This window comes from Hydra vulgaris, chromosome 01 (assembly GCF_038396675.1).
Source record: "Hydra vulgaris chromosome 01, alternate assembly HydraT2T_AEP".
Lineage (NCBI taxonomy): Eukaryota > Metazoa > Cnidaria > Hydrozoa > Anthoathecata > Hydridae > Hydra > Hydra vulgaris.
Genome location: NC_088920.1, coordinates 14,994,876 through 15,066,964, shown reverse-complemented (window position 1 = coordinate 15,066,964; position 72,089 = coordinate 14,994,876). Strand labels below are relative to the sequence as shown.

General features: G+C 27.4%; 1 protein-coding gene across 1 annotated transcript; it reads left to right on the top strand.

Annotated features, from left to right (window-relative positions):
* Nucleotides 1–23,136: 23,136 nt before the first annotated feature.
* crim2 (cysteine rich BMP regulator 2) lies at nt 23,137–58,164 on the top strand (the record flags this gene model as incomplete). Its single annotated transcript, NM_001280890.1, is given in 19 exon segments — nt 23,137–23,209; nt 31,528–31,849; nt 33,479–33,679; nt 38,421–38,502; nt 38,627–38,823; nt 42,099–42,269; nt 42,367–42,459; nt 42,676–43,059; nt 44,406–44,447; nt 44,639–44,743; nt 47,354–47,740; nt 47,883–47,900; nt 48,058–48,093; nt 48,248–48,619; nt 49,076–49,102; nt 49,318–49,752; nt 49,891–50,308; nt 56,564–56,670; nt 57,912–58,164. Coding segments are annotated over 19 exon segments (3,411 nt in total). The 3' UTR covers nt 57,920–58,164.
* Between the last annotated feature and the right edge of the window lie 13,925 nt (nt 58,165–72,089).

The window sequence follows — 72,089 nt, the reverse complement described above, 5'->3', positions numbered from 1 at the left end:
AAATGTTGATTTCATTGTGAATAGTTTTAGTAACACTCTTACTAAGCTAAAAGAAAATAAAATCTTTGAACCACTTATAACACCAAAATTGAAATATGCTTCAGTTTCAGATTTTCCATTTGCAAACTCATCCTACCCTGGTAAGTCAATCATTTCACGAAGTGATCAATATTTTCATAGCAACAAAGCAACTTTTAATAAATTTTAAAGTAATTTAAAATCTTTAAATATATTTAAATATTAGTACTTTTATTGAATATGTGTTTTTATATATGTGCAGGTGATGGAGATGATGATGTCTTGGCATATCCTAAGGCCACCGCACGAAAAAAGGTACAGACAAGGTCAGCTAAAATACTTCGTTTTAACTTCTCAAGAAGCATTCTCAGCAAAACTGAAATATCACTAGGACAAAATCGAAAGAGAAAAATGCGGAACAACCGCGACTTATCAATGCTGCTAAGCGACTCAAAAAAGAAAAAAACGTTTTGACTGAGAAATGAAAATTAGAAAATTGTGCCAACAAGTCTACAGCAACAAAAAAAAAAAGTTCAATTTACTATTATCTTTATTGCAACCATGGGTTGGTCCCGAGAACAATACTGACTAATATGTACTAAATATTTTAAAATCTTTTTCATATAATAAAAAAAGCATACAATTTCGTATTATATATACGAAATTGTATGCATTTTATATAAACTTTTTTATTTTTGTTATTTAAGAATACTCTAATGGTCTTATGCGCGTTAAGACCTAATGGTCTTATCACAAGGCACCGCCACTAGGACATAAGCAATTAATGAGTTGGTTCTCCATTTCAAGCCTAACCGATAACATTTAATTGCTTCGAACAGGATTCGAACTCGCGACCCTTGTATTACGAGTCCTATCCAGATCCAGGTCAAAATCTAGGGAGGGGTGAAAGCAGTGGCGGACTTTTGGGGCCTCAGGCAAACCTTTGTAATGGGGCCCCCCAAGTCTGCCTAAATCACGGTTAATCAATTCTGTTCTTTGAGGTTTCATAGCCCTGCGCGTTGGCCTAGTAAAGAGTCAGTGCTTTTCATGCACGGATTCATTAATAGTACTAGGTTTTGAGCTGCAGACAATACCATAATCCATAAACTTGATGCGTCTATTCAGTTCTGTAATGGACATACATTTGACATCATGTATCACATGATAAAGAAACAATTTAACTTCACACGGAATATTTCCTTCAAAAATATCATGCAAAAATTTCCTTCAAAAATATTATGTCTGCAGAATCATTTGAAGCAGGGCACAGTGGGCCAGTAGGTGGACAAAATGGGAAAAATTTTAGTTGTCTAATCTTGAAAACCTATTTAATTTTAGTATCTACATATATTAGGAGAAATCTATTGATAATTTATTTATATTAAATCCCTTAGTTACCAGGACTCTAAGCATTTGAATTTTGAGATAAAATAAAAAATAAAAAAATTTTAAATAAGTAATTAACGGTGACATCAACGTTGTGTTATATTTCAATTACATCTACGTTTTTGAAACAAAAAATTAGTACATGTTATTCTAGAGTATTTAGAGATAAGAAAAATCAATGTGTGAAATAAATTTGTTATAGCATGTTATCTCAGTTATACTTTGAAAATCACAGATTAAAAAAAAAAATTTCTTAAGAAACTTATTTTTTGCCGCACAATAACTAATAATTACCACAATTTGCCATGTGTTGTCTTATATTTATTTGAGCTATATGATGCTTCAAACGAGTTTTAATTGATTGCTCGTCCCCTTATATCCCCGTTCAGATTTTATGTATGTTTTAACTTGGTTGCTATGGTACTAAATTTTGCATAGCAACAACTCATTTTTACATTAACGTTGTTTTAACAGTATTTTACTTGCGCTAAATACACAATATTGGGGGTATGTATTAAAATGAGATTCAGAATTCTTATGAGGTTAACTTTTTTTGGTTACTATGGATACCTTACTTTGCATAACATAGCAACAACATATTTTCGGTAGTTGTTAGTAATTTAATTACTAACACTGACAGTAATTTAATTACTTTTAATTTTAATTACTAACACTTGTAGTAACTTAATTACTAACAAGTATTAGTAGTCCAGGCGGCATATATATTATAACATTTTACTTTTAAATACAAAATACTTGTTACAATAATTATTTAGATATGGTTTTGTTAAATTTAGACATATATTAAAATTTATTGAAGATATATTAAAATTTATTCAGCCAAAATTTGCTGATTTTAAAGACGTTGATTTTAGACATGCTGTTCAACGATTTGTTTACTTGTATAAAAAAAAGTGGAAATCTGCAAACTATACCGTGAAAAATTTTGAAAAGAAGTTTGTGAACTGGCTTAATGAATATTTAATTGTCAGAAAAAAAGACAATGAACCAACTGCAAGTAGACGTGGTCGAAAACCAGTTGCATTTGATAATAGTTCTAATAAAACTAAAAAACGGCGTGTATCTTGTTTAATTGAATCTCATTCATCCAATGAATTATTTTTTGCTGCTAATAAAAGATTTAGAGATGAATCTGTTGTTATTGCTGCCAAGAATGTTTTAAATATATCAAATACAGATAAAGCAACTAAATATTCAGCAGACGAAGCACTGGCTTCAATAATTGATGCAAGTCTGACAAAAGCTTCCTATCAATTGATTAGAAGCGGGGCCTTGGAGAAAGAATATAACATCTACCCCGCTTACAATGATGTCAGAGATGCAAAATTGAAATGTTATCCTGCAAACATAACAGTGGAGGACTATTCAGCTTCAGTTCCTTTAAAAGATTTAATGACTCATACTTTGCAAAGAATCTGTGCAGTTCAGGAACCTGTGCTAAGGCACTTGGTATTGAACGACAAAGCAATAAAAACAATGACACTAACGTGTAAGGCTGGTTTTGATGGTGCTACTGGCCAAAGCATTTATAAACAAGTTTTATCAGAACCCGACATTAACAGAGATTTAAAGCGTGAAGAATCATTATTTATTACTTGTCTTGTCCCATTGGATTTGACTGGATTTAACAACAGCAACGAAAAGGTGCCTATTTGGAGAAATCAAAAGTCGTCCTCCACAGCCTATTGTAGACCCATAAGATTTGCATACAAAATGGAATCCAAGGAATCTGTGATTGAAGAAGATCAGTACATTAAAAGTGAGATAGAAAGCTTGGGTATGATTTTATTAGAGGTTTGCGGATCTTCTATTGAAGTGAATTGTATTATTGAACTTACAATGATTGATGGGAAGGTTCAAACAATATTATCTGAAAAAAATAACTCATACCAATGCTGTTCAGTGTGTGGTGTCTCTCCAAAAAATATGAATAGTCTTGATATCCTTAATATAGATTATACTAACAGAGAGTTCAAATATGGTCTTTCCAGTCTTCATGCCTGGATTCAATTTTTTGAGATGTTATTGCACATTACATATAAAAAAGAAACAAGAAAGTGGCAAGCAAGATCTAAAGAACACAAAGAAAAGGCATCTGTAGCTAAACAAAAGATTCAGACTGATTTTATAAACAAAATGGGACTTGTTGTTGATTTCCCTAAAAGTGGTGGTTCTGGAACAAGTAATGATGGCAATACCTTAAGGCGTGCTTTTGCAGCATATGAACAAACAGCTGAAATTCTGGGTATTGACCAAAACCTTATATTCAGATTTTACATTATCTTGGTAACGCTCTCTTCAGGATATGAAATAGACTGCTTAAAGTTCAAGGATTATTGTTTTGATGGTATTACATGGCTCAATCCGTTCACAAAGTATTGATACATGGACATGACATAATTAAAAGCCTTACATTACCCATCGGACTTATGTCAGAGGAAGCTCAAGAGGCTAGAAATAAAGACTTTGAATCTTATCGCGAAAATTTCAACCGAAAAACATCCAGAAAAGCAACAAATACTGATCTTATCAATAGACTCCTAGTTTCCAGTGATCCTGTTATTTCATCATTGCGTAAATCAACATCACACCAAACAAATCATAAAGCATTTCCTTCAGATGTTTTACAATTACTTAAACAATCTTCAAACGATATTATTGTTTTATAATTTTTTGATGTAATTTAAAATTGATAACGTTTTCTTGCACTATTTTTTGCTTTTATTATTCCTAAAACATTATTTACCTAAATACTCAATTTTATTCAATATAGGTGGGTCAAATCTCCGATAAGATATTCAAATATCAATTTACGACTTTGTAACTAAGGAAAGTATCCGGTAACTAAGCAATAAAAGTATCCATAACAACTAAATTTAAAAAATTATCACTTTTGTAAGAAGTGTGATCTCATATTGGTACTCATGCCAAATTTAGTGAATATAGCACTTATAAAATATCTGCAGATAACAAAAGTAGGTTGTTGCTAAGCAAAATAAAGGTATCCATAGCAACGAAATAAAAAAATATTACCTTCATAAAAAGCGCAGACATCATATTAGTACTCATACTAATTTTAGTGAATATAGCTCTAATATTAAATTAGTTATGAATTTTGTCCAGTAAAAGTGCATTCTGGCCCACTGTGCAGGGTGATAATAAGGCAATTCAGTTAAACAACGAAACCATTTAATTCCACAATTCTTATTAGAAATTTCCCCACTTTGCATCTGGTGAACTTGAGAGTTGTATAAAATATTGGTTTTTAGATCTTGTTTGTCTTCTTTAAAAACGTGCTGGATGTCAACTTTTTATATCATACACATGTCACATGGAAATAAAACAGAACTAAAATTTTCCATATATCCTTGTATAGGGAGCAGACCTAAGTTGTCTCCAACAATTTGGGTTAGCAAAACATCTAAAGTTAATTTTTTTGCCTTCCATAAAAATATCAAATCTTTTGTCATGAAGTTTTTGCAATTCATTTACAATCACTATTATCACTGGCTCTGCTGAATATTTCTTTATGTCTATTGCATGAGTTAATGCTAACATATGAATATTGTTTAAGGATAAGTTTGCTGCGTGAGGAAAGTTCTTTATCACAAAATAAAAAGCACCAAGTTTATGAATGCCTGTTTTTGATCCAAGAGGATTTGTGGTCTCTACTTCATCGAAGTATATTTGAATAAACAAAGGGAAGCTTTTAGGAAATTTAAATTTAGCATATGCCATTAACTTTTTACCATTTCACCACAAATCTTCAACAAATTCAATATTAGATACTTGATCCACTTTTAACATACTCATGGCTTTTGGCTGTAGCAACACAAGCTTACTGTGCTTTCAATAGCTATGTAACAAAACAAATCTTTTACTTTGACTTGTATTTGCTTTTTAGACTTTCTGTCACGTTTTGTATCCCATCGTTCACCCATTGAATGTGGTACTGGTTCAACACAAAGGCCTTTATTTTTCAATTATGATAATATTCAATGTTGTGAATCAACTCTACTAAAAGGTGTTTTCCATCTGTTAAACTCTTCTGTTAAGTTGTCTATTACATGCTTCTCACACCTACATGTTTCCAGTACTGAAACTATTTTACCTAGTAAATAACTAAGTATGTCTTCAATTAGGTTTTGTGAACAGTTCGTAACAAACTCTGAAGTACTTAAAGGAATAGAACCTAAAGACATTAATGCCATAATAAATTTTAATGCTGTTTGTGATATTTCGTACTCATTAACAATTTTTTTTTATTTTCTATTTTGGCTTAGAAATTATGGTTGGGATCATAGCTGAAATATAATATGCACTGCTTCCAGGGGACTTAGGTTACCTGTTTTTCTTCACAGTACTACCAGGTGAATAAAGTAGATTAACACTAAACAAAAATTAACATTGTAGCCGCTCCTAAATTAAGAATTGGATGGTTTTTTTATTTTTAATAGTGATAATATTTTTACCGTCTTAACCTTGTTGCAACCTCATATTTTTTCTCACATTCTTTGTCTATTTTAATTTTACTTTTACCTTCAGAATTAGGTGAACAAGGCTCAAATAAAAGATAAATATTTCTCAAGTGGTTTACGTAACAAGCATTAGTTGAAAAATCTTTGGGGCAAAGTTAACAACACATTGACATCCTTAAACAAAAGTAAATAATAATATCAATTTCACCTTTTTGCTGCAATGAGAGACTGATGCTTTATTGCTTGACCCATTTTTATTCCAAAACAATGAAACAAAACCGAGTTCATTTGCAAAAATCTCCGTCAATATCTTCACCTTTAAATATTAGGTTTACGAAAGATAACATTTTCAAAGTTATTTCAACTAGTTAAATTTATTTAGTAAAAACTTACTCGACAATCTAGCTGTTGTTTCCACAGAAATTCCTTTTGAAATCAAATGATTAAATAACTCCTGAGTGTTTGAATTTTTTAACATTACCAAGCACATACTTTTAAAAAGCGAAAAATTAAGATTAAAAGTTCAGGTTTTTACAGGTTCGTGCGTTTTGTCTAAAGTTCAGGATTAATTTATATCAACGGTAACTGTTCATCTAAATTAATCCTGAACTGTTCAGGCAAAAGGCATCATGAGAACGCAAGGATCAAACTTTTAGTTGCTTCGCCTGAAGTTTCAGGCGTAAAAAATAGCCTGAAAAGTTCAGGCAAATTTTACCGGAGTTTTTTTAAGAGTGTATATATATATATATATATATATGTATATATATATATATATATATATATATATAAATATATATGTATATATATATATATATATATATATATATATATATATATATATATATATATATATATATATATATATATATATATACCCTAAAATGTCAAATTTAGATTTTTTATTTTAATTTTAAAGACCGAAAAAAAATTTTCAATTATTTGATAGACTGCCTGCCCCAACTGAACGTTTAATTTTATTTTTAAAAAATAAAATAAAACATTCAGTCTTTTAATAGAGTAATTCCACGTCAAAACAACCAATTTTTTTTTTTAAATGCAACCCTATGTCTTTAGATTTTTTTTATATTTTTACCATAGTTAGCACATTATAAAATAAGATAAATCCCAAAATTTCAAGGTCTAACTCCCAACGGTTTGTGAGTAATGGTTGTTTTAATTTTGGCTACTATTATTGTTATGGTCATTTTCCGCCATTTTTAAATTTACATTTTTCCTTATAAAACCAAGTCTATAAACATTTGAGTTCTAAAAATAAGTGACTTAGTTAATTTCTAGGTGAGGAATTTGAATATATAAATAAAAAACTCATTTTATAATTAAATAGTACCTAAATATCAATTATAAATGTTAAAATAGTGGACACCTGCCCCAGTAAAATTTTTAGGTGTGCAGTAAATTTTCTAAGCCTAAAATTTCAAATTAGATCATTGTATGTTTGAAGAACATTGTGTGAAAAAATCATTTCTGCCAAATACATAGTTTAAAAATTAAATGAAAAATATTACAAAAAAAGCAAATATAGCATAATTCGCTTATCGCTGTATTCAAAATAAATAAAAATGATGCATATTAGAATTGATATAAAATTTTTTATAATATATCCATTAAAAATTATTGATTTACAAGTATATTCTTATTAATTTTGTTAAAATCTTTTTTTGAAAGTTCATATTTGTCTGATATTATGGTTAGTGCACTTATTAATGTTATTACATTGGTGATTGGTATCCAACAATAATTATTCCTTTTCGGCCAGAAAAACTGTTCAGATGGACCTTGTGGATGCATAAACTTTATTTTTATATCATTATATTCTTCATTTTTTTCTTCAACTACTGCAATTCACCAAAACGAGTCATATGTACATGCGTAATATTTGTATTAATTGCCATTTTTCTTTTCAAATCTTTTTCCAAAGTAGTGAAAATGATGGTTACAAATGTTGAATAGTTCTTCACAAGCACGCAACTCAGATCTCCATAAAATGTTTTGACGAGTATCAGTGTCTAGGTCATGTAGTAAAAAAACCTCTTTACTTCTAGAATATAAGGTTTTATGGCATTCTGATATTAAAACTTTACCAATATCACATGAAATCATTTTGATAATGAATTAAAAAATGTTATACTTGCAAATTTAAAAATGCATAAGTATTAATTACATTATTTATGTAGAACTAATTGCAACATTTAAATTAGATGAATATGTCTGAATTCAGCAATTAAACTTATTTTTTCAGCAATTAAACTGATAATTGGAAAAGACAAGGAACCAAAGAACAAAAAGGAAATAAAAAATACATTAAAAAAACTTTCATAACTTGAGAATCACTTAGATTTAGATTTAGGTAGGAATTGTCATTTTTCCCTAAAGTACTTTGGCGAAAATTGAAAAAAAAATCAGAGAATTTAGGGTTGTATGGCCTGGTTGTTTTGAAATGGAATTACTTTTAGGAAAAGAAATAAAAATTGCACGTTTAAATCAGGAGCGGATCCACGATTTTTTAGTGTTTGAGTTAAATAACTTCCAGGTAAGTTCTATATTCCAAACCTTTGAATGTTCATACTTATGTCATTTAAAGATGTTTTGCAAAAATTTGCGCTGCAAAGAACTTGGGAACAAAAATACCCTAAAAATTAGAAATCTAAAACGTGGGAAAAATTAATTTTTTGAAATATGAATTCTAATATCCTAAACTAGGTAGAAATTTCTTTAAGGTAATAAAATTTCATTGAAAAATAATGATTTGTTTAGAAATCATACCTAATTAAACAACCCCCCTCGTTTTGAGGGGGTTGTAAACTTTACATGGTTATACCTTCTGAATGCCAAATGATTTTTTGACAAAATTTTAAAAATATGAACAATTTTTAGTCTTATTTAAGTAAGTAATTTTTCTGTTTGGAAAAATCAATTCCCTTCACGTTTGGGCGAATGATTTCTACTTTTTAGGGTATTTTTGTTCCCAGGCTCTTCGCAGCGCAATTTTTTGCAAACATCCTTAAATGACATAAGTATGAACATTCAAAGGTTTGGAGTATAGAACTTAGCTGGAAGTTATTTAACTCAAACACCAAAAAATCGTGGTCTGCCTCTGCAATTATATATACATTTTTAGTACAAAAGTAAAATATTTACAAAACTATGTATTTGGCATAAATGATTTTTTTACACAATGTTCTTCAAACATACAATGACCTAATTTGAAATTTTAAGCTTAAAAAATTTACCGCACACCTAAAAATTTTACAGAGCCAGGTGTCCATTATTTTAACATTTATAATTGATATTTAGGTACTTTTTAATTATAAAATGATTTTCTTATTTATATATTTAAATTCCTCACCTTGAGATTAACTAAGTCACTTATTTTTAGAATTCACACGTTTAAAGGCATGGTTTTATAAACAGAAATGTAAAATTAAAAATGGCGGAAAATGACCAAATCAATAATAGTAGCTAAAATTAAAACAACCATTACTCACGAACCGTTGGGAGTTAGACCTTGAAATTTTGGGATTTATCTTATTTTATAATGTACTAACTATGGTAAAAGTATAAAAAAAATCCAAAGACATAGGGTTGCATGGTCTGGTTGTTTTGACATGGAATTACTCAATATGCGTTTTAATTACTTCCTTCCACTACTTTAATTACTTGTGGTTTAATTACTTCCCGCAATTAAATTAATGTGTTTTGACATAATCTAGATTCAATTTTGTCAGTTTTAATCTCACAAGCAAGCGAAGAGCCAATTTTTTTACCACAAGCACGTTTTCTCAACCGATTTTTTGCTAAAATTTTGATTCTCGTTTTTTTACTCTTTTTTAGGCAGGGTGTGGCAGACGTAGTTTTATCGGGGGTTTTTTTAAATACATATATACACATAAATACTTTTTTGAAAGAAGAAAAACTAATTTATGCATTGTTTCTAATCTTTTTTATCGATTATTTTGCTACTGAAAATTTGGTTGATGTTCTCACATGAATTTGTAGTCGAAGAAATGTTGATAATAATAACAAATATTTTATATAAAAAAAATTGATAAAAGAAAAACCTTATTCTTTTTTATGTTTCAAAAAAAAAAGGATAATGTTTCAGATTAAAGCTCTTGCTTTTGAGTGGATTGTTAACTGATAGTATCTGTTAACAATTTTATTAAGACATCTCATATAAACAAGTATACAAATCAGATACTTCATTGGTTTATTCCATACTAAAGACTTTTCAGTAATCTCAAATATAATAAAAAATAATATGATTATAATCTAATACTATTTTGACAAGTCAGTCAGCAAATGTAGACTCTTTAACAAGTTAGTTGGGTAATTTAGACATTGAGTCGGCAAATGTCGATAAGACATTTCAACAAAACAAGGACTTTATTTTTTTTTTTTTTAATTCGGCAAAAATTGTAATGCCATTCCTCCCCCCTTCCGTCCACGTGACACCTACTCGCGCCGGCTCTGATTTCAATCAATATAATAAAGTTTATATATAAACAAAGTATATAACCATTCCTAATGTTAGTTTATAGTTGATAAATATATATTCTTTTTTTTTCCACTGTTATGTTTTCATTGTTTCATTATTTATTTTCATTGTTTATTATCATTGTTTATTTCATTGTCAATTTTCATTGTTTATTTTCATTTTGTTAATAAAGTTGTTTTATACAGAACTTATTTGACGATTGTGTCTTTTGTAACTTACTGTTGACAATTTCATAGTGTTTTGTGTAATTGCACAACTTTTTTTTATCTTTAGTCCAACCTACACAGCCTACCACTGGTATATTAGTATAGAATAACTTTTACTTATGAATATAGAGTTACAAATATAAGTATGTTTGTTTTGGTTTAATTTATTTCACTTTCTTTACTCGTTACTTTATATCTTCACTCCTTTCATCAGTTGCTATGGTAATTTTAATAGCTAGTACCTTTTAATTCGCTTTGTGGCGAATGGTGGCATACACGGTTGTTAGATGCCACTATTCTTATTTTTTTATCAAAAATATATATGTTATATCATCAGGCTTGTTTTCCTTTTTTTTTTTTCAGTTTTTACAATTATTAACATTTGAATTATTTATTTTAAATTTATTACCCAAAATAAAATAAAAATAAAAAAGAGTAATAGTTCCAATGAAATACTTGTTTTCAATGTGATTAAAAGTTGTATTATAAAAAAGTAATCAAGTTGTATCTATAAATATTTACTTTTAAATACAATAAAGACTTTTGAGGATTTCATAGCCCATATTAAATACGGTGTTTAGTTATGTGTAATATTTTATTGAGTTAATAAATGTAAAAAGTTTTTAGCATACTTAATTTTTTTTTAGGGTGGACTCAAATCTGCATATTGTAATGTAGTAATATAATTTTGTAAACTGACGTCTCTCTTTTTAAATAAACGCAATCTATAACCGTTTTTAAATTTCTATTGACATTTTTTTTTTGAAGTTTGGATAAGGGTGGAGGGGGCTTTAGGCGTGGCACACGCCGCTTTAAATAATGTAGTAAATAATCCTGTATACTAATTTCTATTTTTTTAAATAAACTCAGTTTAAAATCTTTTTATAAATCTGTTTCAATTTTTTTTTTAGATTGGATCTTTATAATTCTTTTTAAGGTTAATATTGTTATTAGTAATATGCTAACAGGTACAAGATATCAAGTTCATCAATTCATAAGACAGCCTGGTTTATCTATGTCTAATGAAAAAGACAAGTCTAATTATCGTATTTTTATTTGTGAATACTTTTCTCAATTTAATGCTCAATTTGTAATTTTTTTGTCAAATTATTGTAAACGTCAATCTTTAAGTTAAAGAGTCGATGAAAACTTTAAGTAATCTTAATCTCCAACCTAAGAAAAGACAACTAAATTATGAAAAAATCAGGATAATAAAAACACTCTAAAAGCTCTAGCACTCATTAGATAATAATATGAGCAAATCTGATTACTAACACTTGAGAAATAATGCTGTAAGTAAAGGTTGTAATCTATATCCTGCACACAATAATGTTCGTGCTGGTAAAGAACAATGTCTTTCTTAACAAACATTATGGACTATTAATAGTTTTTTTGGAAAAATAAACTTTCAAGTATTAGTCGTTTATACAGCAATACACCTAATATAGTTTCAGAAAAAAGTTATCGATTGCATGAATGACCTTGAAAGGCTAACATTATGTTTAATGGATCAACTAGCCAAAAGATTTATAATGTATCAGTTGAGAAAAAAAAACAAAGTCTTTTAGAAGAAGCTATTTTATTTATTTCAAAGCTGCTACAGCATTATCTAAAGCAACTTCTCAGTGTTGTTCAGTTTGTGAATGCAATACAACAAAAATGAATGATCTTAATGAATCTAAAAATGTGACATAGGTCTCTGGTTTAGACTTTTACTTTTCCATGCTTAGATTAACTATTTGTTTTCAGCAATAATGATTATCCAAATATGTTTCTAAATATTTCATGTGGCTTTCCACAAGGTTTCTTTTTGGGACCACTATTATTCTTGATTTATATAAACGACCTAAATTAAGCCTCAAATTTAATGAGTACGATGTTGGCTGTTGACACTAGCTTATTCTTTTCCGATAATGACGTTTACAAACTCTTCTATAATATAAATGATGAACTTAAAAATATATTCAAATGGTTTAAATGCAGCAAACAAAGTCTTAACATTTAAAAATCAAGTTGGGTTCTTCTGCACCCAGTTTCAAAAAAAGCTTGTTTACCCCAAACGTTGCTAAAATTATTATTGATGATGTTGAAATAAAAAGAATAATGTTACAAAATTCTTAGGTGCTTTTTTAAAAAAAAAACACCTAAGAAATTTGTAACATAATGACTTTTTATTTCACAAAACATCACATGGAAAACGCATATCGACTACATAGGTACAAAAATTTCCATTGATTGGAATTTTATATAAAACTAGAACATATTCATTAGGGTGGGTCGTACTTTTAAAATTTTGGATATGGGAGCGCGCGCAACATTTTTTTTATGTATTAGGGTATTAGAAGAGACGTGAATAATTTTTTTTTTCTTAAAAAGTTCATCTAGTGTGGGCGCAGGGCGTTTGAAAAATGTCAGTTTTATCTTATTATATTGGCATTTTTCGGCCTTTTTTATATTAGCCAAAGGAAAGACAATTATTAAAAAACAATAAGACATAATATAGACATAAAAAATTATATATATATTCGGTGCTACTTTTCTTAATGCTATACAAACACGATAGACGTAAGAAAAGTTGGCTACCATTATGGATTTTACAAAAAATATCTACTTATAAATTTTAGAAATGGGAGCGTGCGTAAAATTTTTTTTATGTGTTAGGATATTAGAAAAGACGTGAATAATTTTTTTTTTCCTAAAAAGTTCATTTATTGTAGGCGCAGGGCGTTTAAAAAACGACAGTTTTACGAAAAACTTTTTAAAAAATTAGTATACAAAACTTGTTGTTGTTATTTTCAATGTGCGTAATGCTACTAGTATAAAATGAGGTGAATCATGAAACATAGTCATCAAACTTTGTGGGCTTTGGACTTATATCCTCTCTTCCATTATTATTAAAAACCATTAAAATTATTTAAATACAGGAAATGGTGTAGGATTTTTTATTTTTATAAAGTTCCAATAGCTTATTTGTAGGATAATTACTAAGATAATAGTTTCCTGACGATTTGCGGTTTAAACGAGTTTTATTTATTTATGATCACTTTGGCATCCTAAATATTGTAATAAAAATGTAATTAACAAATTTATAACATATTTATAAAGGTCGTTTTTTTTACCTACTACAAAAAGTACCAGTATTTCTTAACAAACATAAGATCAATTTCATTGCTATAAATGGCTAAATCTACTCGAACTCAAACAATGTTAAAATGCCCTAAATTGCATGAGCTATTCGGTAATGGATTCGAACTTTGTTTATCAGAGCTGCCTACGCTAAGAGATTACGGTATGGAATTTTGTTGCGTGATAGATCAGTTACACATTTGAATACATGATGTATGTGTATACAAATATTTATTAAAATAAAAAGTATTTGGATGTCAGCAAATTCTACAATCCCGTTGGTCTCAGAAAAATACGCAGTCGATAAACTTGTCCTTGAATGGAAGATTGCAAAAGACATTAGAAAACTGAGAACTACAAAAAAAAGAAATATGTATACGGACAAGCTTGATAAGTTATTTGACTTGACGAAATGTAAGTGCAACATCTTTAGCTGTAATGAAAATGGATGCAATGGTTGTCTTTTTAAAGCTCATGTAACTTGCATATGTCCAAAAGTAGCAAAGATACCTTTGCAAGAACTATTTTTCCTACAAGCTCAAAGAAATAAATTGGTCACAAAAGTTCTTTACAAATAGGATTAGTTGATATACCAGAGACACATCGGTTAACAAGATATTTAGGTAGAAAAGAATCAGACTCCGAAATACCTGGAACACTTAGTGAGGATGCAAGTAAATGCTAAAATACTAAAAATATTTTTGTCAATTTTTGTTTAAACTGTGAATTAAAAAGTTGAGTATAAATTGATTATAAATTTTTTTCATTAAAATTGTTTAACATAATTTATTTTCTCCTTTAGCAGTAGAATTTCAAACAACAGACGATTCGGACATTGGCAACAAAAATGCAGATAATACAGAAAAAGTTGACTTCAGTTTGAAAAAAAATTACTTAGATATTACCAGGGTTTCTCAAGCAGCTATTAGGTATGGGGTATCTAACAGAGCTGCAGCAGCCATAGCTACTACTACTTTAGCTTCTGCAAAAGATGCAAATTTTTTAAAGAAAAATACTGATATTTTCGTTGATCACAACAAAATAAAACGAAGTAAGACTAAGTTAATGAAAGAAATCCGAGGTAGAGCTGAAAAAGTAGCGATGAATGATAATATTCAATGTATATTTTTTGATGGACGAAAAGATTTAACTAAGTACATGAGAGAAGAAGAAGATGGAAAATTACACCCATCGGAAAAAAAAGAAGAACATTATTCAGTTTGTTCTGAACCTGGAGGAAAATACCAATTTCATTTCACTAACAATTCTGAAGAAAGAGTAGAGAATGCAGCTGAGCAAATAGCTGATAATATTTACGAATGGATTGTGAATCATGATATCGGAGACTATTTAGTTGCCATTGGTGCAGACTCAACAAATTTAAACACTGGTTGGAAAGGAGGTGTTATCCATTTCCTTGAACATAAATTAGATAAAAAATTAATGTGAATAATTTGTGCTCTTCATACAAATGAACTACCTCTCCGACATCTAATGATTCAGCTTGATGGAAAAACTACGTCTAAAAATAATTTTTCTGGTTCTATTGGAAAACTTATAGGTAAGGCAACTAGCTTCAAAGTCAAAGATAGCATAGTAAAAATTGAATTTCCTAATGCAATAATAGAACTTGACTCTGAAGTTGTAAAGTCGCTATCAGATGATCAAAAGTATCTTTATAAAATTACCCATGCAATTAACGCTGGGGATTTTCCAGAAAATCTTAAAAGTAAAGAAATTGGTCCACATTCGCATGCAAGATGGTTGAGTTTTGCAAATAGAATATGTTTACTTTGGTGCTCCGAAATCGTAATTTTAAGTTGAAGAAACATATAATCTGCAACTTCTGGTGGAGTTTATTGTTGGTATTTATGCGCCACTTTGGCGCATAAACACTAACAATAAACTCCACCTGTACCTTGTTTTTCTGTTCATGGGCAAGCTATTGAACGATGTGTCCAAGAAGTCACACGAGCTTCTCAATCGGTATTTGGAAAAGATAGAAGAGATGGGTTCATAAGAGCAACATTAGCACATCGAGAAATCATGCCCGTGAACCACTCAAAAAAAGATCTTTTTAAATTAATTTAAGCAATATTAATTTTTTGATGTTTTGCTTTGATTATTTATGATCACAGTAAATAAGTTGAACTTTAAATATATTGTATCTTTTAGATGACATTTTATATATTTTATTAATGACTTTATGAAGAGTAGCATCCCAAATTATGTTTTATTTTAATGTCTATTTTATACCTGGTTGTTTTTTGATGATTACATCGCCATAGGCTTAAATAAAAGGACAGAAAAGTGCTAATTTGATGCATTTTTAGTAAAACTATCGTTTTTTAAATACCCTGCGCCCACAATAGATGAACTTTTTAGGAAAAAAAAAATTATTCACGTCTTTTCTAATATCCTAATACATAAAAAAAATATCACGCACGCTCTCATTTTTAAAATTTATAAGTATAATTTTTTTGTAAAATCCATAATGGTAGCCAACTTTTCTTACGTCTATCGTGTTTGTATAGCATTAAAAAAGTAGCACCGAATATATATATATATTTTTTTATGTCTATATTATGTCTTATTGTTTTTTAATAATTGCCTTTCCTTTGGCTAATATAAGAAAGGCCAAAAAATGCCAATATGATAAGACTTTCGTAAAACTGACATTTTTCAAACGCCCTGCGCCCACACTAGATGAACTTTTTAAGAAAAAATAAATTATTCACGTCTCTTCTAATACCCTAATACATAAAAAAAATGTTGCGTGCGCTCCCATATCCAAAATTTTAAAAGTACGACCCACCCTAATATTCATGTAAAAAAAGTCTAACTCATTTTTATTACTCATTAATTAATAGTTCTTTAAATTATGCTCATGTTGCATGGGGAAGCACTAAAAAAAGTTAAAATGTCTTTTTCGCCGTCAGAAACATGTGATCTGTTTGATAAATTTTGCGCATCGATACACTCATTCCAAACCATTTTTTATTAAAATGAAAGTTCTCAATAATATTGAGCTTAATGTTTTTAATGTTTTGTGCTTTATATATGTGTAGAAAAATGACATAACTTTCCCCGTTTTCAAAGATCTCTTTTGTTTGAAACCAATAAATAAGTTTACACTTAGAAACGATAATTTTATATATGAGCCTTTTTGTCGAACCAAGTTTGATCAGTTTTATAGTGCACATCGTGTACCCTCTTTTTGGAATAAAATTGTTTTATCCAATTTCGACATGCATTTTACTTTCCCATTTTCAAATATAAACGGAAAAATTTAATTATCTTAATGGATGATGTATTCAGAGTTTTTAATTGTAATTTAATAGTTTCTATAGAACTTTTATTGTTAAATACGTTTTATTTTGTTGATTATGTTTTAATGTAGTTCATATAAAGACGCTTGTAAAAGGTTCTGATGATAAGATCAATGCGATCTTCTTTCAGAAACCTTGTTTGTGTTTGTGAGAGTAATTTATTTACGACGACATAAAATGTAAACTAAAAAAAAAAAGAAAAAATATAAAAAAAAAAAGTTTATTCAGTCACTTGTTATCCATAGTTTCATTATAAAATGGTATGTAAAATTTAAATGTTTTTTTTGGAAAAGCAAAAAATGAAAAATTTATTGTAGACAAAAGGTTATAAAATGAGCAAATTATGCATTTTTATACTTAAAATTTAGTTAGATGGACAAATTTGTTGGAAAAATTGAACCCGTTTTAGAAGTTTTTTCAGATTCTATATTTTATGTAACCATTCTTGACAATGGGGTAGGATGAGGAACGGAGTTTAATATAATTTAATATTTAATATAATTTCTAATATAATTTATTTAAGCCTGTTGACTTCAAGTGTATATTGTTAGTGGTGAAGTGGGAGAGAAGCATGCAATATAAGAGTATTTTATACCACTTATCTTAAACCCTTCCCAAAGTTATGTAATTAGTTAAATAACTCACATAAAATAGTTATTAAAATCATTATTATAACAACTTGTAAACTAAACGCGTATTTAAACCAAAATGTCATAATGCGTTTTTATTTCATTTAAAAGAAAAATGATAGTAAATGGAAAAGTATTACGAATTTTATTTTAACCACGTGCTCAGACATGCTTAATAGACCTCAATTGCTACACTTGTAAAATGATACTATCTAACTGTTTTTTAAAAGACTTTTTTTTTTCTTTTTTTAAACCTTTTTTATCAGTAAAACCATATCTGTTAGTTTAAAAAATATATTTAAGAAAACGCGTTAAAAAAAACTTCTTTTACTTTTGCTTTAGCGCAGGTTTTACTTTTACTTTGAAATCAACGTAGGCATCAAACCTCGGACCTTATGATTCTAAAGTTGAATTGTCCCGGTTTTTACGTAGGAAAGCAAAGCGCTAAACTGATTAAAATTCAGATTCTCGTTGTGCTCTGCTACAAAAAAAACCAGGACAATCACAACCCTAGTTTAAACATAATTTGGCATCTAGCTATCTGTGTACACCACTGGTTTTGTGTACGCATAAGCTTTGATTCGTTTTTTATACTCTTTAAAAAGATGTATGCTATAAGCGAATTATGGTATAAACACTCTGCATATTTTTGAATTTTTTTTTATCCCTTAGGGATTGCCATACGCAGCGTTATTCAATGCGGTCATCCTTTTACTGGTTTAGTTACGTAAGTATTGGCTAAACAAATTTAAATTAATAAACTTTTAAAAGTTACTAAAAGTTAGTTAGGAAACGTTTATATGCTGATACATAAATAAAAAAATCCCGAAGTATCAGCAATTTTTCTGACAGGCAAGACCCCGGACTCCGGGTAAAAACACGGGTCTCCGGACTCGAACTTTGCATCCCTGATTAATTTAAATAAGTATTTTAAGATAAGTAACAGTTTTCTAAGTCTACAGTTTCTTTTTCTTTAGTTAAGAGAGTGACATAAGACTTCCTGACTTTTTTCGTAATATTACTTTTTCCGACACCAAAAACACTAAAAGTTGACCTTAGTTTGTCGACAGTTAAAAGTCTGTTCTGCTTGTCATCTTCATTTTTGTATCTTGCACAAACTGTTGCATCATTCGGAATGCTTGTTCAGAATGATCGATGACGGCAATTAACATTTTGATAAAGTTTTCAAAATTCTAAAACGAGAATTGGGCGTGCCAATGTTGGGGTGGAAGTGATAACCAGTCTCTCACTCTCTGATCATCCAACCCTATAAATGAAAAAATTGTTGAATCAAGATACCATGTATGCTGGATTGGAGCAAACTTTCTTATAACATTTGATCTCATTGATTGTATGAAGACGAAAAGCAAAAGCAGGATTTGCTTTTTGTGCTTTAAATTACCTCCTTGTGTAAAATCAAGTTACTGACGAGTTTTAAATCATCCTGTAGACTATGTTTTCATGTAAAAATTTTAATTGCTTCAACAAAAGCTGTGGTTTAAGGGAGCATAAAACTCTTACCTAAATACTTAATATGATGAACAGCTTCAGTTTTCTTTAACTTGAAATTTGCAGAAGGGAATAAATACTGCATATTAAGTTCAGCCAACTTTCTTCGGTTATTCCTTGTATTTCGTTTTTAGTAATATAAGTCTTAGTAATCAGGATCGTCAAATATATGTTTGAACTTAACGAATAAGGGGTTTTCAGTCCCTACAATATTCTCTGTTATTATTGTTTTACAGAATTGAACCATTCTAAGCTGAGTAATATATAATAATTGTGATAATATTGTTTGACTTTTCGGGCTCAAGACTAATTTTTCTAAATATATTATAACCTAAATGTTTAGGGTACAATAAATTTTATACCTTAAATGTTTAAATAAAAGGGTTAGGGGGGCTTAAGAAAAATTTTCTTTTTATAAATGTGGATATTGAAGATACATGCTAGTAAAAGTAGTACTTCTTTCCTCCAATCCTTTATAATTAATTCTTTTTTAGAACCAGTATCACTTAAAGTTGTATAAAAGCCTCCATTTAATGGTCCAAAGCTCCATTTAATGGTCTGTAATTAGTGTAATTAATTAGTGACATATAATAGTGTATTAATACTTTATTTTATAGTGTATTTCCTTTATTCGAATAATAACTATCATCTAAATATGAAAGCTATTTAAAACAATGTAATTAAATTTTACCAATTGCAAACAAAAACCAGATTTGCCAGATTTGTTTTGAGCTAAAAAGCTTGACAAAAAAGTAACAATTTTTCCCATTGATTTTCATAAATATTTACTCACCATTAATATCGGAGTTGATCAAAAATGAGTAACAAACTATTATCATAGGATAAAAGCAATATAAAGATGAAAACTAGACAACCAATTAGAGGTTTTCCTAAAATGAGTTTTTTCAAGATCAGCTATAAGGTTGTTTCACAACTAAGAGTTTGTGATTCTAAGAAAATAAAAAAGAAAAATGAGGTGTGAAATTGTGTCGTTGATGACATGAAGTGACAAAGATGATAAATAATTATTGACTACTTGGAACTTTTCAAAGTGGAAAAAATTTATTTAAAGAAAAATTATTAAATGGATTTTTTTCAACAAACCAGATATTTTTCACCTGTGGTTCTTTCATAGATTCACAGGCGAACAGTAATTCATCTTTACAGTGAAAAGTTATTTTATAATGTTCATCACAAAATAATGCAGAATAATTGAGCAAATTGTACACTTTGTATTTAAAATTATTTAAAGAACTGGATTTTTTGCTCAAACTCTGGAGATGTTCCAATCAATGACTTTGTTCTGATTAAAGGTTATCTTAAAAAATCAAGTTGATAAAAAGTGGTAAATAAAGCATTGACTGTTGTAGGTGTTACAGATGGCATACTGTTAATAGATATTGATGACTTGCATGGTAACAGGAAAAAGGATACCACGGGTTCTAAATAAAAAGATATTACTCAAAAGCTTGTATATTCTCGTCATGCTTGGTTTGTCAAAAACTCCATTACAAGAAAGAAACAGTTTTTCGGCTTCAAAGGGTATCTACTAATGGTTTGAACTTGACGTTCAGACAAGATTTACAAATGACATAATTTCAATTTGACTCATCTACTTACTTAGATTAACTTTTACTTGGGCTACAACTTATATGTTTAAGGTTGTTACATGGTAAAAAAAATATTTGTTGATTTCTAACTTTTTCTATATACCAAAATTAGTAGCAAGACTAAATAATGCTTAATTTAAAATGCTGAAATTAAAATTTATTTAGCTTTTTTAATGCTGATTCAGCATTAAAGGCAGAAAAATCAATAAAAAAGAAAATTACATTTTCTTAGCTTTTTTATGACATTGCAAGCTAAAACTTACCGCATTGATAGATTATAGTGTAATAAACAAAACCTTACTAGAAAAACTTAAAATAATAGTTATTTTTAAAGTGGCAGCACTTTTAATTACAAAGGGTATTTTCGATGCAAAAACCTTTAGTAAAATATAAATATATTCAATTGGAAATAAGTTTAAGGTTAGTTCTAGTAAGGTATTACAGTTCTACCTAAAAAAGAAACAACTCTGAAAGTTTGAAGTTAGTTGCATATCTAGTTAAAAAGATATGAATGATTTGCCTTTTAATTGAGAAATTGATCAGCAAATCATTCGTATTTTTTTAACTAGATATGCAATTAACTTTAAATCACAAGTAAAAAGTACAATTACGAAATTGTAAAAAGCTTAAATTTATAAAAACAATATGTTAATTAAAAACTTTATGCACTCATTTTAACTAACAACATTATCAGATTTAAATCTTTGGTTTTTAAGTAGTTTACAGGCCCGTAGGAGCAAAAATTATATTTTGGGGGGCAGTGCTATTTTTTTAGTCATTTTTTCTCCAAAATAGCCCCGGGCCCCGAGAAGTCTTTTCCGCCACTGCGGGAGGGGCAATAGGTCAAATAGTAGTAGTTCAAAATTTTTTGTCATAGGAACTTAGGTACTTATGCCGAAAATACGAATAACAAGTTAGGTCTTTTCTATCCTTTTGTTTCTTTTCTATCTTAGTTTGTAATCGTTTGCTTTTTTCTAAAAACTAACTTCAAAATTATTTATTTAAAAAATTATTTGGGGGAAGGCAAATTCTTCTGATGTCCAGCGTTGCTACAGGCTTGGTTAAGTAATTATACAAGCTCAAAAATAAAAAAAATATTTAAAATTTAGTTCTTAAATGAATGTATCAATAAAAAGATTGGTTGCTATGGGCGTAACTACGTATTTTTCTCAACTTATATTCAATAAAATTAATTTTTTAACTATTTTTTGTTATTAAAATCATATCATGTTATACATGGTTGAAAATCCAGTTAAGTTTTGTAAAAGGTTAGCTAATAAAATAAAAATTAATTTTTTTAATGGAAATTGCTAAGTTTTTACCATATAACCACCTTAAAGATATGGTCAGAACGACCATACCTTAGAGATATGGTCACTCTGACCATAATTTCTATACCATAATATGTTACAGCAGATATACGTCTCATCAACCACGTATAAAACATCGCAATAACTAAACTGTATAGATTTTATTCATAAATTTAAAAAGCGAGAAATTTGTATTGAAAAAAATGTAAAACTAATAAAAACATTACGCACTTTTTTAAATAAACATTTAAATATAAAACACTTCTGAGTGAAGTACAAATAAGTAATTATTGACGTCATTTAAGATTTATTTATATTATGATTTTTTTGTCAAAACCAACTTAAATTTCTACATTTTAGTTGAGAAAAGAAACAAGTCAACGAGCACGTAAAATATTTACTCAAAGATATTTTTTTTAAATCTTAGAAGGTTAACTACGATAGTTCTTTTATTATATTTTTTTTGCTTTTTCGTAATCTTTTTAAAATATGTCATGTCGTATAAGTTTATACTGCTTTGAATATATACTGTACATTATTTTTTCAACTGTTTTCTTTCATTACAAGCGTTTTTTTTTTTTACTTTCTAGATCTATTCGTGTATGTTTAAATTAATTTTGAGATTTGTTCGTATAAGCTAGAATCAGAACAGTTTACCTAATAGACCTTTCTTGTTACATATTTTTACCTATTTAAATTTAATTTTACCTATTATAAAGGCTCTAAATTTTGATAATTTTTAAGTTTTCCTTTTTTTTTGTAAATGTTTGAAAAGTTTTAAATTACAACTAATTTTAAATAAAGTTGTTTTAAGAAACTTGTAAATTTTAATTTTTAAAACTCGCAAGAACTTCTTTTTGATAATAGATTTTTTGTTTGTACTACTGTTGATAAATAAGATTTATATAAGTTATAAATATAATGAGTTAAATATATATATTTGTTAAATAAGTTAAATAAAACTTTTTAATTACAATTAATTTTAAATTTTTATATGTAGAGTTTGCATCAGTTATTGGGATTCGATTACGTATTGATCAAAACAACCCGTTACAAGCTTTATACATGAAGGTAAGTGTAATGGTTGGGTAGATACATGGTAAAGTTAAGGTAATTGCAGTGTTAAAGTAAGTCCAGGTTTTCTTTATGAGTAGGATCAGGGAAGATGTATAATATAGTTAGGGTTTCATTCTTATTTAAAATCAGGTTCCCAGCGGGCTGAAAAGTCTGAAATACATAATAATACGTTGTAACACGAGTTTTAGATATTTTAAAAACGTCGTGTGCCCACTGGGCATAACGTTAAACAAAAAAAAGTTAGTTCACAATTTAAACTATGATATAATATATTAAATAACAGATAATATTGTTCTTATAAATATAAATATATACAAACCTATTTTTAGTATAAGTAGTTGATAGATAATGAAGATAAAAAAAATCAATTTTATCAAATTGATAAAATTGCTAAGGAAAAATCTGGTACTCAATTATTTTCATTATTATTATTATTTTCATATTCTATTTATTCTAGTAGCAATTTTTATATCCATTTTAATAAATTAAACTAAGAATAAATTTATCTTGATTAACCTTGAACTGAAAAAGTTTAACTCTTTATTATTGCGGTGGGTGTTGAGTATAAAAACGAATAACTATTACTTACCTAATTACTATTTATTTATAAATTATAAAGTATTATTCTTTTGTTATCAAAAAATTCATTTGTTTTTGGTTTAGTTCTATTATAACATTTAAAATACTTGCTGAATCAACAAAGATTTATTTTCGAATTTTTGAGTAGGAAAAATGTTTGTGCGCGATTCCGCTTTGTTAGTTGTTTGTCCAAAAAACACCAAAACAAAGAAATTATCACCACGGTCTGTTATTATAAATAAATCTCTCCTAATTTGTATTTAAACTATTTTGGTAATCAAAGTTGTTTTTGGAGTTACGCAACTTACTAAATAAATAAAACAAAAAGTTGTAAGGTGTAAAGCCAAAGTATAAAATAATAATTTTAAATTATATTTTTTATTTTTATTTTATGAGATCCTCGTTTATAAGTGAGATTACAGTTAAAAGGTTTTTATAACCGTAATCTTACTTATAAACTTTATGTTTTATATTTTTATGTTTTATATTTTTAATTATAATAAGATAAAGGACTAAGTTCAATGTTTTATATTAGTATTAATTTTAGATAAAGGTTTATTATTATCCTAGGATTGCAGTCAGATTGGGGCCATATTTTTTACACTCCTAAATAGCATTTAAATTCAAACTAAATTTCAATATAAATTATTACCTATATTATACTTCATTACTACCTGCAATCGAGTACCTTAAATTTGGTTGTACTCTTAAACTGAAATATGTAATGAGTGTCTACTATGTCAAAGCCTGAAAAAATAAAACTTTTTTACTATTTTTTAAATATTTTTCAGTCATTTTTTAGTTAATTATTTATTTATTAGTTTTAGAATGCAAAGTTTATTATTTTGCTGCTGTTTTATTTTTCTTTGCCGACTTAAAATAAATCTCTTAGCCAAACAAAATATGGGGACAATATTTAGTCCGCATTTTGTTTGTGCGTCGTAAGTGCGTCTTTAATGTTTGTTTTCTTAACTTAAATAAGTATTTGTTCTTTTATTTGTTTATTATTTTGTTTTATACTTTCAAAATAATGTTTTTTATTTCGTTTTATACTTTGAAAATAAAATATAAAAAAATTTGTCTGACAATTTTAAGCAATATTTGACTCATATTCGTTTGGTAGATAAGTTTCCTTAATATAAAATACTTTCAAAAATATTATAAAACAAAAACTTCTGTAAACAGCTTATGTTCCAATTTTATATTAACACTGAAGTTCAAATAATAAAAATTTAACAAGCACCAAACTCTTTAATTCTTCATGACTTCGTTTCAAATTAGTTTCAAACTGAAACATTGAGCAACCTTTCTACTTACATTACTACAAAAACGCTGTTTAAAAGCAATAGCTTTTTTTATTCACCCGGCCTACTGTACTATTTAAGCCCGCAGCAAGCTTTTTTTGTTGTTTGAGAAAGATAACTTTTAGACATGGAGCCCACTCTAAACATTTATAAGTTTATGCTTATGTAAAATAAAGAACATTTGTAAAAAATTGAGATGACCACAGTCTGGGAACAAGTAAAGCCCTAAGTTCTTAAAATATTTTTTTACTATTTATAACTAAATTTATATTCATCGACAAATTTCAAATTTTAAGCAAAAATCTCCAAGTCTTCGATTTTTATGACCTTGCAAAGTTTACAACCCCTCAAATTGAGAGGGGTTCAAACTTTATATTGTCATAATTTTCGAACACCAAAAGATTATTGTATGAAATTTAAAAATTTTTGATGAATATAAATTTAGTTATAAATAGTAAAAAAATATTTTATAAACTCATTGCTCTCACGTTAAGGGCAGGGGAGGCAAAGAGTTTAGGGCTTTATTTGTTCCTCAAGCTCCGGTCATCTCATTTTTTTTACAAATGTTCTTTATTTGGCATAAACATAAACTTAAAAATGTTTGGAGTGTGCTCCAATATCTGAGAGTTACCTATCTCAAAAAACAAAAAAAGCTTGCTACGGGCCTGTTATAATTTTATCTTTATAATTAATCAACTATAATTTTAAAATAAAATCTTTCAAAAAAAAGTTCTACTTTAAAACTATAGTTTATTTAAAAAAACTTTTGTTCAAAATTAATATTTTGTTACAACTTTTGTTTACTAACCCGTATACGTTTCTTACTCAATTAATGTGTTTAATTTAAAAAAATCTAAATTATTCATTCAAAGTTAAAAAGTCTAAATTTTAAATTTTAAAAATCAATTTCAAAGGTTTAATAAGGATATATTCAATATTGATATAATAGATGCATGATTGCCAACACGGTGCAAACATGGCCGGTGTAGTATGAGAATTTTACTCCCGCGTTTTTTGTTTTTTTTTTACTACCTAGTGGATATCTCATAATAAATATTTACTCTCTAGTAAAAATCACATTTAAAAATTTTAATACCATCATAAGATTTTTAATCCCATAAATAATTTGCAGCAAAATGTATTTTTGCAACCAAACCAGGTTGTATTTTGTGAATACTTGTAAACTTTTTAATTATTGCCGTTTCTTGAAAAGCAACAAAGAAGTGAGTATTGAAACAAAAATATTGAAACCTTTGTAATTTATTAATGCAATCGCATATATATTATTAAAATTATCAAATGATGATAATATTAAAAATGCACTAATTATCTGAGACGTTGAATCAAGCAACACATGCGATAATACTCAACATGAAAGCATATGCGATAATACTCAACATGAAAGCATATGCGATTATACTCAACATGAAAGCATATGCGATAATACTCAACATGAAAGCATATGCGATAATACTCAACATGAAAGTAGTGTAAATGTTTCAAATACAAGACTAGCAAAATGTACAACTTTTCATATGGGAAAATTGTTTGCAGAAAAATGTGTAATAGTTAGGAAACACAAATTTCAAATTTTTTAAACAAAATACTTTTAGAAAATGGGGTATTGGCAGATGCAATAGTTTAAAGAAAATAGATATGAAAAATATTTTAAATAAAGTCGGATATTTTAAAAGTTTTTAGCTTTGGGGCATCCACAAACTATTTTAAGCTCTAGGAAAAAGAGGGATGGGGTTAGTGATTGATATTGAAGAGCCGTTTTTAAATTATAATTATTAGAAAAAAACATTAATGTAAAATATTTTTAACAAATATTTTATCCCCTCTTTCCTTTAAAAAACCATAGGCACATCTATTATCAAAATTGTGGTTACGGTTCTGTATTGTGACGAGGGGAAGGGTCAAAAATTGTCTGATATAGTTTGTGGACAACCCATTTTTTGCCAGACAAAGAACAAACAGTCAAAAAGTAGTACATGTTTTCTTTAACTAAAACATTATAAAACAGACATGATTGACAACTTAATTACCAGTTACCAGTTCATGATTACTAAGTTGGATTATTATGACCATGGATGCGAAGTCCATGCTGCGATTTTTAGCGAATTCGGGACTACAGACTCTGGGGTAAAAAAAATAGAGACTCCTTAGACTCCAATTTTCTTTTAATTTCTTTTCCTTACTAAAAAAAGTAAGTACTTCTACTAATATACTTTATATAACAAATTTGTTAACTTCATTGATACATGTGGTAGTGGTGTAATGGTGGAACGCTTGTCTGGTAAAGGATCGTCCATAAATTACGCAACGCAAAATATATTTTGAAACGTAAGTAGAAAAAAAGTAAGATTTTCATTAAATTTAATGATCTATTTTGATTTTTTATTTAGATTAAGACTCTGCGAGGGAAAACTTTTGATCTTTTTTTGTTTTGTTTATTGTGAAATTTTGCGTTACGTAATTTATGGACAATCCCTAAACTTATTTCTCCACGCATGGGCCTTTTTTTATTTTATACCCTTCCCAAAATTACATAGCTAAACAACCGACAATAAATAATTATTAAAATCGTAATAATAACTATTAAACTAAACTTGTAATTAGATCTAGATGTCGTAATGCGTTTTTATTTAATTTAAATGATAAATTATAGCGACTCAAAAAGTATAACAAATTTTATTCTGACAACATGCTCAAACACATTTAATAGACTTCAATTGCTACCCTTGTAAAATGATGCTTTCAAACTGTATTTAAAAAGACTTTTAAGACTTTTTATCAGTAAAATCATATCTGTGAGTTTAAACAATGTAGTTAAGAAACCGTGTTCGAAAAAAACTTTCTTTCATGTTGAACCTCGGATTTCTTGATTCTGAGCCAGAACTCTAACTACTGCACCACGGCTGCAGCATGTGTGAAAATACTTGTGCCTAAGCTAACGTTGCTCTGGTTTATACGGAGGAAAACGAAGCGCTAATCTAGTTAAGAAAAAAATTCTCATTGTATTCTCTTACGGAAAAACCTTGGCAATGACAACCTTAGCCTTAGCATGATTCGGCATCTAGCTATCAGTGTACACTAAAGGTTTAGTGTAATGCATATGCGGTGATTCACATCTTATATACTTTAAAAGCAATGTCTGCTATAGGCGATGTATGGCATAAACACGCTGCACATTTTTGAACAATTAAAAAGCCGGAGGGCTTGCCAAACGCAGCTTTATTTAATACGTTCGTGCTTTTAATGGTTTTAAGTTACGTTACTGTTTGCTAAACAAGTTTAAATTTATAAACTTATAGAAGTTAGTAAGGGTCAGTTGAAATGCTGATATAAAATTATCAAAATATCGGAGTCTCAAAAAAAATTTTTTTACGGGCATGACTTCAGACTCCGGGTAAAAGCAGGGACTTCGGGTTTCCGGACTCCGATTTCTCATTCCTGATAACCTTAAAAAATATATATAATTTACTGAATTCTTTGAAAGTTGAATGAATCCATATTTTTATACCCAAAGTTCCATTTTATTAGTTACAAGTTTATATATAAACTTATTTATTACTAATTACTAAACTTATATATAAACTTGACTCCCATTGCAAAGTTAATGTATAGAAACTTAAACTATTTTAATATTGGTTTAGTTGGTTGCCAATCGAAATTTTTTTTTTTTTAAAACACTATTTCAAGAAATACAAGCTAAAAAAGCCTTAAAGCATCTATGCACGAGTCGTCTGTCATGCCATGACAGAATGGTGCTTTCGATATCCACACAGTCTGCTAAGTGCACTCCTTTTGGCGTTGGTTTTAAACAAAAAACTTAATAAAACAATTTTAAAAACAAATTTAACAGTTTTTGTATTAAATTTTGCTATTTTTCTCAATTATATTGTGTAAATCTAAAACTACTCATTAAGGAAACAATGTAAAAACTAGAATTTGTGCTTATGACATGCATCATCGAGACAAGTTTTTGAAATTAAAAACAATTGCTTCGTAGAAAAATGGTGTTATGCACATAATTTCTTTATTAAAGAATTAATCAATCATTTTGAATCTAAGTGCCATTAAAAAAATGTCAGTTTAATTTTATTAAAGAAAAATAATCTAATTTTGAGCCAACTTCATAAAGACTTAATGTTAATAAATAAGAAAAATCTAAATCTTTTTTACTGTATTAAAGTTTTCAATATCCAGGTATTTTTATTGCCAAACTTAATTATTTTGATTTGATAATAAATTCATGATTTCTTTTTGGTTTTCAGTTTTACATCTTATCTATATCTATAAACTATCTTCTTAAAAACAAGTAAATTTGCATTGTTAAACTGCATTTGCGAAAAAACTGTCAGTTAATACAGTCATCCATAAAGTATTGTAATACTTACACATATTATATGTTTCTGTAAAATATTTTTTTAGAATTAATTAATTAATTTAGTATTAATTAAATAATTTTGTTTAGACTTAATATTCATATATTTAACAAACTATAAAGTTTTTTGTTTGACTTTTTTTAAAAAAAATTGTATAAAAATAAAATAAACAGATAATAATTAATACAATTAAATAGACTATTTAATTGTATCACTTAATTTTTTCACTATTTAAAATAGTGAAATAAAAGTTTATAATGTTTCATATTCTTGTATACTTATTTTAAAACCGCATTTATAAATGACCTTTTAATTTTGACTCATTAAAGAGGTTTTTTATTACCTTTTGCTATTTATAACAATATTTTTCCTACTTTTTTGCTAATGAGATTTAAAAAGTTTTTGAAATAGTTTATTAAAATGCATTTATAATTATTTTCTAATGCACTTAATTTATGTTTAATTGATGCAATTTATTTATCTTTAATTAGATTATATTTGTTGTAAAAAAACTTTATCTATTTAGTTACAATAAATTGATTTTTTTTTCGATGTGCATATTGGAAAGTTTCTCATAAGATTCCAAGTTTATAATTATTAGTTCAAGAAACCCACAGTTTAAAAAAATAAACAATAACTCAGCTCATCAAATAAATTTGTGCAATTTTTTTAAAATTGTTTCCCTACTATTAAATGGTTGTCAGACAAGCAAAGCAAGACCAGGTTATAAACTTTTTTGAAATTTCTGTACTTGACAGAGCCTTTAAAAATTTTTTTAACATTTGTTATCAATCAATGTTCTTATATAAGCTTTGCCTTTGCCTACGCGATACAGTTAACTCATATTGCTTATAAGTTACTCCTAACTTTTGCTAAAAAACTTCACAGACTTTGTGAAAAGCCAAGTAATAATGTTATGATTAGTTTTTTAAAGCGTTGCAAAGTTCAATAAAATTTTCTTATGCAGTCTAATAATGTAATGTTCCAGTAATAATATTTGCAATGTACTTCCCAAAAGCAGTCGAAGTTACAGATAACTATTGCAATTTTTTTTTAATGGCTTTAATACAAGGTTTTTACAGTTCCTTGACATGAGTTGTAAGTTATTGCAAACTTATAATATTCTTTTTTAAAATCTGAGTATGTTTTGCACATTGTAAGTTTCATTTGGTTTTATTAAAATATTTTTCTGCTGAAACATATTTATTGCACAATTAACAAAAAAGTTTTTCGATTGGACTTACAAGCAGGGTGTTTTTTACAACTTTTATTAGCTTCCTTGTTGTTTTCTCATTCCTTACAAATATATTTGTTTAAAAGGACTTAAATCCCAGTCCCATAACTAATAATAATGTTGCTATATTTCAAATAAAAATAAGTTTTACTAGAAAAAAAAGTATATATATATATATATATATACATATATATATATATATATATATATATATATATATATATATATATATATACATATATATATATATATATATATATATATATATATATATATATATATATATATATATATTATTTATTTATTTTTTAATTCACCTCCCCATGGCCCAGAAGGTCACTACAGACGAGGAGGTACTTAATTGTAGTTATAACCCTATAACCCTCTCTCAACTCTAGAACTCTGAAACACAAACCTTGATAAACAAGGCCACTGCACGGAGAAACAAGTTGAGCACGGTACTACCAGGGACATGGTGGGAAATAAACTCCAAACCTCTTGCTTATAAAGCAAGCCTTTACCACTACACCACTACCGCATTATATATATATATATATATATATATATATATATATATATATATATATATATATATATATATATATATATATTTAGACATTGATTTTTTAATTTAATTTCGAATCAGTTACACAGTTTAATAAAATCATATCTATTGTTAAAAAAACATAATAAATTAATTATTATTATGTCTGAGATCCTGAACTTGAACATATAACTAATAGTATTATAGTAAAACATAATAATAATAATAATAATAATAATATAATAGTAAAATATTTTTAGAGCATGAAGCTGTTACTTTTACAATTATTATTCCTTGGAGTTTACAGTAAACCAGCTACAAAAATAATTCTAAATGCATCTGATAAAACCTGTCTTCCCTGCAATGCAGAATGCCCAAGTTTAGACAAATGTGAATTTGGAACAATAAAAGAAAAATGTGGTTGTTGTAAGGTTTGCATTCGAAATGAAGGAGATATTTGTGGTGGAATTAATGAAATTTACGGAATTTGCAAAGAAAGCTTGGTGTGTAAAGTTCGACATCCATTTTCTCTTAAAAATTTAAATCTAGAGATGTCAGATAAAATAGGACGTTGTGAGACAGGTAGTATAAATAGTTGTAATGTTTCATTTAAAGTATTTTATTATTAATTTTGTTTATAAATTTTTTTCTTTGCGTTAAAAATTATAGAAATTAAAAAGCTCTGCAACTTTTATAAACTTTCAAACATTTTTAGTTAACTGTTTAAAAATGTATAAAGTTTGGTTTTTGTAATTTATATACTTATTAACTTCAAAGCATAAGAAAAGTTTTTTGGAAGCTAAAAAATGAGATGATGACTTAATTATTTGCCCAGTTAAATACTTAGGGAAGCTATACCAATACTGCTAAAGTAATTCAGTTATTTCCAATAGCTATGTAGACATTAATTCATAAAGATGCCCGCTTTAGTAGAAGCTTAACAAGTCTTGTTTTGAAACATTTTAGAGAAGTTGTTGTGACAATGTTGTTATCAAGTGAGTTAATTACAAATGAGTTGACTCAGTATTCTAATAAAAACTTTTGTCTGATTACTGTTGTGAAACTGTGCTTAAATAACCTCTAGTACTTTTTTGTCTGTGCCTAATCTAAAGATTTAATTTATACTATTATAATTGTGAACAACCTATGTAACATCTTGTAAATTTTAATAGATCTGTTGCTTAAGTTTCCATAGATCTAGTTTTAGTATCGTGTTTATGATAGGTTTGTTACTTTTTGTTGTTGGGTTAATCGATGTTACATTATTTCAATTAGTTTCTTATCTTTAGCTTTGACATTTTTGGTGTGAAAAACAATACTTTATGTGTGGTCAATATACTAATGATTATATATATTTGTTATAATATATATTTTATCACAGTATCAGAGTGTTTGTATGGTTTATTGTTTGAACAATTTTGTTAGTATTTTTGTTAGTAAGATCTTGTCCACTTTTTAAATTTTTCAAATCATGTGATATCTTAACCCTTAAAAATCTTTTTCAGCCTCATCTTATTCCAAAGTAACCCCCAATGTGGGCACAAGATGTGTTTAAAATGTCTATAACACATATCAAAACATATTAATACATATTTTAGACGTTTAAATCACGTCTTTTGCCCACAGGAGTTGTATTCATAACAAAAAATTTTGTTTTTATGTTCAATAATTTTTTTCGTATTAACTTAAAGTAGTGTTTGCCATTCAATTATTTAATGCACATTTTTTTTGCTGTTTTCACCTTAGCTTTCAGTTATTACTTAAAAAAATATTTTGGTATTAGCAAATTTAATATCAAATAATAAAATAATTTTTTCTTTCACTTAAGTCAACAAAATAGTTTAATGTAGTTCAAGAAAAAGCTAGCAAGACTTGGGTGCTAGCTGCAACCACCCAAGACTAATCCTTGAAATATGCTCTTTATTTTACACAAATTTTTGATTTAGTGTTTCAAATGTCTAAAACACGTATTAAAATGTATTAATACATATTTTAGACGTTCAGTTATTACTTAAAATCACGCCTTTTGATACTTTTTTAACTTTTTCACTTAATCCTTAATTTATCTCTTTCTTTATTTATTCCTTAATTAATCTCTTACTTATACACTTACTTACTTAACATGTGTCAGAGTTGGATTCAATACTGAACTTTTTAAAGTTTATTTTGAATAATTTAATTTTTCTTTTTAAGATGTGTGCATTTTTTTAGAGCTTTGCAGTAGTACAACATGTGGAAGGCATCAGTGGTGCAAAGTTGATAATGAGTTACCAACATGTTATTGCAGAAATGACTGTGAATCGGATGAAGAAAAGTTGTGTGACAATGATGGCAATAAGTATAAAAGTATATGTGAACTGCGCAGTAAAGAATGTAAACTCCAACAAAAAATTCCACACTTTTCATGCAAAGGTATTTGGTTTATAATTTCTCCTTCGATGAATGTGCACACAAGCATACACACACATTTGTGAATATATATATATATATACACACACACACACACACACACACACACACACACACACACATATAAATTTTGTTAGTGTGTTCTAGAAATAGAGTGCTCAATGTTTTTAAAGAACTGAACAATAATAAATTAGTAAAAACACTAATCTAATTTTCTTCAACAATATGTTTCGCCATCAGTAGGCTCATCAGGAAAAATGTCCATTCTTCATCAAGAAGAATGAACACTCTTTCTGATGGCAAAACAAATTGTTGAAGAAAATTAGATGTGTTTTTACTAATTCATTTATATATATATATATATATATATATATATATATATATATATATATATATATATATATATATATATATATATATATATATATATATATATATATATATATATATATATATATATATATATATATATATATAGATATATATAGATATATATATATATATATATAGATATATATAGATATATATAGATATATATAGATATATAGATATATAGATATATAGATATATAGATATATAGATATATATATATATATATATATATATATATATATATATATATATATATATATATATATATATAATATATATATATATATATATATGTATGTATGTATATTATTTCAAAGCTGCTTAAAATTAAGTAAACATTAAACTGTTTACTTAATTTTAAGCAGTTAGTCTGAACAATAAAATAAGCTTGGAAAAACTCAAAACTTTTTTTTAAAAGCTTTGAGAGTCACATAAGGATGGCAAACCTAGGAATAAAAGTACATTTTAACTTAACGTTACACAGAAAAACAAGTGAAAAATGTTTCAACTTATAATGTGATGTTGTGAGTTCATTACTTATTACAAAATAATAACAAAGTTCTAGTAGGTGTGACCAACTCAGGAAAATGTGCACTACTGACTTGTTAGCTGTTAAAAATTAAATTAAGTTTTAAAAATTATTTTATTTCAAAATTAAAAAGGTTTTATCATGAATTAGTTAGAAGGGTCGGTGCAAGGGCTATTGTGATTGACATATCTAGTTTGTTCATTAGAGTCTGGCATACTGATCTTTTCCATTATATATATAATGGATTTCATATCTGGAAGAGTTTTTAATTTATTGAATCATTCTTTTCAAACTCATTATTAAGCTTGTCCATAAAGAACAACACTCTATTTTATTTCCAGTAACCTCTGGAGTACCACAAAATTCTATCCTTGGTTTTGGGTGTTTCTGATCTATTTTAATGATCTTTTTGAAAATCAGCTCTTAAGGATTTTAATCTTAAGATTTAAAGAGCTCTTTAAATCTTCAGATTTAAATCAGCTCTTTCTGCAGGTGAGACAACTATATACTTCAGACAAAACAAATCAAATTTCAAATTGCATAGAATAGGTGATTGGTCATGTATGTGATCTCTTTTCTGTGAGAGTATTAGGCTCACAGTGGTTGATAAGTTTTTACCCAAACAAATTGTTTACTTTTTATTTTTTACTGCAAATAATCATCGTAATCTTGTTGATATTTCTATATGGATAAATGGATGAATGCAGCACTGACACCAATGAATGGCTTAATCTAAATACTAAATCTGCCACTTTTTTTACATTGTATTGATTGTATAAAGATTGGCTGATTAAGCTTATGTTGACAACAGTACAATCTGATCTAATCATAACTAATCTGATCACTCTCAAAGAGTTAATGGAAAAAATGTTGGTGGAGGTTGTATTGAAAACTTTGTTGGTATATACTAATGTTACTACACATTGTTAAATCAAAAATTTAAACTCTTGATTTGGTAATTTGAAGGTCAATTTATCATTAAATAATATAAAAAGTAAAACTGGTAATCTGTAAAATCAGCTATTTAGAATTAGCAAGGTGTATAGATGTATTGGCTTCTGGGGATGTGGGTATTAAGTGGGTCTTTAAAATGCAGTTATACATTAAGGTAAAATTCCAAATAATTAGAAGAAAAAGTTGCAAGGTAAAGAATTATAAAGAAGACTTATAAAGAAGACAGAGGCAATCTTAAATCTGGTTCATATTAAAGAATTGCTTGTCTAACTAATAAAGATTTTAAAAATAATTATAACAACAAAGTATGAGGCAATTTATGCATAACATAAAGTTTGGTTTTAGACCAGGAAAGTCAATATTGTAAAACAAGTTCAAGAATCATTTTTGAAAAGAAAAAAAGAACTTTAAGTGGACATAAATGTGGTGTGTGGTGGGCTTTACTGTATTTTGGTGTGTGGCGGGCTTCAAGGTAAGTCAGCGTTAAAGAAAGTTGGCTATTTATGAAAATATCACAATAGAAATCTAAACAAAGATTTGGAAAGATATTTTTAAAATGTTGGTGTGCATTAGGACTCAGTTCTTTGCATTTTATTATTGCTTTAGAAACTTTTTAGTTCAGTGTTTGTTGCCATGGCAGCTATTCTATAACTAATGTTTGTTGCCATAGCAGTTATCCTATGCATATCATTTATTTTTAATTGTAGAGACTAGAGAAGAAATAATGCTATGATTTCAGTGTTGGAAAAATGGAATGAAAGCAGATAAAGTTAGGATAAATTTAGTATAATTGATAATTAATAAATTATAAAATTTAATATAATGGGATAATTGATGTTAGAAATAAAGTTAGGACATATGTAATTGTAAATTCAGGAATAAGCAATTAGAAGACTCTGGGTCGTGGAAGAAAACTCTCGGACTTGTACAGCCTGAGTTCACAATATAAGAGGGTTCTCAAGAGATGAACTGGTATTCATAGTCCTCTTAACATGTTAATTATGATCATAGGAAATGTAATTTTGTTGTTTTACCTTTAGCATGCTACTTTAATACTTTTTAGTATTTAAAATTATTAGGCTTACAATGTTTCATTCTAAAATTATACTTAAGTTAAAATTATAATAATTATGAATTTTTTTAAATTAAATTTTTAAAATATTGCCATTATTTTTTTTTTATTAATGTTATTAACAATATTTTTATTAACATTATTTTTTTCTTTTAACAGGTTCTTTTATAAAATTTAACATAAGTTTAAAAGTTCTTTAAAATTTTTTGGTTTTCAGGTGAATTCGATTTTTTTTATTGAGGAGCTCTATTACCTATTAATTATTATATTTTTTGTTACTATGGCTACTATGAAAAGTTTTTGTTACTTTGATTTTATGAATATACAACAGTACAATAATTACAATAGCATTATTTTTATGAATTTATTTTGAAGCATTTTTGATTAATCATTATTTAAATTAATTATTAGTTAAAATTAAAAAATTAACCCAAAAAAATATGTTTTTATTTTAATTTAAAAGTGTTTTACTATAAAGAATTGGTCAAAAATTGTAGTTTCGAAGTTATTTAATCCAAGCTTTTCTTTGCAAGCATTACTTTGATATTTTCTAATGTCTACAAAGCAAATAAAACATAAATATTAGCATAAATAAAATAAATATTAGCTTTATTCAATTAATTGAATCCCATTTAAATTAATTGAGTTTGAACTATTATTTGAGACGCTTCTAAATTTAAAAATATATTAGTTTTATGCATTTATTATCTCTTGTTTATCCTTTTTTTATTTTATCATTCATTGATTTCGTTTCAGTTTATGGTTTGTTTATTTTAAAACAATAATAAAACAGAAACTTAACTAGAACAATATTAGAAAAATTATTTTTAACTTTTAGATGACTTTTAGATGAACTAATGTTAAATTTTCTAATTACTTTCAGCTTGTTTGAAATTTTAATAATTAACGATTTTGACATTTTTTATTTGTGCAGATTACATTTTATTGTTATTATTTATTATTATATATTATTTATTATGAATTATTTCAGTGCAATTAAATATTTTTCTTATAATTGGTTCACATTCGCATAAGTCATATTTTTTACAATCAACATTTCACAATGTTTCTGGTAATTGTTGTTTTAAAATTTCACTGTTTTGAAGAAAAAGAGTATATTTAAAAATGAAAAAAATTTTTTTTTAAATATATCGAATGAAAAATTGTAAGTGTAATAGTTTTGTTAATAAAAAGTATTAAAATAGCATGCTATAGCTATCAGGCCACTTTCGACAGCGCTAACCATATTTGGGCACCAATTTGGGTGCTGCCCAATTTCAAAATTGAGGACCTTTTTATAATTTATATTAAAATGTAAACAAAGTAAAATAATAAAAAATAAAAACTTTATATCTAATTTATTTATTTCTTAAACAGTTAAATTAAAGGGTTTGATTCACTATAATATAGTATCATATCTATAATACCATTTTAATCACTTATTGAAATGGATTTTATCCTTTTTTTACTTATGATTAGTGAAACAGAGAGTGTAAATACATCTAGACTAAAGGTCATAAATTGCATAGTTACCAGACATGTTACCATAGTTAAAAATTTAAATTCTAGCTTCAACTCCAACTCTTTTCATCAACTTTTAATTTTAAAAAAATGAGTTTTAGTTTTTCTTCTGCATTTGGCTTCTACAATATCTTCGACAAATTTCTCTCTTTTTTTTTTCCAAATTTGCACTTTATCTTTATTATAAAATAATGATAATATTTGGTATAAATATAAATTCTACAAAATTGAAATCTAATGTTTTAAAATTAATTTAAATTTAAATTCATGGTTTATTTAATTTTGTATCATTTCAGATTGCCAACGTACTGCAGAGAGTAAATTAGAAACAATTGAGTCTGGTGTTATACTAAACACATCCAGGATGTGTGAAAATGAGTAAAAGCTTTTCTTTTAATTTTGTTGTCCTAAATAAGTTATAATAGTTGTATTTAAATTATTATAATCAAATATAAGTTATATGTTTGATTTTTATAATTTTTTTGTTTTTGTTTTTTAATAGAGAATGTGTAAATGGGGTATTTAAAATATCATTAGACAGTGCTTGTTTAAAGGCAGAAGGCTTTACTTGTTCAGAAGGTTCAAATATCCATCAGGATATCACCTGCCCAGTAGGATATTACTGTAATATAACAAAATTAGAGCTTAACCCTGAGTATGGATATCCAAATCTTGGACAATGTTCTGTAATGGATAGCTGTAAGTTTGTTTATACCTTTATATTATAATTATGCATAAATATATATATATATATATATATATATATATATATATATATATATATATATATATATATATATATATATATATATTGTGTATAGTAGTATATTTGTGTATATATATATTGTGTATAGTATATATGCATATATATATATATATATATATATATATATATATATATATATATATATATATATATATATATATATATTGTGTATAGTAGCTCTTTAGGTCTAAGATTAGTTCCTAATGTTTTTTTGTTGTATAACACATGAGTATGGCACATGTGGTGTATGACAATTTGCAAAAAAAATTTGTTATGGTCAAACTTCTGCAGAAAAAAGTTTTAATAAGTTTTATATGTTTATTATGTAATTAGTGAAAATGTGTTTCATTTATGCATAATGTATAATTAAGCTAAGTATTTGAAAACTTTTTTCTAATATTTATTATGTTACATTAAATTTTTATTATTATTACTAATTATTACTGTATTTTATTAGAACATTACACTTAAAATATATTACAAGTTTTATATTTAGTGCATTCTTTCTACCCAAAAGTTTACTTGAGTAACCCTGAGTTACCTTCTCTTTGGGTCTTTCTCCTTTGGGTCTCTACCCAAAGGATAAAGAGAAGGTAGCTCAGAACTTTTGAAAGAATTAATTCATTAACTTAAATAGTTAAATAAATCAACACTGGTTACATTTTGTGCATTTGAAAGCCATTAGTTTATTGTGCAAACTAGAGTTTAATGATGCATATAGAAAAGACTGGGTAATAAGGTGCTGGTAGTGCTGATTTCCATTTCATTTTCTTCAGTTTCTTTGCAAGGCTAAGTTTGTTATTTTCATGATGGTGGAGGTTATTCTTTCATACTAATATTTTTCTTGGGGCATTTTGTTTGAAAAGACCTAATAGACAAAATATTTTTGTTTTATTTTGTAAAAAAATAAAAATATTTACCTTAATTTTTTTATATTTTTAAATTAGTTCACATAATATTATAATGTATATAATGCCATTTCTATAATATATTTTTAATACTATGTATTATTTAACATTAAACATATATGATATAATAGTCCACTATTTTTCCTAACACGGTTCATAAAAAATCCCTTATAATGCTTACTTATAATTTAGTATGTAAATTGTAGAAACCGTAAAAACATTTTTTGATGTTTACGAGGGTTATGATTTCTATAAATTTATAAATGTTATATATATACACAAATATACTACTATACACAATATATATATATATATATATATATATATATATATATATATATATATATATATATATATATATATATATATATATATATATATTTATGCATAATTATAATATAAAGGTTAATATTTAGTTAATAGCATATCTGACAGTCTGAAATGATGTCTCTAATTTCATCTATGGAGTTGGGCAGGCAGTTGTTTTTCAGTTGAATTTCTGTTTTGGAAATTCGCCCAGAGTTTAAAAAAAATAGGAAACAAATTTTTGATTTGTCAGAAAAATTTCCTGAATTAATAAGAAAGGAAAAATTTCAAAATGGAGAAGTGTCTATATTGATGACTATTTATTTTTAAAAAAATTTTCTTGTTTAATGATAATTTGATGGATAAATGGATAGATGGATTTGCTGTCTTTTATAGAACTAAGATTATATCAAAAAGTCTATAGAGTTTCATAAAACTTCAACTTAAAGTTGAAATAATAAAATTATTGGTAAATTAGTTAAAAATAATTAAAGAATAATAAAAAAAAAGTAGTCTGTGGTCACACTGTGGTTCAAAAAAAAAAGTTGTTTATTAACTATTTTTGAATTCATTCTTAGTATAAGAAAAGTTGTTTACTAAGCAAGATTTTTTTAGCATTTGTTGTTTGAGCATTTTTGAAGCTTTTTGAGAAAATTGATCTTTGCAAGTAGGAAAAAGAAAAGATATTTCATTTGTAGAATATTATGCATATATAGTTGTGTATAAATGTAGAATATTGTTCAGTCTGAGATAACGTTGTTTTTTTTTGTTCAATTGTTAATTAACTTTAATGTTTTTGTTAAAAATTTTATAGTTACTATGAGAAAAAAATTTTTTCAATCTGTAGAGGACTAGGACTAGAATTAGTTAATTATTATTTATAATTAGTAATTATATTCATTTGCAATAAATGCTTTTATAAAGCCCCTTTTTTTTAGCTAATATTTTTTTATTAGTATATCAGCAAAATCGAATACAAGTTTATAATTTCTTATAAATAATAATAAGATAAATAATAAGATTGTTGTAATATATCTTTTATTGTTGTAAATGTACAAACGTATTTACAAATATTTACAAATATATATGAGATGCATACATATGTATCATATTATACAATAAGCACCAGCAAAATTCAATTAACTTTGACATTAAATTAAATGAAGTCTAATGGCAAATATTCGTAAAACTTTGATATTGAAGTATAACAAATGACTATTTTTTATAGTCATTTGTTAAACATTCATTATTAAACAGCTATTTGCCGGTGCTTAATATGTATACATATATGTATACATATATATGTATATATACATACATACATATATACATAAATATACATACATACATATATACATAAATATACATATATATATATATATATATATATATATATATATATATATATATATATATATATATATATATATATATATATATATATATATATATATATAGTCACATACACACACACACACACACACACACGCACATACACACACATATATGCTTAAATGAACATATAGCTGTAAATGTATACAGCATCAATAACTGTGGATTATTATTATTGTGTATTTTTGCATCAATTAGCAAAATGCTATTTTGAAGGAATGACTTTTGATTTGGGAGAAAAATTTGTTAAGAAAGACTGCACAGGTTATTGCATTTGTAATGGATTATCAAATATATCCTGTGTTTCACTATGTCCTCCAACATATGTACAGTGTGAACCTGATGAACTTAAAACAAATGTCTCTAACAAAGTTTCTGAGAATTGTTTTTGTAAACAACCTAAATGTGTTAAAAAGTGTAAGTAAACATAAACAAAATAAATATATTTAAATATATAAGTAAATTATATTTAAATATATTTTAAATTATATATGATACAAATAAATATAAATAAATTTGAACAATAAAATATGATATTTAAATTGGTTTTAATCAAACAAAAATAATATGCAATACTTTTTAAACTTTTTTTCTTTTTTTAGCTGAAGTTTGTAAACTTGCACCAGATACTGGTGCTTGCTACGCATATTTTCCAAGATGGCATTTTGATGTTTCTACTGGTACTTGCAAAGAGTTTATTTATGGTGGTTGCCAGGGTAACAAAAATAACTTCAAGTCAAAAGATGAATGTCTTAGATTGTGTGGAGATAGAGGTAAGTGGTTTTTTTTAGTTTTTGTTTCCACTTTGCTCAACAGCAATGCCATATTATTAATACCATTTTATATGGTTTTATCTTTTTTTTCCTTTAGATAAGCCTTTAGCAGCAATGCCGATGAATGCATTTCCTTTTGTAGGTATGCCAATGTTTCCTTATGTTGGCAAAAGCCAGGAAAGACCAATGAGTAAGTTTGAATTTTGAAAACTTTTTTTATTATAAAGTTTTTATTAAAACACAAACTTTTTTTTTTAATTTGTTTTAAAAAAAAGTTGTTTTTTATTAATTTGTTCTGGGAATTAACAATAGATATGGTAATCAGTTAAATAAAAAGCAAAAATACTGAATTAGATTAAGTTAGTTTTTTTGATTTAGTTTTTTTCAATTTAAGTTTATTTTTCAGGTGATAAAACAATGACCATAAGTGGATTAGTTATTTTACCACAAACCATCCAAATTCCTCCAAAGTCATGTTTAATTGTTCATTTCCAGGATGTCACATTAGCAGATGTTGCATCCCGGATTATAGCTACTCAAGTTGTACATTTTTTTGAGGTCACCACTAAAGATGTAATTGATTATAAGATTAATAGCAAGATGCCCCTACCAGAAGATATTGGTAGAATATACTCTGTTAGAGCATTTCTAAACATTGGTTGGTGCAGCAGAACAGTAGAAGATGGTAGATCTATTCAAAAGAAGGATTATCTTTCAGATGAGAGAACCACAGTTATGTTAAGTAATGACAAAGATGAATATATAAAAGATATTACTATAAAATGTTATGGTAAGTCACTAGGATTTTTTAAATAAACATTGACTATATTTTTAATAAACATTTTGTTTAATATTCAAATTTTTTATCATTTTAAATATTTTTTGTTGTTTGTTTTTTTCTGTTAATATTTTGTTTTCAAGCTGGAGAGCGATCTGATTCGTCTACCTACCGTCCCATTAGTCTTCTTCCTATCATAAGCAAGGTTTTTGAATCTTTAATTAACAAACACTTAATTTCTCATCTTGAATCTAATAACTTACTTTCTGACCATCAATATGAATTTTGATCTTGCTAACAGTAATAACTGATAGATTTTATCGTGCATTATATAAAGGTGGAGAGGTTAAGGTTATCGCTCTTGACATTTCAAAAGCTTTTGATAAAGTTTGGCATGCTGATCTTCTCCATAAGCTTTCTTCTTATGGTGTACCTGGCAACATCAATAAGATTATGGAATCCTTCTTTTCCAATTGTACTCTAAAAGTTGTCCTTGATGGACAGCACTCTTCTTCTTATTCTGTAACTTTTAGGTTCTATCCTTGGCCCTATACTATTTTAAATTTACATTAACGATCTTCCAGATATTCTCACATCTAAGGTGGCATTGTTTGCTGATGATACTACCATTTATTCTTGTTGTGATAAGAAGCCAACACTCTCTGATTGCTTGGAGGGGGCATTTGAGCTTGAAAAGGATCTCGCTTCTGCTACAGCATGGGGCTCACAGTGGCTGGTGAACTTCAATACAGATAAAACTCAATTTTTTTCAGCCAATCGTTATTGCAATAGTTTAGATCTTCCTATATTTATGAGCGGTGATGTACTCGATGAGTCATCCACTCTTCATCTTCTAGGATTAACTCTTACTTCCAATCTTTCTTGGAAACCATATATCAAATCTGTTGCAAAATTAGCATCTCTTTATCGAGCTCGACACTTTCTTACTTCGGATTTTATTCTCTATCTCTATAAATTTCAAGTCTGGCCTATATATATATATATATATATATATATATATATATATATATATATATATATATATATATATATATATATATATATATATCGTTTTTAATTAATTTATTACTTCATTTTACTTTTTATTTTTTTGTTATTATTTATTATTTATCTACTTTTTTACTTATTTACTTATTATTGATCTACTTTTTAAATATGACTTTGGTTACATGAATCTTTTCTAATTTTTAAATGCTTACATGAATTGAATACATTATTTGAATAACTAGTTATACTCAAAATACAAAATAATATGAAACAATATAATTCTTAATTTCTTTATGATATTAAAGCAATTTTCAAAATCATTAAAAATTTTTGATGATTTTTATGTTTAGACTGCGATAAAACAGATTTGCTCACTGATATTCAAATGGGACGTAAGTAAATTTCTTTTCAAATTAACGATGATTCTCTCTAATGATAAAATTGATGAAAGTATTTTCTCTGAAGTTATTGACAACGATTCAGTTTGATAATAAAATTATGAAGCAATATCTAATAATGGCATTAATTGCAGGGATTCTATCTGATAGGTTTGTAATTTTTATTGAACTTTTTTTGCATGTAGTTCCAATGGAAGAATCTGAATTTGAACTAGAAAAGAAAGAAGAATCTGATTCAAGTGGTGATGATGATGTGGATTCCAAATTTTCTTTTGATGGACCTCAAATGAGTGAGTTTTTAAAGTTCGTATTCTTAAAATTTAACTTTTGTTCATAAACTAGCTATTCATGTTTATCACCGGATGTTTATCACCGGATGTTTATCACCAGATGTTTATCACCGGACGTTTATCACCAGATGTTTATCACCAGATGTTTATCACCAGATGTTTATCACCAGATGTTTATCACCGGATGTTTATCACCAGATGTTTATCACCGGATGTTTATCACCGGATGTTTATCACCGGATGTTTATCACTGGATGTTTATCACCAAATGTTTTTTTTAAACTTCAAATTTGTTTATAATAATTTTTTATTTGAAAATAATGTTTAATATTAATACAAAAAATAATCAAAAATTAATAAATTTAAAGTAGTACTACTTACTTACTGTGACTTAAAATTTTGAAGCAATTAAGTATGCATCAGATTTCAGTAAGAGACTGGTTGAAAATGAGACTCGAAAATTACATTTACAAATAGGACTTTTACTATCAACTTTGATTGTATGTTTTGAAGATCTTAAACTCTTTGAAGTAAAAGTATTTTTCTTTTAGGAATTTAAATGTGTTTCATCTTTAGATTTAGTTTGCAAAGATTCTAACATTTACATGCTAGGCATATCATATCACTTATTTGTTATGAAAACAGATTTGTTGCATTCATTTAGCACCATTTCACCCAATCAGCTCTCTCTTCATACTTTATTATTCCTCTTTTTGCTTTTGCTTAGACTCTTCTGACCCAGACTCTTCTGACCCAGGGTGTTTAGACTAGGCTATAATCTCACTAAAAGTTTTGTCTTTAATTGTATCTGGTTATCTTATTGCATATTACTCTATTATATTTTTTAATACCATTTTTATGCTTTTTAAAATAAATTTATATTAGTATTATACGATAATACTTTAGATAAATTTATATTAGTATATATAGATTATATAGTTCTAAAATAAATTTAGTTTATTTATTTATTATTTATTTATTATTACATTTATGATATTATTTATTCTAGGTGTTTAAATTCCACACTAAAACTAAAAGTTTAAAAGTTATCAAATTTAAATAAAATTTAAAAATTATCAAGTTTAACTATGTTCAATTAGCGGTTACTGCACAATTGAAGAATTAAAACATTGTTATTCAATCATTACCATCTTACATAAACATATTGGTTTCAACATAAACAAGGAAACCCTGTTCAGTTCAGTTTAAAGAATAACGAGCCTTTAAAGATTCTATGTTTATAACATTGCTATTCTAAAAGAAAAATATTTCTCAAAATAAGTGATAATTCCTTAAAACAATATTAAATTAACCAAAACAGAAATGAAAAAAATAACTAATCTATTAATATAACATCAAACAATCTTGATACGTTAATAACATAATATCAAACAATGTTAAAAAATAGACTCACTGATATTCAAAATGAGCTCATAAACGAATCAAATATTGGATCATGATTATTCATTACCTGACATCTTGAAAAATATCCTTTAATGATTCTAAAAAATGATTTTAAAATAGTATAAAATTGATCTATTATTTATCGGGTCTATTATTTTATAAACAGAAATTTGGTTGAATAAATAGAATATTTATAAGTACAAATAGTTTTGCATAATAAATATTTAATTTAAATTATAAAACTCAGTTAAGTAATAAAATTTATTATAAAGCTTAATTATGAATATTTGAGCCTGAATACCAAAAATGTAAGAAAGTACTGAAAACCTTAAATAAAGAAATGAATGCCCTCTTAGAGACAAAAGTATATGCAGTGCACGCACCATCAATTGAGTTCCATTTTAAAGGCCAGTTTTCTTTTTTTATATACACTTTATACAATTAGATTAGAATTATAAGATAGTCATTTTCTGTATTTATCTGTTGTATATAAGTATGCAATGTTTCATAAAGTTGCAATTAACTTTTGTGGTTTATTTAAAAGTTATTTACTTATTTAGTTATTGTTTTCAATAATTATTAAGCATTAATCTAATTTTCTTTCTTTATTATTATTAATTTCTTAATAAATCCATTGTCATAATAATTTCATAAATTTCTTTTCTAATTTCTGATTTGTATTATTTACTTTCCTGTGTTTGGTTTTATTTTGTTTTATTTTTCTAATTGTATTCACCATGGCCAAAGTCTTTATAGTCATGGATGTTACACATTTTTGTTGTTGTTTCCAACCCTCTCTCAATCTTTGTTGTTGTTCTCAATTCTCTCTCAATTTTATGTTTCTGAAGTTTCAGCTTTGACAAACAAGGTTGCAGTGCTAAAAAACAAGCTAAATGTAGTGCTATCAGAGATGTAGTTGGGATATTATTAAAACATGCACATTATTTATCATAGTCAAATATTAAAGACAAAAAATGTGATATTTTTTGTTTTGTTTTTATGACTACCCAAAAAATTATTAGTCTGGTTTTACATTTTTTATTTCAGCATATATTTATATATTTATCATTATTAGTTATTTATTATACTATATATATTATTATAATTATTATGCAATTTTTTTTATTTATTTATTGCAGTTTTTATTTTTATTACTATAACCTAATAGAACTTTTATAATATTTTAGTTTTTTATTATATTGCTAGGCAACACTGTGATCGAAATAAGAGGATCAGTTCGATTCTCTAATATTTCTGAAAGCGTATTAAAAAAAGATTCTTGTCTTTGGATCTCTTTCAGTGATGTTACATTACAAGATGCAAAATCTATAACTCTTTCTTCAGCATTTATGGACATGTCGTTCTACAAAATTGGTAAAAGTGTTCAATATGTTCTTCAGTCAATGAAACCAGTTAATGAAGAATTGAGTCGTACTTATGTGGTTCAAGCTGTCTTAAATAATGGATGGTGTTATAAAAAAGGTTCAGATGAATGGCTCAAAAAAGGGGATTTTTTAAATACAGTAACCCACACTGTTCATCTAAATAAGGAATCAAACAGCTATAATTTAGATGTTGATGTAATATGTTATGGTATGTGATTTTTTTACTACTAATTTTTTTTTATATTCTTTACTTCACAACTTTTTGTATCTTAAAATTTGTATAAAATTTGTATTAAATGAATTATTTACATATGAAAACATTTTTAAACAATTTATTATTGTTTTTATAGAATGTGAAACAAAAGAAGGTATTTTTTTACTATGTTTATTTTTTATTATTACTTAAGTTAATATGTTTTAAGTCTTTTTTCTTTTCTTTTTTTAATTCATTTAACTTAATTAATATGCTGATATGTTATAAAATGTTTTTAAGCTTCAGTTTTTTTTTTTTTGTTTTTTTCAAAGATTTATCATCAGCAATCTCAAAATCTCCAAATAATGGTAAAAAAATATCTTAATTATTAAATATTTAAATATTTGTTTACTATTTTATTTTTATTGTTTATGTACCATGTAGTTTATACTACCATGTATTTTTTAATTTTTTTAGTTTTGTTTTGAAAGATTTTATTTAATTTTTGATTTTTTCAATTAGGTAATGAAATGATGTGGGTAAATGGTACATTATTCTTTCCCGATGTACCTAAAGTCAATGCATCATCTTGCTTGATAATTTCTTTCAGAGATGTTTCTATTGCTGATTATAAGTCAAAAACTCTTGCCATGCTTGTATTAAGTGTATCACAATTTAAAGACAAAGAATATAACTATGTTCTCCAGCTTAAAAAGCCATCCGATTTATCAGGACGCTTTAGTGTGCATGCAGTACTTAATGTCAACTGGTGCTCTTCAGATTCATCTCAAAAATGGATTGAAAAAGGAGATTACTTAACAGTTACTTCTTATCAAGTTGATCTTCAGGAAAATACGAACACTTATAGCAAAGATGTACATCTAATTTGTTATAGTAAGTATCTGAATATTTTGAATTTTTGAATTTTTTATTTTTCTTTTTAGTTTTTTTTAACATTTATTCTGATAATTTTTACACATAACTTTTAAAGTGTTTTTAAAAGACTATTCTAACTTTGTTTCATTATTTCTCTGTAAACTCTTTTGTAAAAACTTCTCTTGTTTCTCCATGAAGTTACCAAGTTTATGATTGTTTAAGTTTTGAAATATGAAAGAATAAACAGTAAAAATAAAAAAAAATGAATTAATTTCAATTTTATTTACTTTTTACTTATTTTTTTTACTAATTTTTATCAATTACTTTTAATGTTTATTATATTTATATACATAGTAAATATCACATTGAAGTAAAGCACATTGAGTTTTTATATGTGGGATATATATGTGCTTCTTTCCTTTTTACTTAAATAGATTACTTCCAGTTTTTCATTATAATGCTTGTTTCTTTTAGGCTGTATATCCAGTTTTCAGAAAAAAGGTAATTTAACATTATTAATAAAAGTAAATAAAAATAATCTTAAATTATAAAAACAAATTTAAATAAATAAGTTTCTTTTAATTTAAATGATGATAAAAATTAATAAACAAATGTTAATTTAAAATAAATAATTTGTTGTTTAGATTTTTAGCAACTTGTGTAAGTAGTATTATCAAATAAGTAGTATATCAAATTTTTAATCTTAAATATTTTAGATAGCAAAAACTCTTGTCTGGATAAAAAAAATAACATAACTCGCAAACACGAAGAAACATGGCTAGCTGATCCATGTACTACATGTGTGTGTGATGATGGATTTTCAGCTTGTGCAATTAAAAGTTGTGTGTCTAACTGTCCTACACCAATCCCAAAACCAGGAGAGTGTTGTTCTCAATGCTCAAATACATGTTTATATGATAATAAGTTTTATAATGAAGGAGATGAATGGTCCCCTGATTCATGTACTAAATGCAATTGCATTAATGGGGAGAAATTATGCTCAGTTGTTGATTGTCTTCCGGATAGCATGTTGCCATGCAAAAATCCTGTTTTGATAGAAGGTAATTGTTGCAGATCATGTCCTATACTGATGTCGTCCCCAGTAAAAAAAGAATGCTTCTATGAACAAACAAACGAAACTTATCAAGATGGTACTTTATTATAAATTTATTTAATTATTTTTTGCATAAATTATCATATTTAGTAATCATAATTATATGTATATAATTATATATGTTGTAGTTGCACTGTTTGTTCAAATTTATTGAGTTCAAAAGTTCCATTTTTAGGTGATGAGTGGACTTCACCTGATTTTTGTGCTTCTTGTGTTTGTGATCAAGGTAATGCCATGTGTGCAACACCAATGTGTGCTTTACCTCCTTGCTCAGAAGGTAAGATAATTACCATTCCAGGCAGATGTTGCCCTATTTGTCCTGAGACACATGTTTGTAAAGACCTAAACACCAATCGAGCGTATACTGAGGGAGAAATATGGCAAAATTCAGATTGTAATGTCTGTAGATGTACTTCAAATGACACAGTTTGTGAAAAACCAGTAGCTGATTTTGAAAGCTGTGAAAACAAGGTTAAGTTGACAAAAAATTGTCCTGCATTCTGCTTTATTGAAAAAGACAGCAAGCCTAAATGTGAAGATAATAGTAATTACTACTCAGTCGGACAAGAAATAGAAAGAGATTGCAATAAATGGTATTTATTTTTTTATTTTTTTTGGTATTAATTATTGTGTTTATATAAAAGTAATAATAATGATAATTTAGTTTTCTTGCAGTGAGCACAACAGCATACTATTATGTTTTAAATAAAATATTTACAAATTTTAGTAAAGATTAATAAATTCTCAGAAATCGTAATTAAGTATTCACTCAACCATGTATATAAAAGTTATTTAAAAACTCATAATCAAACCAAATAAAGTCTTGAAATTTTCTTCCACTGCGGAATGTAAATAAACTTTGTAGACTTAATTACAGACTTTTATAGACTTATAATAGACTTCTTTTCCACTGCAGAAAAGTAAATATAGTAATATGTTTATATTATTTAACATATAATATATAATTTAAATTAATTTAAGTGCAGCTATTCTTGTTTAAAATAATTCTTTCTAAGGTTTGTAAAGTTATGATTTCACACTTTAATATTTTGTACTGTTTTTAATACCACCACTTAAATACCAAACCTCCCAACATTTGTGTGGAAGGTCTGGTATTTAAGTGGTTGTATTAAAAATTGTACAAAAAGGTAAATTTCTTTTGATTTAATATTTTTTATTAGAAAATTTTATAATTTATTTAAACACCTGAATAAGTATTTAAAATGCTATACACTGTGCTCTTTTGAGACCGCCAGGGTAAATTTTGGTTTACTTTAATTTTTTTTGTTTAATTATTAATATTGGGTTTAGGTAAGTGTTTTAAAATAATTTTTAAAATCTAAACTTACTTTTAAACATATTTTTTTTTGTAAAAATAGTTTTTACTTAAAAAATTATATGGAGGGGGAGAGGGTAGTATGGGGAGGGCAGGGTTTTTTTTAATTAATAGGGTATTACATCTCTAAAACAATTTTTGTTAAAAGGATGCAACTTTGAAATGAAAAAATGAAATCTTTTATGATAAAATTGAGATAAATTCCAGAATTAACAATATAACGCCAATACAATAAATGTAACAGTTTAACATGAAATATCGAAGTTCCTTATAAAATAAATCAATCATTTCAAAGTTCACAATAATTAAAAATTTTTAAAAAAAGGAGAGAAAAGGACTACTTGAAACTGTTTATACCAAACTCAATTCTTAAGCTGCTTTGCATATTTATTGTGTTCCAAACGATGCTTGTATCGCTTCCAAACTTGATAGTGGCTCAGCATATACACCAAGCTAATATTTAATTGGTAGTTTAACTTTTTCAGCTAATATTTAATTGATAGTTTATCTTTTTCAGAAGATAAAGCTGCAGATTTTCGAAAGCTTTTTTAAAATCTAAACCTGATTCAGGAATAGATTCTCCAATAAACATGCTAAAACCTTTTGTTTTAATAATTGAAAACTTTGAAAGACAGCTAACTACAGGTTGGAGAAATGTCAATTTGGTAATATAGAGGCTGCACTTAGAAGGTTAACTTCTAAATTATTTAATTTATCTAAAAGTCTCAGTGAATTGTTACCATCCAAACCAGTTCTGTGGTAGCCTCTAGAGATTATATAATTAGACTTTAGCCACCAATCAAAATCAAGCCACAGTGTAATTATTATTTTTTATAAACATAGAAGCAATACCAAAAAGAATGTGCAACTCTGGTGGAGGAATGAGATGATACACAACTCTAGGAGAAATACGGTTTTTAAATTCTATCATGTAATTTTTTTTATCCATCTTCAACAAACTTGTTGAAGTCTCAAGAGTACTTTCCCCTTCACATACTTGCCGCTGTGACTGCTTAAACCAAATAAAGAGTTACCACATTTTAGATCAAATGCTGTTGAATATTTTACATCACTCAGAGCTAGTGGTTTCAATAGTTTGCTAAGATTACCATTATGCTCTGAAAAATCTTCAACTAAAGCCAAAACCAATGAACTTTTTCCACCGGAATCATCAAGACTTTCTGAAGTTGTATGTTTACATAGTGGATCAAAAACATTTATAACGCATTTAAGAAAACCCTGTCCTCCATCAATGAAAATCCTAGCAATAGTGCAATAAGGATTCAAATCTCTTTCATTAATCATACGAAAAATCAAATTAGAAGTATCTTTTACAAATACCAAACTGCGACTTATCTCTTCATCCCCTGAAATGAATGATTCAGTTTTGATATCATAAAAATCTGAAAATACGTTATGCAGCTCCTCTATCTAAGTTGATATATTAGATTCTAACATTTTCTTCCCTAAGTTTTGTCACATATGTTTACAAAGTAGCTTAGTCTTTCTTATACTGAGGTTTAGAGTATTAGAGATTTCATTATACTTTTTAACAGATGCTCTGCTACATTTATTATCAGGTGTGCCAACAACAAGAAGAAGGTTGTTTCCAAAGGTTTTTAAAGATAACTCGTCTCCAGATTAATATTGTCTCCTCATTTTTATTTTGAGAATTCCAGAAGCAACTTGCTCACTGGGTACATTTTCCAAGACCATCAGCCAACATAATTAGGTTTTTTACAGCTTCACTCTTACAGCAAAAGTGAGAAATTCCTATGCCTAAATAGAAATTTAAAGTAGGAAAAATTCTGATATTATTATATTTGTAAAACATATGGAAATAATACACTAATATTTAATGTCTATCATAGGCTATGCATTGACTAGCATAAACTCTATGCTAAATTTAAATTTTGTTTTTAACAATAATTGTAGAAATAGTTTATTAACTAAAATATTATATAAGTTATACAATATTTTAATTTTGTTTAAGGAAATCATACCTATTTTAAAAAAGCAATAAGGACATATTTTTTTAATAATTTTATCAATTATATCTTGATTATTTGTTGTGATCTGTTCAGATATTTTACTAATATCAGATGATCTTATGAGTTTTTGTCTGTTAATTCTGACTAAAGTCTAAGATATTTTCTCAATCCAATCATTTAATTTTGATGTTTCATCCCTGTTCTATGCATATAAATTTGTTTTGCAAGAATTGCAAATGTTTTTTGGACAACACTCTTTTTCTTCATCAAACATTACATACATTTTTCTCTCCAAAATAAATTTTGAATATAAAGTTGTACTGTGGTAGTTACTTTAATAAGTTTATGTGATCCTTTTCCAAAGGAAATAATGCAGCATACACAAGTTAGACATTTTTCGTCAGCCATTTTGACAAAAAATATAAGTTTTATATGATCGCTTTTAACTGTAATAATTATTTTTATCTGTATTGCAACATTTTGTACCAATTTGAATAGATGATGTAATCATAAAATGATGTAATTTGTTTTAGACATTTTTAATAACTAAACCTAAAATTTCTATGTTTAATAGTTAGTTTAGATTTTAAAAATTATTTTAAAATACTTTGTTTAACCCAATAAGAGTAAATAAAATAAAAAATTTAGAGAAAACCAAGATTTACCCTGGCGTATAAGAAGAGCACAGTTTTATTTTATTTTTCTTTATATATAAATTTATATATATTTTTTATTTATATACAAATAAAATAAACAAAAAAAAAAAGATTTTATTGAGATTTTTACTATTTTTTATTTTCTTTATAATAAAAACAATAGAAATATAAATAAAGATATAAAAATATAATATTTTATAAAATAAAAAATAAATAAAGCTTAGAAGTTTATATTAACGGTGTTGTCTCCATATAGGCACAGCAAACTCTAGATGTATGTGGTTATTAATAGCGTATACCCATTTCCATGTGTGGTTGTTTCCATGTGTGCTTATTTCTCAAAATGTTTACTTTAAAACCTCTAGTACACTATTAGCTCTTGCTTTAAAACTTCTAGTACACTATATATATTTACATTTTTGAATAAAATAACTCTCAACCCTTTTATTGTTTTGGTTTTTGTAACTTTGAATTTATACCGATTTGTGTTTGTGATTGAGTAATTATATTGGGGCATGTTTTTATCTATATGTACTTATTATCTACCCCATTTTTATTATGACTTAATACCTAGCTATGTCAATTTTATTATGGCTTAATACCTAGCTATACTTTCTTGAAGTTTGAGTAAATCTTTTACATATGCGCGTAGTTTTTTTTATGGTTTTTTTATTTTTAATGCTTTTTACAAAGTGTTAAGATTTGACAGCCAGTGTTCAGCCTGGGCCTCAAAAAGTCTAAGGCCTAACACATCTTTAACTTTATTGTTTATTAGTTTTTTGGGATAAACCAGGTTCAACAGGTTTTTTGCTAGTGACAGAACCTTATCCCTGCTCTTCTTACCTACAAACTCAATGCATCTAAATGTTTTCTGGCTCTTTATATTGGGTGCTTTTAGTGGTACAATTTTTCTTTTTATTATTAAATGTTACATTTACTTTTGTATTTTTGCTTGTAAAATCCAATTGATTATTGTCATTTAATTATCTTTTTTTTTGGTTGGAAACTTATTGATTTTTTACTCTAAAACTAGGTTATGGTTTTATTCATTTGGCTTTTGTTAATTTTTTTTATAAGCATTCTTTACAGAACCTGTTTAAAAAAAAAAAAATTTTCTTTTTTTAATTATTATTATTTTATTGAGTACTTTCAATGCACTTTGTAAGAAAATCAATAAAGTTATACTTAATAACTATCTCAAACTTTCATTGTTTCACATCTGAACTCAAATAACCAGTCATTTAGGAGCTCTACTTTGAGAGCTCCTAAATGACTGGTTAACACCAACTGACCACATATCTGAGCCTCGTAACACAGGTTCAAACCTTAACATTTCTGGTGCTAAAATCAATATATTTCATTAATCAGTTTATATAATTTTTAAACTTAGTTGAAATTTTTCTTTTACAAATAAAATAAAAATAATACCACAAAACTCTGTATCGCCAATGACATCAACTACCTCCCCAGCTTTTTTATTTGCTACCATTCTAGAGCTGTTATAGTCAAGGAGTTTTATTTTGCGCCCAGAAGAAAACCGAATATTTGTAGGCTGAAATGAAAGATATATAGAAATATCATGGACAAATAGCCATACTCTCAAGTGTTTTTATAAAAATTATTTTTTAAATAACATAAAAATATATTTTGAATGTATACCCTAACATCTCCTTTTAGCAAAGGTTTAAGCACATCCACATGCTGGAATGTATGGGATTTTTTTTTTAAACGGTTTTAAGTACTTTTTTAATCATTTGCGCAAAAAATGATTTTTTTTTATTAGTAATTTCCTCAGTATTATAAATTTACAATAAAAATGTAAATTTAACTTAAAAACTGAAAGGGGATAATACCTAATGAAAGGTGTCTTCTTTATTTCTAATTTTACAGTTGATATATTGTCTTGAATAGAAGAAACACATTTTTTTTTTTTTTTTAATTTTTTTAATCAAAAGTTAAAAAGTTGTGATTTATTGAAACTAGCACATTGTAATCAATATTATCTAAATAAAACTTGTTGACATCATTAAAAAAAAAGTTTTAATGTTGTGTTGTCATGACATCATTAAAAACTATAAATAAGCATTTTTTGATGTTTGAGAAACTCCAAATACTTATGTACTTATGTTTATACCTATGTTAAATAAAGATGCACTGAAAAAATTGCGATGATTGGAGCCTGGTAACAAAAATCTCTAAATGTTTAGCTATTAGAGGCTGGAAACAAAAAAGTCCATATTTCATTCACGACTGCCCTAAACATGATAGCAACAAGTTGATAAAATATTTTTTTAACTATTCTCAACTAAATCTATATTAGGTCATAATTTTTGAACGTTAAAAAACACTAAAAAATTTTGAAACGCATCTGACCCTGCTTTATTTAGTTGTCAACATTTTAAAATTTTTAAAAAACTGAAAAAAGAATCTTAGTCTAATAAAAGTAATGACTGCAAATAAAAATAAAAAGATCATTTATTAATCAAGATTCATTCATTCATCAAGATCAAGTTAAGAGCACATAATTCAAAAATTTTTCGACTTCGAATTAATTAATAAATAACGAATTGAGTATGTTAGTTTTATTTGGTGTACAGTAATCACCAAAGTTCATCAATCAATGTCTTCAAAAGCTTGAACAGACTAATTTGATTACAAAAAAAATATCTGCCAAAAAAGAAAAAAATTCAGTTTCCTTAATGAGATCTAAATTATTTTCAGTGGATTTTAGTCTCTTTTTTTTTATATTAAATACACTGTTAAACAATATGTTTTTGGCTTAATAATATCATCCTTAAAGTGAATATATTAATTTAAAATTTTGCATTTAAGATTTCACAGATAAATTTTATATTTATTTTAAAGTGTATGTGTTGAGCAAGGCAAATGGAAATGTACAAAACGTAGTTGTCCTATAATGATAGAGGGCTTACCATCAGGAGCAACTGATGAAGCTGAAGTAGCAGATGATGGTGAGTTTATAATTTACTTAATTAAAATATAATTATATTTTAATTAATAATAGATAAAAAAATTTTAAAAATATATTATTGATAATAAATTATTTGGATTTGATTGAATTTTTTTGGATAGTCACTATAACTTATTTTTATGCATCTAAGATCTATTATAGATATCCAGAATCCATATTGGATGTCTTTTATGGAATTTAGGTATCTATAATCTAAAAATAATAGACTTTGGATGTCCCTTTGAGTATACAGGATAATACATACCCCGGAATTTTCTAGTTCATAAATTCTTTTTTTGAAATTTTTTTGTTTTTGACTAATAGTTTTAATAAATCTTCTTTGTTTTAATAAATCTTTCTTAAAGTGTTGTTAAAAGTTAGTATATATATTTAAAATAAAAAGGAATGTTCAATCAAGTAAAACATGATGTGTAGATCAACACGATGTTTGTGTTTAGAGATCTATAGTTTTGTTTGTTAGTTAAATGAGTCTATATTTGTGCAAATATAGACTCGTTTATACAAACATTTATTGTATAGAGTCTATATCTGTTTGTATGATTTTGTGAATCATTGATTAGTTTTCATTGAATTTTCTTGAGTTTTAGTATGTGTTTTTAGATTTTAGGGAAACCTTGCAACAAGTAGGAATCCTCTGATATAAGTTATGTAGATCATTTTCCAAACAAAGTCTTGACATAAATACGTAGCATCTTTTAGATTAGAAAGCTGTTGACTAACTTTCTGGTTTTTTCATGTTTCCTTGAAATAGTCAGGTGTTTAGACCCTGTGTTCTTTTTTGGAGTTTTTTACAAGATTTTTTATTTTATTTCAATGCTTGATTAAATTCGACAATCTGGCTTATTCTTATTCTATCCGGCTTATTTTTATTCTATCCAGTATCTGATTAATATTGAAAGGCAATATTTTGATTTTGTTAGGTAGCCAAGTAGCTTTTTTTAATTTGTTTTCGATATTTTTTGGTATCTATTTAAAGCAAAATAAAGTGGTTTTTTTCTATTAATATTTATAAAAAAATGTTTTTTTGGTGAAAAAAGTGCTTTTATATCTGGAATATCATGTTATTTTTTAAATAATTTGCTCTGAGAAAAAAATGTTTGAAAAAATGGCTGAAAAACAGGTTTTCTAATACTGAATATAGAACTAAAAATTGAACATATATAAAATATGTTCAATTTTTTAAAGTATGTATATATATATATTTTTTTTTTTTTATTTTAGGTCCATGAACTCTCGCTACAGTTTTTTAATTATTAAGTATATAATTTATTATTGTATTTTCCATTTTTATTTGTATTGTCTTGTAATTTATGCTTTATTAAATATTGTTTAATATATATTTGATATATTTTGCACTTTTATATATTGCTAAAGTGATGTTTTTAAAAATTTTTAGATTTTTTTAATATATATTATAAATAATTATTTTAATATACAATACATAGTAAAGATTTTATGAATAAATGACGTACATAAAATCCAATGAATTTGTTGTTGTTGTTTTTTTAGGTTTTTTTCCCTTTAAAATTTGAGGAAAGCTAGTTGGCTTTGATTTTAACTTAGAAGAATTTATGCTTTTTAAAGATTTTACTTAAAATATAAAATGCATTTTTGAAGTGATAATTATTATGTGTCAGACATAATAATTATCACTTCAAAAATGTTATTATGTCTGACACATTATAATGTGTCAGACATAATAAAAAGTTATGTGTATTAAAACTCAAATAATAAGAAGAGGGGTCAATTTTTTAGATTAGCTTATTGTTGAATCTTTTGTTGTTGTTGAATAAGATTTGATATAAATATAATAAATAAAGAAACATTTTTTTCAAGAGATTGCATATTTAAACCAAGAGGTTGCCCCAACAGGGTGCGTCAATTTTTTTATTTTTTTTCAAATATCAAAAAAGAGCAGCGAAAAAAGTATTTTTATGATTAGTTAAGAACAGAGAAATTTTAAAAAATTTAATTTCATTTAGCGCTAGCGCTCGGTAAATTTTGAAATGAATTTTTTCACTTTTGGTCATTTTAACGTTTATTATTATTTTTTTAATGAAATTGCACTGATAATTGTTTTTGTATCTATTATCATGATCTACAACGTTCTTAATAATACTGAAATTTAAAAATGCGTATTTATATTAAGTAAGCGCTGGTGTTACCTTATAGTCATTTTTACAAGGCAATGCCGTGGCTAGAGCCCCTACCCCCTCCATTAAAAGAAAAGAAAAATTAGGCGTAAGGGCTTAAAATTCTAAAAAACCTACAATTAAGTAAATTACTCCATTAATTCGAAAAAGAGGCCCTAAAATAACACCTTTTCCCAAATCTCGTGGGGCTACCCCCTCCCCTTTAGGGGGTTTGGGGTAGACTAGCCACGACCCTGTTACAAAGTAAGTATTTTTCTTTGTAAAATAAGCACTTTTCCTTGTTCATGTTGTTCTTGCCCGCGAATAGAATATAAAAACCCTGTCAACAATTTTAACTATTAAAAGTATCGAAGATACTTTTAATAGTTAAAATTGTTGACAGGGTTTTTAGATAAGACATTGCTTTTTAGTCTTTAGCTACTCCACCTGTATTTTAACAAAGGTCGCCATATCTTTTTTGCTTTTATTTCTTTACATTAAATGTCTACTTGCAAGCTGAGCACGTATATAAGATTCTATTCTTTCGTGTGTGTAAACATGGCCTGCAGCTTCAGTTACCATTTTAACGCATCTTTCAACTGACTGTGTGTGAGAAGTCCAAGAAGGAACTTCCATAGGGTAGTTTACAAACTCTTTGATAGTGGCAGATGTAAGAGTGCAGGTAAGTGGTGGCTCAGTTACATTTAAGTCCCATGTTATTTGGTCTCCTAGCTGATCAACATTAGGATTTATTTCTGGTGTTTTTCTTACTCTGATACTACTATCTCCGACTTGAGTTACATTATCTTTTTCTCCTCGAATCTTAAGAATCTTAGGTATAGCTTCTTTTCTTTCTTCTCTATTTTTGCTGCAAAGCATGGTTTATAAAAGGCTTCCGAATGTGCATACCACGCTGATCGCCTAATTGTTGGCATAACAATACCTTAAACATTTTTATTCTGTGTTCTAAGTAACTCTAGTTGATACAAAACATGTCTTGGTCCCTCTATCCAATTTGATTTCACTTTAATGTTAAACCAGTTAGGTATGTAAACACTAACAATGAAATTTACAATCATTTGTAAATTTTCTAGATTTTCACTAGTAAGCCCATGATTAGACACCCAAATTCTGCAAAATTGAATTGCTGTTGTTAGCCATCTACTGTGACAGACCTGTCCGATTTCCAGCATTGCTAACCTGCTAGGCAGAATTCCAGTCTTTATTGCTTGGCAAATTTGATAGGCATAACTTTAGTCAGTGCTTAAATCTTTAATAATCTCCTGACTGAGATATATTAAAGGAGGACTTAAATTTATTATAGCAAAGTTTGAATTGATTTCAATTTCAGTTGCTGTGTCTAGCCTTTTCCCAAGTGGTCCAGACCATTTATTATAAGAAAGTGTTGCGCCGCCTAAATTTTCAATTAAATGCCCTAACTCTAACTAACCATTGTGTAGATCACAAACAATCCAAACTAACCTTAACTTTAATTTTTTTTCTACCTATTGCATGACACCATCTGCCCAACCTGTATTTACATTTGTGCTATCTCCTCAAATAGCCATACGATTTTGAATTTGATTCTTACTTTTTAACCAGTCAACTAAGTGATCTGCAATAACTTCTGCTTTTTTTTACCAGTTGTCAGATCTGGAACGAAATGAAAAAGATAATCATCCCCAGGGTCTTTTACAACAGAGTAATGTTCCTCTTTAATGAAACTATAAAAAATTTTTTCATTCACCTCTATAAACATTTTTGTAACATCAACTCTCCCATCAAAAAAAAGGCATTTAACTGGGTTTTTTTCTAGGTCTACCTCAAACTGATTGTCTAATTCTTTTGCTATTTTTCTTGAGCCCTTTTGATCTTGTTATGATCTATAATAAGATGGAAATCACTCTCGCCTATAAGTTTTGCATCTATCAAAGTAGCTATATCTATTTCACCTACTTCTCTTAAACTTGTTTGTTGTCTCATACTAGCCAGAGAGATATTTTTGATTTTCATGGTATTATACATTGAAAATGCTTGATTCAGGGAAGATTTACAGTGAGTTGGACTATCTACTTGGATTATATTCTGCTCACTATCATCTTGAAATGCTATAGAGGAGCTATTTGCGTAAACTGTTTCAACATTTTCGTGACGTACATAATCCTAAAAAATATAAGTTCTTTTTATTTTTAATCAGTATCTAAACAAAATTTTATTGCAACTTTTATTGCGTCTCTAAACATTATTCAACAACTTATTTAACACTCCACCTACTCAATGAAATAAATATTTTTATAGAAAATAATAGTTTTAAAACTTACTTGCCCCATATGTGACTGAAAAAAAGATACAGATTCATTTTCGTTCAGACAATCGAATTTTTCAAATTTGTATATATATATATATATATATGTATATATAAGTATTCGTATATATATTATGATAAATGTTTCTATATATTCTATTGTAGTATATACAAAATAATTTATAAAGCCTTCTTTCCGTTAACCAACTACCTTTTTTTTTCTTTATAATTGCTACTTTTTTTGTTGTTTTTTTTTTTCAATTTTTTTAGATTCTTTCCTATTTGCACCTCCAATATGAAAAATTCCAAAGCTTCTTATTTTCGTTCTCTGAGATTAAATGAATTGAAGCTCTACAATTGGTATTATGTCTTCGCTCTAACATTTGCATTTTATATGAATTTTTTCCATACATTCTGAAGCACATTTGTACTATGAGAAAAGTATTAAATTATTTTTACATAGTAAAATGTCCACATGTTTGTCTAATTTATAAAAAAATCTTGCTTTTTCAGCTTTTTTCCCACGTTCATTACTATAATCAACAGCCGATTTCCATAAATACTTGAGTTTTTTAAAAAAAAAATTTTCATTGATTACAACTGGATATACAAAAAGTGCATTTGCCTTTAACCATTGACCAAGTACAGCTGGTACCATATCAGCTACTAGCTGATCTACAGTATAGTTCCTCTATTTTTTTCACTAATTTCTCTTACAAGTATACCATATGGTAAAATATCTCTTGTTGTTGGAAGCTCAAACACATAAAGTTCTTTTCCTTGGCTTACAAGTTTGCTCATTTTAATAAATAACGCATTCCTTGTTTTATTTGACATCTTTAATAACCTAAATAAGTTTACTTTCATTTTGGTCCGAATATGAAGTATAAATGAAAAGAAATGTATAGTTACGCATTTTTAGTACTTATTTTGGTAATAACCAAAATAAGTAATAGTAAAATGAAAAATTACCAAGCTAGCACTTGCACTGGAATAATTTCATTTTTAAAAATATCACTTCTATTAAAAAATTATAAAATTATATTCTTTCATTACTCTTTTTTCTAAATTTAAAAAAGTGCATTTTACCATAAAAATTAGCACACCCAATTGCTTCAAGAGATTACATATTTAAATGTTTGACCCTTTTCAAATTTTACTTAGGAATTGTCCATAATTTACGTCACACTTTAGGGGGAGGAGGATTTATTTGTTTTATGACGACTCATACGGGACTTGTTACTAAAGTATTACATTGTGACGCCGGGGAAGGGGGGTGAAAGAGGGTCAAAAATTGCGCCATGTAACTTACGGACAACGCCTTATGTAATATATTAATTATAAATATTATTTATTTAATAAACCTTAATCAAGGAGAAAGTTAAAGGAAACCATCTCAGGGAGTTCTGTATCCTAAAATTGCTTGGATTGAACCAATTTAAAGTTGCAACTTTTAAAAATTTAAATCAAGATTAAAAAAGTTGTTACGTTAGGTTTGAATTATGTTGATACTTTTTTTACAATGATATTTTATATTACTAGATGTCTAACTTGCGGGATTTTATTGGACAAAAGATGAAGCCGATTTTTTTTGTTTATAACGATAGTCCGCCATTTGTAAAAAGGGCAAAAGCTGAAGCCGAAGTGTGGAATAAAAGTTAGAAATGCAAGTCAAAAGTTTCCATTAAATTAAGGGGCTACCCCCTCTGTTTTTAAATCTAAGTATTTTCACAAAAAAACAATATGGGTTTCTAGGTTTTAGTAAAACAATAACTTTAATTAAAAAAATATATGTGGTTTCCTTGGTAACCGAAAAATACCCTTAAAATGACCAAAGAATGACTTCGCGCCGTCCAAAAACAAGAATTTGTATACATATTTAGCATTTAAAATTTTACCACAATATTGTCATAAGGTAGGTCTATGAAATGAGTGGATCAGATTTTTCATAACGTTTTGTCACCATCACCATAGCGCGATCAAAGATCATGGTCAAAATTTTCATTGATTTTAAGTTTTTTTGTTTTTTTTTTAAATAAAAAAAAAAATTCCATTCATTTCACAGAGTATAATATGGCAAGCACTTCATAAAAATTTCATATTAAAATGTAATACGGTTCTCCAAATATATTGAACGGCGTGTACAAATTTCTATTTGAAAAAGACAATTTTTTGAAGAAAAAGTTAAATTTTTGAACACCATATCGATGACTAAACTCCAACACCACGTACCTAAAAAATCACAAATTTTCAGGAGAGCCAAAAAACGTGATATTTTTCAAAAAAAAACACAGAAATAAAAAATAGAAAAACGTCAAATTATTAAATTCTTTTGTTTGTTTATTTAAAATGTTGATTTGATTAAAATAAGTTTTTACTTTGAAATATGGCAATTTTCTAAGATACGTGGAATCGACCTAAAGTTTTGTCTGAGATAAGGGTTGGTTAAGAAGGTAAGTCAATAATAAAACTGCATTGTGTAAAATGAAAAAGAACACAACTTATTAACTAAAAGGCATTAACAACTGTAAAAAGCAGTCTTTTAAAAAATAGTAACTCTAAACAGTTACATAACCCCATATATCTTCTTTGGTGTTCTAATGGGTAACTTTTAAGTGTCCTCCAACACCTGCAGTTGTCTTCAAAATATTATTTCTTGTAAGGAAGGGAGTCATAAAAGTGCTGGTAATCCTCTGGGATGACATACTTCAAATCTTGTAAATGTTTCCATTTGGTGTATGGAAGCGGAATCCTTTCCTTAAATAGTTGTAGGTGGCTCATCTTTTTTAACTTTGATTGGTCTTCTAGGCAAACCCACAAAACTTCCATCAAAAGACAATTTGTATTGAATTGTTCCTGTGGGTAGGTACTGGAAACAGCGAACATCAACGACACATGGATTACCCTTTTTTCTTCCTGGACGAACTGAGTCGTAATAGCTTATATTAGAGAAATCTAAGAAGGTTATTTGATACAAATTGCTTACAATTTTGATTTGTGCAACCATCTGTGTATATTACAATGGGGCGGCAAGGAGATAGACAATGTTCCTTCAAATAATCAACCAAACAGGAGGCAAATGAGTTGGCCGATAAATCCCCCTCTACTTCTGAAAACCAGTAACATTTGCAATGTCTATTAGCTAAGTTTTAAACAGTGTCATTATGTGAACATAACTTTGTCTTATAATACATGGCACTTGCCTTTGATCATGGGGGTTCACTTAACAGATTCCATGTCTGCCGTCAAGCAATATATTTCACTATCAATTGCCTTCTGTTTGTCCCGTTCTTTTTCAGTTCGAGCCCAATTTTTCTCAGTAATATGCTGATCGTAGTCTTCCTTTGAAACATTGCTTGCTTTGAAAAAGCAGACAATGCTTCAAAGGGAGATTTTTTTGGGAACAAAAAGGGATAAATTCTTTTTTTCAAAAACTTGCATAAATATAGTAAGGGATCCATATGGTTTATTGTGAGAAATGCAAAAGTCTTTGTCTGATCAGTACAAATCAATTTTTGTATCCCATAATGGTTTTAAACACATTTTCGACGTGGATGCTCTGCAATAATGAGATGGGACTTTTGGTAAACTTTCAAACCATTTAGAAATGATCTTTTTCTTTTGCGGTATTTTTTTCTCTCTACATCCACATTGCTCAATGACATCTTTTGGTAGAATAGCACCATTTTTTTGTTCTGAATGCTGTGCTTCCTCGTCGTCTGGAGACACAACTGTACTTGATGCCCAATTTTGAACCATCCATTCTTTCATACCAAGGGTATTCAAGAACATCTGTTTACAAACAGGTTTTAAATCACCAGTAGTAGGACTTAAGTAGTATTTGAATAAACCAGACCTCCTGCTTCTTTTGTCTATAACAGTTTTCTGTTGTACATCAATTTTCTTCACGTGGTTGCGGATGTAAACTTGTTTTTCTTTCCAAGATAGTTGCCAAAAAAATTTGAATAAATCATGCCTAATCTCTTTTGATATTTCAGTACATTTTTGTTTTTTATTTGCTTTACAAATTTTGGAATTACACGCAGGTCCCATTTTTCTTTCCTCATGCTCCACTTCACTTCGTTTAACTGTAATTTTACCATCAATTTTTAGTTTTTTTATAGCCTAAGTATTTTTTTCCTGTCATTCTTAGTTTCTTGTGAACGTCCCAAGAAGATCTATCAGGTCGCTTGTTTCTTTTTCTCTTGCCATTATTACCTCAACAGAACACAATTCATCTTGAGGTTTTCTTGCAAGTTCTTGCCAAATTAAATTGTCTGCATTGGGACTATTTTTGCTATTTTTAGCATAGTTTTGTAAGTCATCTTGAGGTTTTCTTGCAAGGTCGTTAATTAAATGGTCTGCATAGGAATTGTTTTCGATATTTTGAGCATCACTTTTATTTAGGCAAGTTCTTGCCAAATTAAATTGTCTGCATTGGGACTATTTTTGCTATTTTTAGCATAGTTTTGTAAGTCATCTTGAGGTTTTCTTGCAAGGTCGTTAATTAAATGGTCTGCATAGGAATTGTTTTCGATATTTTGAGCATCACTTTTATTTAGGCTAATATTTGAGTCATTTTCAATGCTAATTCGCATAATCTCATCATCTGACAGCACAAAATTTGGGTCATTAGAGTCATCAGGTTCTTCATCATTGCTATTGTAATCAATACTATTGTCAATGTTTGTAGCAGTTTTTTCTTTGTCTTTTAAGTATAGAGAGCAATCAATAATATGTATAGGTTGATCTCCTTCTCGTAAAACATCCTGATGGTTTGTCCCGGGCTGATTCAAATCCGTTTCGTCGACAGAGAGGATGACTTCTTCTTGTAGGACGTCTTCAATACTTAGGCCATCTTCAAATATCACTTCTGCTTCATTTATCAATAGTCCAAAAGCTTGGACCTGCAAGAATATAAACTAAACTTTAACAACACGTATCTTGAACGTTTGTTTTACAAGCAATTTTTCTATAGTAAGCAACAAATTTTGGTTAAGTGAATACTTCAAAACTATTCATTATACTTCTAAGCTAGTAATCAATTAACTTAACAGCATAACAGTTAACAAATTAAACAATAATTACCTGAAATAAACCAGCTGGTTAATATTGTCACATGTTTTCAATGTAAACAATTCATGATAGGTGGTTATAGAATTCAGTTCTGCCAGATAACAAGATACAGGAAACAACTTTACCTAATTTAAACACTTTTCCCGGTATTATTTATCATAAGTGTAGTTAGAATCAGGTGTAGAATTAGCCATAGTTTCTTATTAACTTAAAACAGCCAGATTTTGAGATACATGGTGTTGGAGTTTAGCCATCGATATAACTTTTTTCATAAAAACAGTTAAAAAATAACCAAAGTTTTCAAAATCCACCAGGTACATACAAGTCACCTTCTTTTTTGATTATTTTTTTATTCTTTTTCAACTTCTTGGAACGTAATATTTGGCTTCTTAACTTTTTAGCAGGGGTTATTTTAATTACTGCTTTTTTTAGTATTTCATTATTTAATACTTCGCATCCTGCAATCATATGAAAGCCTGGTTCCATGTCCAGTTGCTTTAAAATGTCAATAGATGCTTTTGCTTCAATATCAAAGTTAGCAACAGCATCATATACACCAATTTCAAATTGTGTCAGTGATACAAAAGTTTGTTTTGGTATCCGGCCCCAAATCATTCCATTAAAAGATTCATTGGCATTTTGAGTCTTACTGTGAAAACATTTTTGTAACTCACTGTTTTTACTTAAATCCTCAAATATAGGTTTTACTTACATAATGACGTCCATTGGTAAAGCAGGTCCTGGCTTATATGTTAATGTCTTATTTACTTTATTGGCATTGTGTTTGCACCAGCTGTATGCACGAGTGGGGCAGTGTGGGAAATGTAAGCTATTATTTTTTGAGGAAGCAACATAAAATAGTGATGGCAACACTCGAGTTTTCATTTCTTTAAGTTTACCAATATTTTGCATGATAGCAACTCCAACAAAGTTTTGTAAGTGATCCATTGTCGCATCTGTTAGACGGCCTCCACCACAAAGGCCTTTTTCTATTTTTTTAAAGTTCGCAGTCGCGTTCCAACTCTTTTTTGATAATGACCAACACATTCCAGCTTATCAATTTCTATATCAGGGTATGTATTTTTAATACTCATGTAACTTTTACTATCTCCATCACCTAAATATTGAACATATCGTTACTTGTGATTGTCAATAGAACGTTGAAAAACACGTTTAGCTCCTTTTGTCTCCATACCCCCAGCAAAACCTTGGTAATTATACTTGCAAACATGGGAATTTTTCCATTGTGCATAAGCAGTTAGATCAGATTTTTGGAGGCTTTGAGTTAAATTACAACCTTTATAGCATCTGGACATAACTTTAACATCTAAAACTTTGCCACTTACAGTAGAGATGGCAGTAAAGACTCCGTTCAGCAACGAGTATCCTCGGTTTTGCCATGTTCTATCACAAGATACACAAATATCGGTTAATGTCAAACCTTCATTGTTCAATTTATTAGCAGCATTTGTCATTGTTTTTACGGCTTTAACAGCTTTTGAAATTACATTTATCAGTTTTCAAAATTGTTTTTAGTAATTGGTTTCGATAAATTCATAATGGTACAAAACTTTTTTATGCCTGCATATCCATGACCCAATAATTGTAAACAATAAATTATTCGTTTATTAATATCAGATCCTTTTTTATTATAGTCAAAGTTAGAGTTATAGAATTTTTGAAAATAGTTTCAACCTCTTTACAGACACTTAAGATATAGTAAGGAAGATAAACCACGTTGTTGAGTAAATCTTTCACTTAGTGAGAGTGTGGAACAACCACACTCTGGACACAAAACAGAACTTAAAACAGACACTAAAACAGCAACATCTATAATACGATAACCAGGTATGGCAGGTTTCGAAATAATTGTATCTTCTAAGTTTTCGACTTTATGAGCTGAAGCTGACAAATTAAGAGAATTTTTAATAATTGGTTGAATAACACAAGTAATGTTGGCAGCATTTGAATTTATTGTTGGCAAATCGATATTTATACTATCAGAGCCACTATCAGTATTCAGAGAGATGTGAACATTTCACATAAATCTTTTTCTTTTATTATGAGTTTGTGTGCATCTTTTTACTCGAGTAGCTTTTCCCATTTTTACTGATAAAACTAACCTTATAAAATCTTAAGAACTGACTGAAATTGTCGTACTTGATGTACCAATGCGTTGTTAAATTCAAAAAAAACGCATCAAGAAGTAGTTCAAGCTTATGCATTTCAAGTGTAACACAATTTTGGGTGAAATTAAAGTAAAATATGGTGCATAAAGTTGAATAAGTGCGTTGCTATGGCGTTGCTAGGGATATCACTTTGGAGTTAGTTAACTTAAATAGTCAATTTAAGATAGAAAAAGGTTAATCTGAGACTTTTAAACGAACTTTATGATTCTACACAGCTGAAAATATTTGAAACTAAAAAAAAAAAAAAAGTAAAACTTTGAAAATATTAAGGGGGGATAGCCCCTTAAAGATAATTCAAAAACAAATTTTAACAATTATAAAATACTTATAACAGTTTTTTTATGAGTCTATGTTTATTAAAAAGAATATAATTCATAAAAATGCTTCAAAAGCGTCTGTCGTTTTACTTTTCTATTAAAAACTTTAATTACTTTTTAATCGAAAATAAATTAAGGAATCATAAATTATTATTTTACAAGTATTATAATTTCCGCTTAACACTTTTATGTAAATAGTATTTAAATTTAAAATATATTTATTTCATTTAAGAAAAGAAAAGTTAAAAATATTTGTTTACAAATTTAATCCGCCATTTGTAGAAAGGGTAAAATGCGGATTTACTTTTCGGATCAAAGTTAGACAACTAGTTATATAATATATTATTGATTTTTTATGAATACGTTTACGCGTAATACTTTGCAGAACATTTTAAACTTAAAACTATATATGATGTTCAAATAGTAATAATAATTCAAGAAGTTTAAATTTTAAAAAAAAGTTTTCCGAAACCAAATCTGAATACAATTATTTTTCAAGTAATCAAAAACAAAAACCCTATCTTTTTCAAAAAAACACTTCAGAGGGTTTTTAAAACGTTTTCGGCGGGTTTTTGAGAAATTTTTACGGAGGAAACCTAATAAGTATCAGAGCAGTCGTCCCATTAGTATATCAATTTTATACTTACTTTGGACAATATGCTGTTAATAATTTCCGACACTGGTAAAATTTTGTCGAATTTTATTAACAGCAAATATTATTAAAATTAGCACGCCCAGCTGGGCGTGCTAATTTTAATGACTGGCCAGTCATCTCTGTTAAAAAATATACGACATTTTGTTTAAGAAAATATTTTTTTCTTTACTTTTTTTGTTACAACACTAGCATGAAAGTATTTTTTTTCATGCCACCTTTCATGGTATTTTTTATTTTAATCAGTGGTTGCTAGTAAATACAAATATCAGAAAAAAAATCTGTTAGTTAAGAAGTTTTAGAATTTCAAAAACTATAATTTCAAAACTTTTTTTCCTAGTTAAAAGCTCTTTCGCGGTGCTCTGTAATATGACCGCAAGGACCTCTGGGAGCACCTTAATAACGAAAAAAAAAATTTTCATTGTGAATTTAGGAGTTACTCTAAATCTAAATCTTAGAATTTCTTCTAAATTTAACTAATAGTTGTTACCTATTATTTGCCCACCAGAATTCTGACAACACATTTAGATTCCAATTGCCCTGGTAATGCTTTTCTATCTTAGAAATCTTCTTATAAAACGTTTCTTTATATTCATTCCTTGCAGTCCCACATTCTTTATGATAAAATCCGAGTGGGAATCTAAAAAATGAATCACGAGTGTTGTACTGCAGTAGCTAAACATTTTCTTTTTTTTTTTAATTAGTATTCTTTTTACATTTTAAATATAAATATATGAAAAGTCATATCATAAAACAAGAATTAGTAATAATAATAAAAAAATAATGACTAAAAAATGAAGAGACTTGTTGATGAATGTGACGGCATTATTATTTTTATCTTTATTTTAATTTAACTTTTTCAAGTAATAACAGGATGTATTGAAATAACAACAGTTTTTAAACGATTTCGACTGAGTGATCATTTTATAAGAAACATTTATAACTAAATAAATCAAAGTCTATTTGTGATAAAAATGATAAAAATGTTTTGATTCAGCTCACACTTTACGAAAAAACGTGAATTTTCTTTCCCGTACTCCCTTATTGTATAATATATATATATATATATATATATATATATATATATATATATATATATATATATATATATATATATATATATATATATTAGGGCGGGTCATACTTTTTTTTTTAGAGTTGCTAACCTGGCTATGGTCTAAAAAGTTGCTCAAGGTGCTACTTATTGTAAAAAGGCCAAAAACATTTAAAACAACAGGTGTCTTGTCCTTGCAACTTTACCGCAAGATTTACCCTTTAAAGGCTTACAGCTAAAAATATAAGAAATTCTTCAAGCACTTAGTATGATACAAAGGCCATATCCATGGCTGGCGCAAAGAAATATTTTTTTAAGGGTGTTATAACCATTTTTTGCTTACTATAAAAAAAACAAAAAACATGCACCCTTAATTTCTGCCCTGTCGACGATAAGGGGGTGTTATCGACGTCGAAACATAAAGTTCACTTAAATGGTAAAGTTCAAGATAGTATTAGTTCAATGAAACAATATAATGAAACGTAATTTACAAAAAGTCTGATTTACAGCTAACACTAGGTAGTTCTGTTCTTGATGCAGCACACTGTAAAATCATTCTATGTCGCGATTCATGTCCAAAAAACGGTTGAGCTTGCTGCAGAGATATCTTGGATAGCACGCTCAACTGCCTGAGAGTGACAGGGTATACCAAAAATGAAATCAAACTGACAGTATTAAGGTTTTTCATTCTCAATAGCTGCTAGCAATGGTGGTGGTGTGAGGTTAGCTGTAAACTAGTCAATCATATCAACGTAAGTCAAAGCATTAGCGTTTAGCTTGATACTTGACTTATCGAAAACACGCACAGAAGAACTACACGAATTACTTCTCAAATTAATTACTTTTTCACAACAGAAATGTCGCACAGAATCATCATTGTCACAAACACCAGAAAGAAGAATGTTTTCGGAGTGGACAAAGTAGTTGTTGTTCTGCAACACAGGCTATAATATTTTCCAATCTTCTGCTGCAAGCTCATAACACTGCTTCAGCAAGTAAAAAAAGTTTTTTGCACCATTAGCGCAAGGAGGATGACTCTTGATATTGAACCATAAAGGAGCGTAAACATTTACTATAAAGCGTACAATTTTGTATTGGGGAACAGACTTCTTTTGACATTTACAATCTCAAAATTCTGTTTGCTTTTGTCATCCACCTAGCATGGTTTAAATTTCCTGGTATTGCGTTCTGTAAAGACCTAATTTTATCACTATTTGTATAGCCTTGCTGCACTGCTAAGCATGCTCTAAGAAGATATTTTTGATCTGTACTTAGATTGTTCTTAACCTCATCATTTTTTGTCCAACCAGAAAGATCATTTTTTTTGGAGGTATTTTATGCGACAGTGGACAAATACATTGCGAATTCTCTTGTATACCACTGTCAACACATTTACAAGTACATATATCAAATACAGTTTGTAATGATTTTAAACAGTCTTGGTAGTTGATGGATGTCTTCTTAGAACTGGGATATTTAGCAAAACCCTTAACTTTATCAATCAATTTCTTTATACGGTTGATAACTCTTTGTGTCAATTACTGGGATACTCGCAGTGTTGTAGATACTTACAACTTCAAGTGCTACAGCTGTCACTCTTCTGCATACAATCATATTTATTGTGCTTTAAGTAGTAGTCATACAGTCTGTAAACATCACTAGATGTAGGAAGTT